The 72,089-nt window shown below is 38.1% G+C and overlaps 4 protein-coding genes across 4 annotated transcripts; all 4 read left to right on the plus strand.

Annotated features, from left to right (window-relative positions):
- Nucleotides 1-14,932: 14,932 nt before the first annotated feature.
- On the plus strand, nucleotides 14,933-21,807 carry LOC311293911 (arrestin domain-containing protein 3). Its single transcript, XM_084414472.1, has 7 exons — nucleotides 14,933-15,297; nucleotides 15,591-15,632; nucleotides 15,825-15,885; nucleotides 19,633-19,780; nucleotides 20,002-20,098; nucleotides 20,395-20,651; nucleotides 21,120-21,807. Exons 1-7 carry the CDS (start codon nucleotides 15,036-15,038, stop codon nucleotides 21,459-21,461), a joined length of 1,209 nt encoding a protein of 402 aa, XP_084270598.1. The 5' UTR covers nucleotides 14,933-15,035; the 3' UTR covers nucleotides 21,462-21,807.
- An 8,556-nt stretch (nucleotides 21,808-30,363) lies between these two features.
- LOC311293748 (uncharacterized protein) lies at nucleotides 30,364-33,182 on the plus strand (the record flags this gene model as incomplete). The annotated part of the gene is made up of 6 exons (XM_084414240.1): nucleotides 30,364-30,474; nucleotides 31,825-31,878; nucleotides 32,076-32,140; nucleotides 32,241-32,300; nucleotides 32,384-32,481; nucleotides 32,668-33,182. The coding sequence occupies 6 exons, from the start codon at nucleotides 30,364-30,366 to the stop codon at nucleotides 32,697-32,699; spliced, it is 420 nt and encodes a 139-aa protein (XP_084270366.1). The 3' UTR covers nucleotides 32,700-33,182.
- Nucleotides 33,183-33,925: 743 nt separating this feature from the next.
- Nucleotides 33,926-38,674, plus strand: LOC311293749 (arrestin domain-containing protein 3-like; the record flags this gene model as incomplete). Its single annotated transcript, XM_084414241.1, is given in 7 exon segments — nucleotides 33,926-33,933; nucleotides 34,217-34,244; nucleotides 37,275-37,371; nucleotides 37,490-37,746; nucleotides 38,303-38,366; nucleotides 38,369-38,385; nucleotides 38,389-38,674. Coding segments are annotated over 7 exon segments (726 nt in total). The 3' UTR covers nucleotides 38,644-38,674.
- Nucleotides 38,675-40,655: 1,981 nt separating this feature from the next.
- arrdc3a (arrestin domain containing 3a) lies at nucleotides 40,656-49,135 on the plus strand. The gene is made up of 8 exons (XM_084414894.1): nucleotides 40,656-41,124; nucleotides 43,520-43,601; nucleotides 43,701-43,848; nucleotides 43,964-44,066; nucleotides 44,665-44,921; nucleotides 45,729-45,891; nucleotides 46,429-46,571; nucleotides 46,692-49,135. Exons 1-8 carry the CDS (start codon nucleotides 40,845-40,847, stop codon nucleotides 46,758-46,760), a joined length of 1,245 nt encoding a protein of 414 aa, XP_084271020.1. The 5' UTR covers nucleotides 40,656-40,844; the 3' UTR covers nucleotides 46,761-49,135.
- Nucleotides 49,136-72,089: the final 22,954 nt, after the last annotated feature.

Raw genomic sequence — 72,089 nt, forward strand, 5'->3', positions numbered from 1 at the left:
GTTTCATAAAGAAAGGCAACATTTTGAACAAAAAAGTTGAGAAAATCACATTTTTGTCAAAGACTTACGCCTTGATCAGATTGAGAACGATGATCAAAACACAGATGGAGTAGATCGAGTCAAACACCCCCAAAGCTTCACAGTCGTTTTCTCTTTATGGGTTACGCTATATTTCATTTGGTAATATTAAGCAGTTTTGATTTACACGCTGTTTAATGTTTGATGATCACGTTATTTTACATCTGAGTGAGCAATCTTCCATCACTTGTTTCAGCTTCTTCTTCTCCAGTGTTTTGATCCGGAGATTCTGTACTAGAAGATGTGTCATATAGCGCCCCCTACCGTATAACAGTGAAAGCATGGATAGCTGGAAAATTCAGTCAATGGTGAGGAAAAGTAGAATTAGAGTAAATTCCTATACACTACCAGTGGACTAGCCTACACAAAAATTCAGATACGTATCTGTTTTATATCAATATTCTAATCAATATTTTCAAGCAATGCAAGTTTCATAAGACTGTATATGAAAACCGATGGAGAAAAAACAGTAATTTAATAGGCTACTCGACCAAAAGAGTTAACACAACTACAAGCCAAAGATACTTTGAATACTTAATTATACTTTTAAGTATATCTCGATCAAAGGATTGAGTACAAGTACAGGCCAAATATACTTGGACTTTTCTCTCAGTAAAAGTCAAGTACACTTAAGTGTAATTTTAAGTAGCCTATATTTCTGAGAAGTACATAAAGTATATTTTTGAGAAGTATATAAAACGTACACTGAAAGTATACTTTCTTATTTTTAGTTTAAAAGAAGTATACTAATAGAACACTTGAATAAACTTCTTTTTCGTAAGGGTATTGTACATTACTTTGACACACTCATCTCTGGCATTTGATAACACAATACTTACTGATTGTATAGCATATATATATACTGCTGTATATATATAATCAATAACTTATGACAACATATGTTTTTACATTGTTTTAACTCATCCAAATAAGTTAAGCAATTTTAAACTTTTTTATAAGTTATACAAGATTCAACTATTTATTTATTTTTTAAATCAGTTTAATGTAATTCAAGTTGAAATGATTTAAACATCCATGTTGATTGTACTGAAAAATTTAAGGCAGCAACTTTTTTTTTTACATGTGACAATATATACTGTATTGTGAAGATTGTTGAATTGAATTGAATTTCCTAAAGCTGTATTGCTTTTATCTCATTCGGAAAATCCTTCTGAAAAAAAAACAAATGAGCAAGTAGACGCATGAGGCAGTGACAAATCAAAGTGTCCACACAAAAGGAAACATCTTTCAAAAAACATTAACATCTAAAACGTGTAGCAAGTTATTATAATCTCTTAATTGTTCTTATTGGAATCTATATGTTGATTTTGAAAAATGTACAATTAGTGACCAAAAGGTTTCAAATATTTATTAAAAAAAAAAAAAAAAAAAAAACATGCGATTTTAAAAACATGCATAATATTCATGTCATTATATGTATGAACTGTATTTTAATGTATTTTTTAATAAATTAACAGATCTGTACAAAACAAATGACTCAACTGTGATGACAACCACAAGTAAAAAGTAATAGTTTTTTTGTTGTTTTGTTTTGTTGTGGTGAATTCCTCCAGTTAAATGTCACAATCTGTATACTTTATTAAATCCCATTACAGTACGTTTTGCCTTCTAAATCTCAGACACAGAGTAAAAATGTTGATGTGAGGTTACCCACCATGTCAGCTGGGTTTTAAAAGAGATAATCTAATGTAGATCACATTCATGGAAAAGCCAATACAGAAGCACCATTCCCACACAGCTCTTAATGAACTTTGCTTCTGATGCCAAGTTCATCATTATTTTTTATCACCATGTTTATTTCCAATTTGACCTTTATACTAATTAGAGTTTGACCCTGAAAAGCCGACTCATTTCTGCCTTCACACTCTCAGTCAAGGCTAAACAAAGTTATTATGCCTTTATTCCCAGGGAGAGGAATATTGGAATTTTCTAAAAGAGCAACCCATAGAGTAACCTATTACAAAACTATACACAATCAATAGCTAATTTCTCTGCATTGATTACTGCTTGGACATTTAACACGCACCCTCTGGCAAGTCATAATGTGTATGTGTGTGTGTGTGTGTGTGTGTGTGTGTGTGTGTGTGTGTGTGTGTGTGTGTGTGTGTGTGTGTGTGTCCACTCCCCATTGCATGGCTCGGTGAGTATTACATTCATTGATTCCATGAAGAGGACTAAAAATGCCAAACTGTTCATTTATCTTAATAAAGACTGCTCAAGATCAGATCTGTCTCTCTTTGCTCTGGGCAAGGATGCAATTCATGTAGAAGAGCAAATATTATATACACAACCGTTTCCTGGGATCTAGAAGTAAAACTACAGATTATGACCTGTGGCTTGGTCATAACCTAAACTTTTTTTTATTTTTATTTTTTTGGAGGTTAATACGATTTTTTTGGAAATAATTTGTTTAAAAATTCCCTTGTGCTCATCATGACTGTTTTTCTTTGATCGAAAATGCAGTAAAAACAGTAATACTGTGACATTTAAAATATAACCCTGTTCCCTGAAAAAGTGGGAATGAGAGGCAGCGCTTAGCGCTATGGGTACATGTCTTCATGTGACCAACTCTGAATTAGCCTACGTGTGTAAACACGCCAAAGCATTTGCATTGATGTGCTGCAGGTGCTCCTTCAGGTATCACTTTATTTGAAGAGCTGTCCAGACTCCAGGCACATCCACAGTGTGGTCTCGAGGTTCAAGGGGGTTACCGACCAGCCCCTCATGGACTATAGGCGCTTTCGCATGGGAGGAACCTTTTCATAGTTCCTAGAACTATTCTGCCGTGTGTCGTGGAAATTTTAAACTGTATATTAAACTAACCATGTTTCTAACATCTAACCTTATTTAACATCTAACAATGGAACAGGATGTACTGTACGAAACCAATGGAAAACTTGTGTCTTTGACTGTGTGCGTATGTATGTAAAAATAACTTAGTTTTGGGAAATGAAACTAGACAGTCTGTTAGAATCTTGTGATTAACAGATGAAGTCACCACAAGATCAGAGTTTGCTTTACCTAGTAACATAGGGGTTTGCATTTGAAGAACCAATCAAATAGTGGGGAAATTATGTAATGCAGCCTGACATTATGCCATACCTCTATACTATAAAAACTGTTGTATATGTGTTTTACGGTGGGATGTCTCAATGGAATTTGTCTGAGATCCTCCGGCCTTGATTCTTCTTGGGAGAGTTTCTCTGAGAACTGCTCGAAGACTCTCCCGGCCGTTATTAAAGCATTTAGAGGAGATTTGCTGATGTCTGTCTGTTATTTCTGCTGCCCAGCAGGTCAGTTTAGGGAAGCAAGTAAGTTAGGGTAAGAGACTCGGCCAGTTGTCGACTAAAGACGCAAAGAGCTGGAGTATAAAGGTTATTAAGTGTCGATTGTAGACGCTCTGTGTCGATTGTAGACGCAACATATTTATTTTATTAAGTGTCGATTTGTAGACGCTAGATAGTCGGGTTTTTGGAGAAATTCCTTTACACGTGCGAAGACAAAAGACCGTAACTTCGTTTTTGGTTGAAAATTAGTTATTGATATTTTTGGCACATTCAAGACCTCCTTTATCATGTGGATAGGTATCTTGAGTCAATTCCGTTGTTTTTTCGAGAAAATAATGGGTTGTCTTAACAGCAACTTCCAAAAGCCCATGAGACACCAGAACACCGTAACACCAGTTACTTTGGCTTTGTTTTGGAACGTTCAAATTGAGTTACGGTAGCCTACTCTGTCTTTGTTTAGCCGCGCATCAATATGAAGTTACTGTGCCGGTGTTCTATCAAATAATGCTACCTATCAGATTGTACGGTTATCTGCCTTTGTTTTACTGTCCATTAAAATTGAAATCACGGTGTATCCTGTGTACTTTTAGAATGGTCTGAACCCGCTCCATCGACAAACGTGCGATATCGATTGCGAAAGATATGCAGAGTTGACAGAAACATTTTACACATGCCGTAGCAGATGAATACAACAAAGAACTAAAGCCCCGCCTCATCCAGTTCGGGTACCGGACCTGGTTGAAACACTCATGCATCTAGCTGGCACTGGCAGAGTGCCAAAACTTCACCTTCAGCACCGCCCTAAACACGGTCGAGCCGACGCAGGAATAATATATCACGGGGAATGTTACTAATGAAGCAACAAGTGTAGGCTACTGGTGTATACAACATCAGACCAGCTGTTACAAGCGGGTTATACCTACAAAATACCTACAATACGTCTTTCAGATCCACCGCTATAAACCAGTCCCCTTGTCGAATGTGTGCGAGGATCTGCTTTATCGTGATAATTTTGAACGCGCGCTTAGCAAGTCTTATGCCACTTATGTACCAATTGAAAATACTCTTTACCGCTATGGAGGTATTTTGTCATGTCCAGTATATTAATAATGCCATCAGAATACAACCAAAGCACAGGATAGCAATAATAGCTATAAGTAATTGTTCAAATCATACAAAATACATGCCATGATCACTAGATTTTATACAGGTGTTACTATAATGATTTTGTTAATGGTAATCAGCAACCAAATATTGATAATGTGGAAGTTACTGCCTTTTGCCTTGGCATGACTTCTCACTTTTTGCTGACAATACAAAGGCAGAGTACAGTAACTTTAAAATAGTGGTCAAAAGTCAAGTTTGAGCTCAAGATTTTTTTTTATGTAGATAATTTGCATTACTAAAACATCTAATTGGCAGATTTCCAGTGTCCTACCTATAATTAATTTGGCGGGGCAACTAAAAATCTTTATAGTCATTTTTCTCAGTTCAACACGCTAGGCAGTATTGGCGGAAGTTCCCTGTTTTTGGCATGTCCACACCGCAGGAAATAGGAATGATTTTAGTTCTAGGAACTCTGTTTGGAGAAACTAATTTAGCTCCTACTTCAGAGTAGGGTCTAACCAGCACTATAGGAACTATCCGTGATGTAAGTGTCAGGGTGGGAATTATACCGCGGCCATGGCAGCCGTTGCCCTACACTTTGGCCTTCATGCCCCGTGAAAAAAAAAATCATCGTATGGCCACAGTGGCCTGTGTGCCCTGGCCCTGTCCAAGTTCCATGTATAAAGCAGAGCATGTGAGCGGAGTGGAGCGGGCGGATCTTGGATGAATATTTTGAATGCTTTTATTGGCATTTGTGTTGTTTCTGAATATTTTTATTAGCATTTATGTTGTTTCTATTGTTGTGTGAGGGTGTATACCAGGGATAGGCAACTCCGGTCCTGGAGGGCCACTGTCCTGTAGAGTTTAGCTTCGCCCTGATAAAAACTCACCTGCCTGTATCTATCTAGTAATCCTGAAAACACTGATTGCCTTGTTCAGGTGTGTTTAATTAGGGTTGGAGCTAAACTCTGCAGGACAGTGGCCCTCCAGGACCGGAGTTGCCTATCCCTGGTGTATACCTTCTGGATGTAATGGCGCTCTCTCTCTCTCTCATTAAAAAATGTTTTTTTTATTAAAAAAGTCATAATCCATGTCTTATTCCAAATTAGGATGTTATGGTATCAATCTGAATGGGAAAACCATTGAATTGTACTCAATGGCCTTTGTGCCCTGTCATATGGCCTTGGTGCCCCTAAAAAAAAAGAAAAGGTGGAGGCCAAATGGCCTTGCCCCTAAAATTACATAATTCCCACCCTGGTAAGTGTACACTTAAACTCCTAGTCCGTCGTCTGTGGCCGTGCTCATAGGAAACAACATCATCAGTAAGTGCAGACAGATTTTTCACGCTGAGTTTTGGCGCTTTTCCACTGCATGGTACGGCTCGGTACGGTTCGACTCGGCGCGGAACGGTTCGGCTCGCTTCGCTTTTCCACTGCGTGGTACGACTCGACTCGGTACGGCACGGTACGGCACGGCTCGGCTCGCTTTAGCTCGTTTGCTTTTCCACTGCAGTTAGTACCGCTTCAAAGTGGGTGGGACTGATAGTTAATAGTTGCCGTCTCTACTGCCATGGCATCATCATATTAAATGCGAATTTTTCATTCCGTGTTTCCCCGTCCACTCCTCGGCAACCAAAGAGTGGAACGTCTGCACCTCGTCCACTGACCACGATTCAGCCATTTCTTTTTTTGAAGTTTATACTTTTTTTTTTAGCAAATACTTTTAAAACAGGCGCTACAGTGTTGGCTTTGTTTTGTCTACTGGCTATTTAAATCTAGCGGGTTTAGTGTCTCGTGTCGTAAATACAATGACGCTGGTAGTGATGATTCTGTCTGACCAATCAGTGATCTGCAGTGTTTTCACGTCACATTTTAGTATCGGTACGGTACGCTTGGAACCTCAACAGAGGTGGTACCATTTAAAGCGAGCCGTACTGTACCGTACCATGCAGTGGAAATGCGCCATAAGTGAGCCGTACCGAACCGAGCCGTACCGTACCATGCAGTGGAAAAGCGCCAAAGCGTGCCGTACCGAACCGAGCCGTACCGTACCATGCAGTGGAAAAGCGCCATTAGACACCACGCTGGAAGGCTGGATTCTGACTGGAGGGCAGTTTTCCAGCAGGCACAATCAGTTGAGCTAGTTGAGTAAGTTTCATTTGCACGGGTCATGGGTAAGACTCCTGCTCCTGCTTGGTCGGCAGCTACTGTCTTGATTAAGGGGATGGAATCCAGTAAAAAGGATAGTTCAGTGTGGTTGGTAGAACCAGCAAATACGCCCTTACCAGGAGGTTTGGTTGTAGTACCTACTTGATCATCTCATAGTTACCTGTATATCCAGTGAGAGTACTTAAACCTGTTTCAGGAAGATCTTTTGGCTTCAGCCTAGGGCCCATCTGGGTATGTTGTCTCCAGTAGATGGTTATAGTGTGCGTTCGTCCTGCAGATGAGGTTTCAGCGAATCTCAGCAGACACAGAATGGGTCACTATGGGTGTAGGTCACATTGACATGGGAGGCACACCTGAACAGCAGGTTCAGTTAAAAGCCATGCTGGGCAAGTATGCAAGTATGTTTGCCTTGGAGGACGATGATTTGGGTTATACAGAGAAGGTTCAGCACGAGATACATCTGACTGATGACGTACCAGTGAATCAGCCATACCGGCGAATTCCACCAAATCAGTACCAGGAGGTCAGAGAGCACATCACTAAGTTGCTGAAAAAGGGTGTTATTCAGGAGAGTGTGAGTGCTTGTGCCTCGCCTGTGGTACTGGTGTTCAAAACCGACGGGTTGGATTATCGGAAGCTCAACGCCAAGACAAGGCGTGACGCATTTCCACTACCCAGAATTGACGAGAGCTTTGATGCCCTCAGGGGAGCGAAGTTTTTCTCAACTGTGTACTTGGCCTCTGGGTACCATCAGATCGTGGTGAGTGACCGGGATAGGGCCAAGACGGCATTCGGCATTTTAAAAATTTTAAAGGTCAAGCTGGGGAAGTGCTGTTTTCTCGGCCACCAGGTGTCGACACAAGGGATTTCTCCTGACCTGGACAAGGTTGTTGCGGTCAGTAATTGGAAGACCCCAAAAACCATCAAGGAGCTGAGGTCATTTCTAGGGTTTTGCAGCTATTATAGGAAGTTTATCGAGGGCTTCTCGAAGATAGCTGGACCCTTACATGACCTGGTAAATGCTTGCTTGCGTGAAGGCAGGTGTGCAAAGAGTGGTCGTCACTTTAGGTCTGGTTGGTCCAATGAGTGTGATCATGCATTCAGTCAGTTGAAGTGAAAGTTAACGACGGCACCTGTGCTTGGTTTTGTGGACTTCACTTGCCCCTTCATCCTCGAAACTGATGCAAGCCAGAATGGCTTAGGGGCCATTATGTACCAGATACAGGATGACAAGAAGAGGGTCATTGCGTATGCAAGCAGAAGGTTGCGTAATGCAGAGAGGAACGATCGCAATTACTAAAAATAATTAAGTGGGCTGTAGTCGAGAAGTTTCGTGGGTGATTACGGATAATAATCCGCTTTGTCACTTGCAAACTGCCAAGTCAGGAGCGATCGAGCAGAGATGGGTAGCTCAGCTGTCTGTCTTCAACTTTGAGGTGAAGTACAGGCCAGGTAAGAGTTACGAACTCAGAGGCACTGGCTACTTCAGGGTTGGGAGGTGACAGCTCTCAAGGTGGCCAGGTACAAGTTTCAACGGATACTGATAGAGACTCTGCAGAGTCTGACGGTGTGGGTCCTGAATGCAGAGGCTCCAGATGAGCGTGTCCAGTCTGAGGAGCTAGAAACTGGTGAAGTGCGTAACCCAGTCCAGAGAGAATTACCAGTTCCAGCTGTGTGCAGATGCAAGCGAGCAACTGCAGGTGTTCACACCAATTAATTTAATGCACCCAGGTCCGCTTGTAATGCAGTGAGCGTCAGCACGGATATGGTGTCTCAAGTATTGGCCAGTATTGGCACTGCATTGTTTGAGATTAGGCATATAGGGTGCCATGAATGCCAAAATCAGCGATTAAGTTAGTCATCAAAGACGCTGACTTATAGCAGGGGAGGATGTAACCGGGTGGTAAATATCCTTAAAGTTTATGCGGGGGCATATAATGTGCATTGCATTGCATAATGTGTGCTGGTCATATAATCTAAAATTAAGAAACCCCTGAAAACAGTAAAAAAACAACAACATTGGAACATTGTGTGTACATTTAAGATAGGCTACTTAATTTATTATTCCAATATCCAAATATGATACTAAATCCAACAGAAAAAAGGGATTATATTTGTGACGTGCTGTCTTTGTATTGAACAATGCACATTTTAAACAGGACACGCATTAGCTGAATAAATGTTAGCCAATACAAACATATTTATAGAAAACAGTTGACAATTAATAGACAGGAGTCCTATAATAGCAAAACAAATCACTTATTCTAAAAGAATATCAAGTATAAGTTAGACGAATCCGACATGAAGGCTGTGTTAACAGTAAAACGTCCATCATGTAATGAATTTTAAAAACACGGATGGATAATACAAAATACTTTCTGACATTTTGACAAAAAAAAACACAAGCAAGAACAAAATTTAAACTTAGCCCGTCAATTTTCATTTTACAATCTTCTCTCTCTGTGTGCGCACGTCTGTGTTTGTGAGAGAGAGCTCGCGCAGAACTGATACAACGGTACTTTTTAATCTATAAGTAACTAATGCACTAGTTTTTTCATACAAAATAAATATGTAACATAATTAGGTACTTTAGTTATTATTAACACAATAACGTACCACATGCAGGCTACATTTCTCAACACTGAGAATGAATAAATAAACGCCTGTTTCTCCAGACGCGCGCTTATCAGTAATCCACAAATCACAGCACTTTCACAATCACTAAGCCATAGCGATTTCAAATTTATTTACATTTATTGTTCAGCATTACTTGAGCATTTTATAATTTGCATGGCTGAATGATGCCTTCCTCTTATCTGAGGGGCCATGAATAACGGAGTATTTTAAGATAATCCATGCGATCACCCCCATGTGATCATCGAATCCAGAGAACTCAATACAATATTTCAGCTTTCCACATCCACCCCAAGCCGTTTACCTTCAGGAGTTGGAAGGGGGATCGAGCAGGATTCTTTATTGGTGTCGATTTTCGATTTAATGATAGGCCTTACGCATCTGTCAATCATCCCCACTAGCTATTTGGGGAATGAACCCAGCAACTCTTCTTCTTTTGCTGTTGCTTGATTTAAGGGCTGCGCGTGCAGAGGCGTCACCAGGTTTTTGCGTAGTTTAGAGTGACAAATCGTACCAGCGTACTTTGAGGTCAAAATGCGTATCTGCTACCCAAATGCGTACAGGTTGGCAGGTCTGCATTAGTTCTCGGGGAACCACCCTGGTGGTTAGTTTCTAATTTCCTAGAACTATCTGGTACAAAAGCCCCTTAAAGGTCCCATAAGGGAACTTTGATTCAAATGGGCGGCCTCAGTCGGCTGGTGCCATGAATGACGCAAGCAATCAAAGGGTGCTTCCCGACTGATACCCCATCAACCTTCGAGGATGGATATTATATCTGAGAACCAAGTTTGGTTCGGCCAATGCGATGCTATCATGGTAGCCTCTTAGCTGCTGGAGGAAGTACTTCAGGGCCAGAAGCAATTGATGTGCCAATCGAGAAGATGACCAGATGTCTCACACCCAGAGAGACCAGATGACGAGGACCACATCTCACTGTCGAAGCGCAAGCTCTTGAGATTGGGCCAGTATCAGCAAATCATCTATGTAGATTAAAATGTGGATGCCCTGGAGTCGCAACAGAGCCTGTATCCATGCATTTCGTGTATGTGCGGGCTGACTAGGCCGAAAGAAATAACCCGATCTGGGTGCTTGGGCCACCCCTGAAAGCAAACCTGTGTTGTGGGTGGCAGAATTTCTTTAGGGGCTTTCGCACCGGTGGAACCTTATAGTTCCTAGAACTATTGGTGGAAGTACCCGGATTTTGTCGCGTATGCACCGCAGGAACTAGGAACTAGTTTAGTTTTTTGGAGGAACTAATTTTAGCTCCTACTTCAGAGTAGGGTCTAAACCAGCACTATAGGAACTGAACCAGCACTATAGGAACTACCAGTGACATTAATGTACGCTGATTTGCTGAACGCACGCAAAACACCAGCACCCGCCATTTTTAAAAAGGCTGTGTAAGCACACAGATTATAGCCTATTTACTCCAGAAACCAACTCTACGAACATGGAAAACAGTGATAAATGGGCCTCTTTTAACCTTTACGCTGAGGAGAAAATCCAATGCAACTTTGAGGGGAAGCGAAACATGATTATATATTTCTGCTCAGCTAGCATCACTGGACATCAACCACATGCACTACTAACTTTTCATTACTGTCTACTTTCTATGTATTTAATAGTTCTATCGAATAGCATATTAGACAGGACTGTTAGACAGATCGTAAACTATTGAACACAGTGAATGCGAGCATTGTTTGTTTGCTCAGACTTTGACGTTCTCAGCGCCATCAAAATAAAGGCCCGCCACGCCGTCAAAATAAAAGTAACAACAACAAGCGCGGCTTACTTTACTTCAGAGTTCCAAGTGGCGGTGCGAATACAACCAGAAAACGTTCCTTAGGGGAACCATTAGTTCACGGGGAACCATCCTGGTGGTTAGTTCCTAGAACTAAGTTCCTAGAACTAAAGCCCCTTTGTGAAAGTATGCGTCCTTGAGATCGATTGTGACGAACCAATCACGATGTTGAATTTGCGACACAGGGATGGACCCATGACCTTCCCCCAGGCAAACAAAGCAGAATTGATGCGTGTTTAGTTCAGGCATGTTTAAACACATAATTCATAGATGCTCATTAAGAGTAGCTTTTGAAATGGAACTACATGCAACAAGGACACTAAAATAAAGTGTTACCAATTCATCTTTAAATATATCGAGATAGAAAACACATTTTAAATTGTCATCATTTTTCACAATATTATTGTTTTTACAGTATTTTTGATCCAATAAATGCAGTCTTGGTGAGCATAAGAAACTTATTTCAAAAACATAAAAAAGGACACCAAACTTTTGAATGGAAGTGTAATTATATTATAAAATTATTTTGATTATTATTATTATTACTATAAGAATACTGTGACATTTTATAATTTAAAACAATTGTTTTCTATTCTAATATATTTTGAAATGTCATTTATTCCAGCGATGGCACAGCTGAATTTTCAGCAGTCATCACTCCAGTCTTCAGTGTCACATGATCCTTCAAAAATCACTCTATTTGGTGCTCAAGAAACATTTCTTACTATTATCAATGTAGGATACATTAAAGTTAAAAAGAGCATTTATTTCAATTTTAATTAGATTTGTTTTTTTAACTATTAATATCTTGCTGAATAAAAGAAAGTTAGTGACCCCTTTTAAACGAGTTGCTATAGAATTTCCCTGCACTCAACTGTAACGGTTTATATACGAAAATAAAAGTGATATGGATATAGTATTAGGGGAACCTCGAGAGGTTTAAAATGAAGCTGTACTATAACCATTACCGTAGAGTAAAAGTATTTTTACTGGGAAAAACAATTAAATCATACTATAGTAATGTTACCTTTATGGGGTACTATAGCCTACTTCAAGATTAAGCAAAAGTACAAAACTCTTGAGGTCAAATGATAACCAGATGGTGACGGTAAATAATGCTTATTTTAGTTATTCCTCTACAGCTATTTCGGTAATATTTTCTGTCTTACATTTAGCTGTAAATTTATGATTGCATATTAGTTATAGGCTACGTCTCACCCAGACGTCCACTTTCAATAGAAAATATGTCAACACGGTAAATAAACCAGAGCTTGTCAGCAGTTTCGTCAATAGTAAGCTTGTATATTTGTGGATAGAGACATCTAGTGATAGAAACCAAACATTAGGCTAGACTCAAATACCTACCAGGCTTGAACTCTGATGGCATCTGTTAGACCTCTATTAGACTCGGTTTCAGATGCTCTGGATTCAATAGCTGATACATTTTTTATGACAATTCTTTTCCAATTTTTTCATGACAAAATTCTTATGGTAAGTAACTTCAAGGTTTAAACAGACCAAAAAACAAGGACACAAATGCAAAATTATGCCGACTAACTAAGAACAAAATTGTCCAAAAAGGAAGACAAATGGCACCACCTAGTGGCTGAGAGTTCAAACTCATCCAATCTTAAAACCAGATTATACAGCATATAGGCAAGTTTATTTGTATAGGACATTCTTTTTTTTTTTTTTTTATGTTTTTTTATTTTGAGCAATTCAAATTCCTTAATGCATAAGGATGAAAAATAAATAAGAAATGTAAAAATAAAAATGACTAAAATTGCATTTAAAATGTACTCAAAACAAATATACGGAAAATACTCACTTTATTTAGAAATGAGCTAGGGATGAAATAATAGTGAGTCATGATGAGTTTAGGTAAAAGAACAAAGTTTCTATAAACTATTTTAAGAACATTATTTTGAAAACATTTTTTATATTTTGAAAAAATATTTAATTCAATGTAAACAGTTAGGCTATCCTATTGTTGCTGATAGTAGATTTAAAGAAATGCCTTTGTTATTATTATTATTGTTGTTGTTATTATTGATATTATTATGGTTAATAATAATAATAATCACATAAACAATGTGTATACACCATTAAAATATTGTAGAGTAAATTTGTTAACGGTACAGTAGTTGGCAGTCTTTATTGAAAATAATAATAATAATAAATAAAAAAAACCGGAAGTGATGTTGTCACTGAGTGCTAGGTTGTCAAACATATAGACAAGGCTGAACATAACGAAACTAACGTTATTTTATTGAAAAATAAATAAATAAATAAAAAAACGGAAGTGATGTTGTCGCTGCTAGGTTGACAAACATGCCAAGGCTGAACATCATAGATATATACACTAGATGTCGGCAGTTCGGAAGATGCACTACGGCAGTTCATTGGAACGAATCATAGACAGTATATAAACGGAACGAATGCGTCAATAGAGCCGCCATCTTGGAACAGGGGAGCCCCTCCTCTTTAATGCATCAGCGTCAATGTAGGCAAAGGTCTAACGGAAATAAAATCACCATAAATCGTCATGAATGCGATTTTCTAGTTTTTTTTTTTTTTTTTTTTTTTGGTTCGTTCCAACGGTCAGACATGTATTTATCATTGAGTCCAGAGAAAATGTAATGCTTTGATATTAAGATAATCTACTTCTTTTTCAAAATAATAATGCATATTGCCAGTAGGCCTAAGTTTATTAGTCTTCAACTTGAGTAAACTTAGAATGAACTATCGCTACTTAAACTATATATATATATATATATGAGGAAAACTTGGCCACTAAATATTTCATATTAAATTATTTTAATGATCACAATTCAAGTTTTAATTTTATTAAATTGAACAAGCGCAACATTCAGCATTCAATCAAATATTCTAAAATATGTATTATTAATAATAATATTATTTCATCATAACATCTCGATATTTCGACATAATATGTGTGCTTGCAACAAGCAAGATGTGCATTTGTAAATCCGGTGACGCGTGCATTGACTTTTATTAATAAACTAGTGTTTTCTGACAGCAAAGATGAAGTTGACAATCGCCATATTCGCGCCTATAGAAAGAAATGCACATAATGGATTACATAATCCAGTAAGAGAGTAGAGAGAGTAGCCTATTTCTTTTCGTTTTGAATTATTTCGTTTAAAGACATTTCAAGCTTTGAAAGGTTGTCTACAAAACAAAACTTAATGAAGTGGTCAAAATCATGCCTGACCCACTCCATGTCTCGATATATTGCGCATCCTATCTTACTCGTGCTGTTCACTTTTCATAAATCAACATAAATGGAAAAAAAATAACATGAATGGATGCAGAATGAATGGGAGTCTATGGGGCTAGACGGCTAAATGTGTCTCTTTCACCCGATTGCCGTTGAGAAATCTCAGATTTTATTGTAGGTTTTGCAAGTTCAACATGGGTTATAGGTCGAAAGTTGAGTGAAAGAGTACTTATGTCCTTTCGATTTCTTACAGGTTGAGTTGTTGTTGCCCATAACACGCTAGCATTCTGCTAATGACGTCAGCATTCTGACGTCATTGACATTTTAAAAGACTTTTTAAATCAAATAAGAGACTCTAAAAAATCTAACACCCAGCAATGTGTAATTTCTTTGCATCTCCTTTCGAATACAACATTCAAATTACTAGACAAAAAATTATATCCTGAGAAAAGTGGATTTTGAGGGGTTTTCGCCATAGACCTCCATTCATTCTGCACTCGCCTGCGAGCGCCCCCGCATGGACAGAGACGTGTTACTGCAGCCAGTCCAGAAACCGGAAGTAAGCAGAGAGTGCTAATTCTCTTCCTATTAGACATTCTCTGGTAACAGTCGGATATAGTAGGTGGTATGTGCCTAAGGTGTAGTGCGGAATACGCCAGAATTCCAAAGAAGAAGAAGGATATTCAGTCGTCAATACAATGTCAAGATCCATCAAAGAGCTTATTCTCCATTACGACCCCATTAATGAAAGCAATATTTTTACTAGTGGGGACATTGTGGAGGGGCGAGTTGTTTTGGAAGTGACCAAAGAAATAAAGGTGGATACGTTTTTTGTGAAGTTCACGGGAGATGCGGACGTGAGATGGACTGAAAATTCAGGCGATGACGAAACAACCTACAGCGACCATGAGAGATACTTTAAACTAAAGCAATACTTCATTCAAGAGAGCTCGAAAAAAGGTAAGTTGTAGTAGTAGTAGGCTAACGTTACTTGTAGTAGCCTATGTGTGCATCATTTAATTATATAATAATTTAATGGCAAAATAAATGCTCATAGTGAACTTACAAATCAAAGTAGGGGCAGTTACTCTCTCTCTCTCTCTCTCTCTCTCTCTCTCTCTCTCTCTCTCTCTCTCTCTCTCTCTCTCTCTCTCTGTGTGTGTGTGTGTGTGTGTGTGTGTGTGTGTGTGTGTGTGTGATAAGATTTGGAAATAATAACTGACTTCTTCTATTTCTTACTGTGATGTCTAAAGGACAAAACGAAAAGAACACCACTCTTGTTAGTGGAGAGACTTGTAAGTGATGAGTTTTCATATACCTTGCACTAATAAATAAATGACATAAAACTAAATTACATAAAAGTTTCAGGAAACCTGAAAAGATTGTTTGCTGACATTAGATTAGACTAATTAAGCTTGTTGAAACAGGAACACACAAGTTGACACAACACTCTTTTAACTCATACTAACATGCCTTCTGTTTCACAGATGGACCAGTGGTTAGACCAGGAAGTCATGTTTTCCCATTCAGATTTCAGCTTCCTCAACAGTGAGTGATAAAACACAATATATGGTACTTCAATGGTAGTTGTTCTTTATTGTGTAAATATGTGAACAGTTAAAAAAAAGAATAGCCGATAAACACAATGTAAAGAAGAACATAAAGAATATAAATATTAAGGGTCATTCCGTGCCAAATCAAACAAATTTCGGAAACTTTCCCAGCTTAAACTTTTGATTTGGTTAGTATTTTTTTCTTAAGAAAGACAAACAAATACAGGGTTCCCACTCTTCTTCAAAGTACTTGAACTAAATTTTGTTAGAGTAGCATGGTGCTATTTAAAAAATTGGCCTTTATGCACTGCAAAAGCAAGAATGAAAAGGCGCTACTGATGAAGGAGCGCCGTGAGCGCATGGATCGTGATGCGAGCTCTGCATGATAAACCTGTGAGAAGCAGTCAGTGCCAGGGAAATGAAGAAATCATTTCATATTTAAATATTGAATAAAAAAATAAAAATCTCATAGCATTATTTATGCAATTGTAATGCCACTTCTGATGCCGCTTCTGTGTCACCTCTGCACTGCAAAGATGGATTTTGTTAATAATGATTTCATTTGATTGGGAACTGCCCTATACTGTTATTATTCCAACTGAATATCATTTGAAAGTTAGAATTTGACATATAATTAGAAAAAATGCCCTTATATAGGCTAAGGTAAAAAAAATGCCCCTGAAAATTAGTTTAATTAACGTAACCTAAACCAGCCATGGTACCAGCACAAAACACACTCAGCTAAATATTTAATTATTGTTATTAACAAAACTTTGAACATATTGAGATATTATGTTTTGTCATTGCACACCTCTAATGTACAGTATTCATTTTTATTTCTTCAGGTCTTAAAATGCCTTAAATTTTACGTTTAAAAAAAAGTGCAGCAACCCTGCATATTCTCCCATATTTTAATATTTTTAATCAAGTAATGGTTCATGAAAAAGAAAACCAGTGTTAAATACATATTAAAACCAGGAATGAGAAAGATACAAACTGCATCTCTGGTTCAAACCCACTCTCTCTCATACACTGTACCAGCCCTCTCTCCTAATTGGATTTTATTGCAGTAATGATATCCAGATTGACAGTAACAAACCCAGCTTTATTGTCTTGATACAAAATAAAAGGTGCTTGAAAAAGTCCTTGAAAGTCCTTGAATCTGGTGTTCATGAAAGAGTGGGAACCCTGTAAATAGTGTTGAAAGCCAAAATATGAAATATATGGATGCATATTGACTGTAATCCACTATTTTGTAGAGGGGGTTAAAATGACAATTTTCACCTGAGATTTGGAGCCAGATTACAGGGGGTAAAAATGACTTTAGAAAGATGGCATCGTCATTATTATTTTTTTACACAGAGATTGATAGATATATTTGTTAAATATGTTCAAGCTTTGTTACATTATATGCCAATTGTAGCAGTTCAAAAATGGGAAAAAGCTCTTGTGTTTTTTGCCCTAAGTTTGCATGCCTGTAACTCAAGAAGTTTTAAAGATTTCTCAATATCCTTTTATATTTTGGTGTTTAACAAACATTTATTTTGGTATCTTCATTTTAAAGGCCCCATATGGCACAATCCCAGAGATATGGAGATCTAAATGCGGCTCCATGAGTAAATTGGTTAATTGTGCACATTTTTAGTAAATCAAATGTGGGTCACTTTGCATACAGCTGATACTTTTTTCTTTTAAATAGGAATATCTGAACGACCAATAATGTTGAAACTAGAATTGTATCTAATTTTTTCTATCAACACAATTGCATGGAATATACCTGAGTGCCAAAAATCCAAATCTGAAATGGTGGAAAGGTGAGGCACATTAACTTGCTCTAAAAATTTTTTTTTTTAGAATCTATATTTGAATCAGTTTTAGGGATATTTGGAAGATGGGATTTTGTTCATTTTAACAGCTTCTGAAACTACCAAGAGTTCAAATATGCAGTATCGTGTAACTAAATGTGACCACATTACCATTCCAATATATCTGGGATTGAACCATATAGGGCCTTAAAAATGAAGATTCCATTGCTGCTTCGGAAAAAGTATTTGTATGGCACTCTAGACCGGTATGTTCTATGTAATTATGTTGAAACGAGATGCATTTCAACATTATTTGTTGTTCAGATAATCATCTTTAAAGGGAAAAAGTATCAGCTGCCTGTATGCAAAGAGTATGCAAATCCACATTTGGTTTTCGACCACTAAAAATGTGTACAATGGACCAATTTTCTCATGGAACCACAATAAGATCCCCATATCTCTGGGATTGAACCATATAGGGCCTTTAAAATGAAAATACCAACAGAAAAGTTTGACTAGAACCAGAAGGATATTAAAGGTGCTCTAGGCGATGTTGGGTGAAGTCACTTCTTGTTGACGTTCAAAGTATTGTCAAACAAAACGGAGGCTAGCTCGACCCTCCCTCCTCCTCATCCCATCCCCTCCCCCTCCCTTCCGTGCTTCCTGAAACAGTCATGAACCATTTAGAAAAACCAAACTGGATTTACCCACCTGTCCAGCAAAAACAGAGCCACCCGAATGTCGGATTGGAAGCCCTTCTGCCCGTGGAGTTCTCGCCACCTTTAGAACGCTTTTCTGATGTAAATTCGCGTTCCTTCTTCTTTTCCCTCTTCTTTGTTATTTTTTCATCGGAGCGTCGTCTCTTTGGTCGTGTGTCAGCCATATCAAAATTCTCAAGAATATACATTTTTAACGTTAGTCACTGTCGTTGTTTAGGACATCTCTCCTCTAGCTAACTTTCCTCTTCATGCTTCTCTCTCCTCCACTCCCCACACCCCCCTTCATGTGCACGCGCACTAACCCCCCAACCCTCACCCCCAAATCATTCTTGTCGGTTATTGGCTGGAACACTGTTTGTTATGTTTCGTGGTCCAGGTTGGGCCAGTTTGTTTTTCTTGCCGTTTGTGGACCCTGGGCTGTTTTTTTTTTTTACAGTGTGTTCAGGGGACAGGCAGCTAGTGGATAGTGAGGAGATGTTTGCTGTATGTGACAAAAAATGTTTTGGCCTAAAAAACGCATGACCTCACTTAGAGCACCTTTAAGATGTAATACTACTTGAGTTACAGGCATGCAAACTTGTGAAAAAACACAAGAAGTGCCTTTTCCCATTTTTGAACTGTCACTGTTGGCATATGATATCACAAAGATTGCTAAAGTAAACAGATTTTACAAATAGATCTACCAATCTCTGTGTAAAAAATAAAATGATGCTGCCATTTTTCTAAAGTCATCATTTCAAAGGTGAAAATTTTGACCCCCCTATACAAAACAGTGAATTACATTCATGAATATACATTCATGAAATGTATTATTTTGGCTTTCTTCATCATTTATGTATTCCTTTCAACAGAAAAAAAAAAAAGATCAAAATCAAAGAATTTAGCCGGGGACCTCTGGTTGAGTTGACATCGAATGACCCTATAGGCAAAACTGACCCCTGCATCATTGTCATCTGAAAAAGCAGATGTCAGTCATAATCATGGCTCATTATTCTAGAATATTTCATTTAATAATATTCTGGATATGTTATGTGAAGTAAAAAAAAAAAAAAGTTGTAAAGTATATTATATGCAGGTATGCTAACAGTTATTTGGAATAAATTAAAACTTATCATAGTTGCAATTGCTAAAGTGCATATAGGACCATATTATGCACTATAATAATGCTTGTCAGTCTTTTCTGAAAACCAAAAGATTTTTATTTTACCTTAATTTCAGAAACATGCCTCCATCTTTTAAAGGACAGCATGGCTCGGTTAAGTATGTGTTGATGGTAAAGCTGAAGAGGTCTTGGAAGCCATCATCTACTACATGTACGGAAATATCCTTTTTGCCCAGGAATGATGGGACCAATGATCATTTACTGGTATGAATTATAATACCATGTTTGACTCTTTGGTGTTCATCTTTTGATAAATAGAGAGATTATGTAAATGCTTATACTGTTATCAGAACTCATTGAATGTGATTTAAACCATTTGCTTGTGACCTAGAGCTTATTGAAAATTTTATGTAATTTTAGTTTACTTATTTAAAAAATAAAATAATAATGTTTTTGTTTTTGTATACATGTGTGTATATATACAGCAACCACAATCTGGCACAGAAGACAAGAAGATGAAACTTTTTGGCTCAGGAAAAATGTCAATGACAGTAGCAGCTGACAAAACTGGCTATATGCAAGGTGATGACATCTGTGTAGCTCTTAAGCAACTCAAAGCTGCATAAACTAAAGACACTAGCCTGTAATGCCAATGGCCGGGTTTCCATCAACATATTTGTATGCACATTTTGAGATATTGCATAAAAATCCTGGATGTAAATATTTCTATTGATATTTATCTCCAATTTCTCTGAATGTGACTACTTTGTTCTCCTAAACACACTAAATGAAAACACTGCTTTATCTAGTCATTTTGTATTTGTTTTCCATTGTTGATAAATGCATCTAACTCCTTATAATTCCTTACATTGCTGCAGGTGAAACAATCAGAGTTTTTGTTGATATTGACAACTCTTCATCTCGTGACGTCAAGCTAAAGTACAGCCTCAAGCAGAAACAGACCTTCATTGCTGGCAGCAGCACTAATAAAGGACTTAAGGATATAGTCAAAGAAACTAAAGATCGCATCCCATCTGGAGAAAAGGCAAAATCCGTAGTGGACATAAACCTTCCACGTGACCTGACTGTCACCATTGAAAACTGCAGAATTATAAAAGTGCAGTATGATCTCAAGGTGCTATTTTATCTTCCTTAATATTGCTATATTTAAAGTGACAGTTCACCTCCAAAATTTACTCACCCTCATGTCATTTTAAACCTGTACAACTTTCTTTCCTTTTTTGAAACACTAAAGAAGATATTTTGAAACCGTTGAAATATTCTTCAAATGTCAGAATATCTTCTTTTGGATTCTGCAGAAGAAATTTAGAATAAAATCTAAATAAATAAAGTATATAAAAAAATAGTTTTCTTTCATTTACTCACCATTAAAAGAAAAGAAAATGGAAGTAGTAAACTCCTTTAATTGTCAAAAATTTCTCAAATGCTTTCTAATTTGTGTGGTAAAAGAGACTATAACAACATTGATTTTACAGCATACAAAGAGTAAAGCAAAAATAAATAATTTGTTTTCTCTCCTTTGTAACTTCAACACATAGTTTCACAGTTTGCTTGAACTATTCTGTACATGGTTGTCTTTCAGGTCTCTCTGGATGTGTCTTTTGCTTCAGATCCAGAAGTCAAATTCCCTGTGGTTATTCTTCCAGCTGACCAACAATGTCCTCCCTGGCAAGGCCCACCTGGGGGATTCCAGCCATATCCGCCGCCTCAGCCTAACCTTGTGCCCTATCCTGGTGGACAACCACCTCCATATGCAGAACTTTACCCCAATCTGAATGACCCTTCAGCGCTGCCCTATCCAGGAGCTGCTACAGGGCTTTACCCAAATCCAAATGCCATGCTGCCTGTTTTCTATCCGACTCAATCTGCACCAGTTTATGATCCAAATCAAAGCACTAAAGAATCCTCTCCTAATGTGCCTTAGTCTTCTTCACCAGAAAAACTTCTGACTACCACTTCTGATGTCAATTATAACTTCATGGTTTTATCTGCATGAATTCAAGCTTGGTGCCTATTATTGTGCCTCTTTAAACTTAGGACTGTTCTTAATTTGACAAGGAATGTACAGTATAAGCTGCAGTTTTTGAGATGTCAGGTTTATTTGGCCTTTGTAGTTGTAAGGCCCGGCTCGATCGGCCCAATGGAGGCATCCGGTCAGCGGGTGAAGGTCTTTTCTCGTGGCAAAGTAATTTGATTAAATGAAATACATTTTCTCATATGTATTTTCTCGTTATTTCATCTGACTCCATAAATGAAAAGGTTTTTAATGATATCTGTGCATCATTAAATGTGAGCGAATGTTTGACTATTCTTTTTTAACTCTTTACTGCAAATAATGTCAGAGTCCGTTAGAATAAAATCAAATAATGTTTACAATTTATTATGTCAGGTAAATGTATCATGCCAATTACATAATCAGTTCAAAGATAATCAATACAAAACATCAAAGGCTCTGGAATAAAGAGAAGAGATGTGAACCCAACATTAGGAAATACATGATGCTGAGAGTCTCGGCCGCTCTCAGCATTCACAGGCTGATCTGAGGTACAGAATCGCGCTGATCCTTCTCGTTGCATTTCTTTATATAACATTTGCTAACAATGGGAATTTACATTGAGTTTACACCTTTGAGAACAGGAGGCCGTTTGCCTGGAGACCCACCCTCCTTTGTGTGCCAGTTATCTCTAAACTCTTAAAAAACGTATTACCTTTTGTTTTACTTCTTTGGGAATGAGACCTTTGTACCAGTCGCACTGAGACATTTTAAGTGATACCAAACATGTATAATACTCAATGATAATTATTCACATTAAACCATATAGATTTTTGGGTGAATTTCATGTGATCTCAGCATGAGAGAGTGGGGAAAGAGGGGAAGAGATGTATTCTGAGGTGAGACTTTGCGTCTCAAATGGTGATGCTAACTTCACAAGAGTGAGTTCAAATGTTAATTTCCTTTGTTCTCTCAGAGAGTAGCTCTCTCTTCCAGTTTTTCCAGTCCCCCTTTTCCCATGTGCTCCAAAAACGCAGGTCTTAAAACTTCGCTATCCTTTATTGCAGTACAAAAACATTTTTAAAAATGTCTCTGACCACTGTTCCTACTTCATACTATTCTAGCAAGGAAGACAGACTGGGCCGCTAATGCCGACAATGTCCACTTTTAATACTCTGTCATCCCATTACTCCTCTTTTTTTTATGATTTATTTCCAACAAATAACATGTACAAGGGTAACTTTTATGTTACATCAGAAGAACATATCACATGCTTAATACAATAGAAATTGCAAAACAAGAACAAAGAGGGTATATCTATATATTGTTGAATAAGCATAAATATACTTTTCATATGAAAATGTTAAAGCATAACTCTCGCCAAAATGCAACCTAGGGTCTTTTTGTGAATCTACCCGAGACAAACTATCGTTTAAAAGCATAATTAGGATGGAAACGCCATTTTTAAGATTGACCGTATTTTCGTTTTCGGTCAAATTGCCTTTTGAATGGGAGTGCTAGGGGCACTACTAGAATAGCATCAAAATCACTATTTTTAAAACACTAAGAAGGCTTGACACAACATGAAACTTTGCTCGAAGTATCACCAGGGGCTCTACACATGAACTCGAGCATTTACAACATTGTTTGTGTACACAGCGGTTACTAAAAAGAAAGGTTTTGAACAAGTCAAGTCAAGTCAAGTATATTTGTATAGCGCTTTTCACAATACAGATTGTATCAAAGCAGCTTCACAGTATTAAATTAAAATAATACAACAAGGTTTGTTTCTAGTGGAATTTATTGATTGATAAAATTTAATTAAATATCCCCAAAATATCCACAACTCACTGTAGCTGTTGTTGTTTCCGGCCGCCAGCATTTTGTCAGTCAAAAATAGTCGATCTCCGAATGCGAATGAACTGACTCTGAATTTTAGTATTGTTTCTTATATGAGGATCCTTTTTCAAATACAAGGTCAATATTGATTTTCACTAATGACAAAACAACAAATTATCCGTGAATTTATATGGAACTAAGCTTTAGGAGCTTTCCATCTTTACTCTCCTCCCTGTTACGTTGCAATCGGAGATCGCTTATTTGAGGGCCTAAACATGCTCAAAAACTCATGAAACTTTGCACGCGCTTCAGAAGTGGTGAAAATTTACATGTGATATGGGTTTCAGATGTAGGTGTGGCAAAATGGCTCGATAGCGCCACCTACAATATTGCCCCGGCTCTACGTTTCACATGCAGGTATTAAATTCGGTACATACATGTAATGACCCAATACCTAAAAAAAAAGTATCTTGGAGCATAGCTCTAAACACAACAGGAAGTCAGCCACTTTGAACATCCTCGACGCCACAAAACAAGAATTTGTTGTAACTTAGGCATACGATGTCCGATCTGCCTCAGACTTTACATGTTTGATAAGAGTCCTGTCCTGAACAAATCTACATGACAATATCTGCCTTCCCAGAAATATGTATAAAGACATCGTTAAAATAGTCCAAGTGACTACAGTGGCTCAACCTTAAGTTTATCAAGCGACGAGAATACTTTTTGTGCGCAAAACCCCCTAAAAATAACAACTTTATTCAACTATTCATTTTCTTCTGCCTCTGAGTGAGTTCACGTAGTGTAACAGCGCAGCGCTTATGGGTTGTATGTCAGAACGTAGGCTCGCTATTGGCTGACGCTGGTCATGTGTGTGATGCGTGTGATGATGGCCAATAGTGAGCCTACGTTCTGTCGATATAGGCTAAAACCTGAAGTATTTGATCGTTAGTTTGACATGTTCACCGACAGCCGCTTAATGACCGTTGTGGTCATATTTGACCTCCTACGAAATTCTGGCAGTGTCAGAAGGTGTGAATTCTACGACGACCGTCAAATTGTCTTCATTTTTCAAGACAAGCCATGACCAAAATTAACGTTAGAGATTTCTTTGTAGCCACCATGTCAATCCCTCGTGTAATGCAGCTGACATCACCGAACCTGTTATTGATGGATGATGTAAAACTCCAGTTCTCGCGTCTGTTTTTAACGCGTCTTGACTGCCATACAGTCTGACATTAATGACAACTGAGATCTTACAGTGTGACATGGCTCACAGTTATGATGTTTTTATCCCGGCTTAAGGCTACGTTCAGACTGTCAGTCCAAATACGTTTTTTGTGTTCAAACCGCATTTCTGGAAATCAGTTTCAGTCTGACTGCTCTGATCAGATTTATAGTGGTTTATGTGACTTTCTCACCCCATGTATATTCTTATATGGAAACATGCTGAAAGTCACTGCAGAAGCAAGGTTGTGTTGTTGCAAAGTGCCGGACGAGCAGAAAACAACAATATAACGGAGACATGTTTTAAAACCGGCGGAGACAACAGTGCTTGATGAAGCTACGGCATACAGCCTCCTACATTTCTGCCGCTGCCTCAGAAGACGCAGTAGTCCTGCAATCCGGCTGCACATCGTCATGTTTTAAATAAGAAAATCTGTATTGAAAACCCCTATATGCGGTTGTTGTTGTTGTTGTTTGGCGTATAGACCTTATGTAGCGCCGCCCCTTTTCAGCGCTGCGCTCGTTGTCTTTTGACTTCCGGTCTGTATTTTTACAGCGATCTTGCGTATTTATGAATGAACGGCTCGTTTTAAAATCTTACCGGTCTACCGACATTTGTTAAGACATCTGCTTTAAACATTACAATCCTCATGATAACTTTCGTTAACTTTACATTAAGTAAATCCACTTCAAAAGCTAATTACTCCTGGACAGCAATGCCATAGAAATATACAGAGCGACTGCAAAAACGGAAGTTCAAAGACAATATTCTAAAGATGGCGGCGCCCTCGTTTCTCTGGCGCATAAGGTCTATACCTACCAACGCAATGTCATTGCCATAGAACCCAATGCAGATATTCCGGAAAACTAAAGAGTGGCATGGACACACAAATCAGATCTGAACAATTGCGATACACTATATTGTCAATAACTAATATTGTTAATTGTCAATAATTTTAGATTAGATTCCAATCGGATACACAAGAGAGACATAGGCTACAAAACGTGCAGAGCGGTGGGTCAGCTCCTGGAGGGACACTGCCCTGCAGACTTTAGTATCCCTAATTAAACACACCTGATCCAGCTAAGCAAGGTCTTCAGGATTACTACTAACTCTCAGGCAGGTGATTTGGAGCTGGTTGGAGCTAAACTTTGCTGGACAGTGGGTCTCCAGGAGCTGAGTTTGAGACCTTGGACATACAGCTTTAATGTTAACCCTATCTGTTTTCTGTTCAGTGTGTGGGAAGTGTTTTGTTTGTATTCTGTCCAGGAAGAAGACTGATAGATTCCTGCAGACTTACTACCAGATATGGTCTTATATTAGGGAGATGAGAGGGTCTGTATCTCTTACCATTGGCAGTGTTGCCAGACTGGGATGGTGATTTCCAGCCCAATAGCAGCTCACCAAAACCCACCCACTCCAAGAAAAACCCGCCCAAAATTTTACTGCCAAAATAATGGGATATCATTTTATTGCCATGTCATTCAAGGTTGATAAGGATCATTTTACCCAGAGTGCAGTCTGGACGGTGCAAAGGTTGCAGATGTCTGTTTAGGCCACGTGACCATGGACAGGAGTCATCCCATATTCAATTTCAATTCAAGTCATTCAACTGTGCTCTCAGAGTTAGTTACATTTATTAAGAGCCATCGAGTCATCTCCCAAATGTGTAATCCACATTTTTAGACTTGCTCACTATCTCACTGTTTACTCTACACAACTTACTGTATATTTATGCCATTTTGGCATTAGAGATCACTTGAATATACAGCTACAAGTTATCGCGCTAAATCGCGTCTACCTGCTTATCGCTGATTGGCTAAAAGTGCGTGCTCGTCGGCGATGTCAACACCAACGCCAGCTGACTCTGCATGGGCGTGTGTTTAGTAATGTCATGATGACTGATTTTATGGACTACATGCACACTTTAGTTTTGTTTATTAACAATTAGACTTTAAAATGTAGATGTTTGAAAACCGCCGAACTGACCCCAAACCAGCCCAAATTTTGTCCACCCGCCCAAACCCCTTTTTTAGCCGCACAATCAAGTTTATTTGTAATTTAATACATATTTAATTCATTAAAATTATATGTATTTATAATTATGTAAATATTATGTCAATTATATAAAAAGCGTTATATCATTATCATTAGGCACACAATAGTTGACAACACTTTGTTTTATTTTTTTAATTAAACAACATACAATATAACACAATATGTAGCCTACACTTAAATTAATCATTTTGTCTAATGATAAATGAGTAAATGAGCCCTGCCTGTCACGACATTACCTTCTCTGCCTTCCCTTATAAAATAACCTTTTTATCATAATAAAATCGTTCCCAACATTCCCAAACATCCCAACAAGTATTGTTTAGCATAAAACATGTTGAAGATTAGCGTACCGGCTGTCGATTACTTAAATGATAAGGTGTTTCCTCACAAAAGCGGTTCGTTTAGTGTAGTGAAGCCTCCTCTCCATTGACATCCATTTATAAAAAACGGCCTTTGCACTCCTTTCCTGTGTACCAGCGTTATAGCATTAGCCATTACGCTTTTTAGGCTAAAGGTTGCAGGCTTGTCCTCTAGTGGCTTTGTTACTACTACACCTTGATTGATCAGCTGACACCAGCAAATCTGTAAAACAGTGCTCCTCAAACCTGTCCTGGGGACGTCCCACCACTGCACATTTTGTATGGCTGCCTTTAAGTCCAATTTTTTTTATGCCGGTCCCTTGCTAACTTCCCTCCATATAGTTCACTCTGATGTAAGTGCCCACTAATGGCAGAACCCTTTCAATGTGTTTAAATGGAACACCCTAAGCCCTTGATCACTCTGAATCTGCAATGGAGCTGATTTATTATTTAGCCCACAGTTTCAAAAATGACACAAACGAAAATTATAACAATACAATAAACTATAACAGTCAGCTTCAGTATAGCTAAACGTATTATACTGTTTAATGTCAAAATAACTCCAATATCATACATACAGTCATCTGGGTGGGGGTAAATAAAGCATGATCTGCTATGTCATCCCAATCATGTTGCATTGTGGTCTAAGTCTACCTGAAGTGTATATTGCATAGACTTGATCGCAAATCAAAAGAGGGGTTTGAGGGTCTGTTCAAATAAACTTTCTTCGCCCATTTGACGAAGTTGAACGCACTTCAAAATGGTCATCGGACTCACACAATTTTAGTCCTGCAGTCTCTCCTAATGGACTGAGTTGTTAGATGAGGGAAGACATACATAAATTGTGCTATAATTGCTATAAACTGCTATAAAACAACTTGTCCTTCTCGTCAGACTTGTTGCTCGCTTGCTGTGTTTGCCATTGATCTTATTTGTTAGTATTTGGAGTGTATTCGTCATTTTGAGTGATTTGAGAAAGTGTTTTGTGTGATTGCTTGTTTGAAAGATATTTTGTGTGATCGACTAGTTTGGACATTTGTGATTACAACTAATGGCTTTTTACTGACCTTGATTTTAGTATTTGCCCTATACTGATTTGTTTGCTTGTCTTTGTAAATATTCCATTTGTAGGCTATATAATATTTAGGAAATAGGGAGTTTTGACTTTTTTTATTGTTTATGCTTAGAGAGTTAGGGAAATTGTATTTTCTTTTGTGAAGGTTGGTTAGAGGGAAATAAGTCTTGTCGGCTCCTCAAGTCAAAACCCCAATTTGTTTGACTGTTTCTCAATAGCATTAAATTAAATCATTAATTATTATTATTTTAAATCTTTGCAGTTTCATTATCCATTCCTTTCATTTTTTCCTATTGCGTCCTTTACCTCTATGGAAATAACATTTATTAAAAACAAGATTCATCTTCTGTTGTGGTAAACAATCAAGTTCCCCGTTCGCTCGGGTCTCCTTCTATAAGTGAACTCTGAACTGAAAGATCTGTGCTGACCAGGTATAGGAAGTGCCTCGCCCTCAAAACAAATGTTTTTTTTTCAAAGCATGAACTTTGTCACTTTGGCTTCACCTATACGAGAACGGGAAGAGCAAGCCGGCTGTGTTGCTGGCTTTGAATGTAGTGTAGGCCTACGTTCACAGAAACAAAAAATTTCAGGATCCATCAAAGTGCTCAGTCTTCATTGCAACAAGATTAATGAAAGCAATAAGTTTACTAGTGGGGACATTGTGGAGGGGAAAGTTGTTTTGGAAGTGACCAAAGAAATAAACGTGGACAGTTTTTTTGTGAAGCTCACGGGAGATGCGGACGTACGCTGGACTGAAAAAACAGGTTTTGACGAAACAACCTACCGTGACCATGACAGATACTTCAAACTAAAGCAATACTTAATTCAAGAGAGCTCAAAGAAAGGTGAACTTACACAATATAAAATAATTATGCATAAATGACTATAAAAAAGTATAGGCTGTATCTGTCAAAAGTTTGGAAACATTGCAATTTTAAATATTTTTGAAAGAAGTCTCTTATGCTTACCAAGGCATTTATTTCATCAAAAGTACAGTAAAAACAATAATATTGTGAAATATTATTACTTTTGTTTTTCTCTTTTAATAAATTAAAAAATGTAATAAAGTGATAAAGCATTCTGAAATAATTTGTATATGCTGATTTGTCACACATGAAGCATCACACATTATGTCAGAACACAACAGTTCAACAGTACACGCTTCCTTATCAAAATAGTAGTCCACAACACAATTCTTTTCATGAGCACAACAACATACAAAAAAAAATTATAAGTTACATAACAACAGAAAAGAGTATATAGTGACAGTAGACTAAAAAGCTTGTTGAAAAAGTCACAATATCTCAACTCTCTTTTAACTCATATTATGCCTTATGTTTCTCAGATGGACCAGTGATTAGACCAGTTAGTCATATTTTTCCATTCAGACTTCAGCTGCCTCAACAGTGAGTGATGCAATACAATCTTCAAATATGTGCACAGTGAAATAATAACAATATTCGGCAGGTGTGATTCACAGCAATGTGCAGACTAACAATGTTAGTTGTTAACATTAACACAATGTACAGAATACATTCCATAGTAAAAGCAAAACTGACTGTCAAATCATCATCCTCTGAAAAAGAAGATGCTAGTCATATTGACGGCATAGTAATAGACAATATTGGCTTCAATAAAATCCTATTATTTACTTATCTAAGACTTTTTCTATGTACACAAAAGGCCTATTTCTCTCAAATATTGTTCACAAATATGTCTAAATCTGTGTTAGTGAGCACTTCTCTTTTGCCGAGATAATCCATCCACCTCACAGGTGTGGTATATCAAGATGCTGATTAGAAAGCATGATTATTGCACAGGTGTGCCTTAGGCTTGCCACAATAAAAGGCCACAATGTGCAGTTTTATCACACAGCACAATGCCACAGATGTCGCAAGTTTTGAGTGAGCGTGCAATTGGCATGCTGACTGCAGGAATGTCCACCAGAGCTGTTGCCTTTGAATTGGATGTTCATTTCTCTACCATAAGCCGTCTCCAAAGGCGTTTCAGCGAATTTGGCAGTACATCCAACCGGCCTCACAACCGCAGACCATGTGTAACCACACCAGCTCAGGACCTCCACATCCAGCATCTTCACCTCCAAGATCATCTGAGACCAGCCACCCGGACAGCTGCTGCAACAATCGGTTTGCATAACCAAAGAATTTCTGCACAAACTGTCAGAAACCGTCTCAGGGAAGCTCGCATGCTCGTCGTCCTCATCGGGGTCTCGACCTGACTGCAGTTCGTCGTCGTAACCGATTTGAGTAGCAAATGCTCACATTCGATGGCGTCTGGCACTTTGGAGAGGTGTTCTCTTCACAGATGAATCCCGGGTTTCACTGTACAGGGCAGATGGCAGACATCGTGTATGGCATCGTGTGGGTGAGCGGTTTGCTAATGTCAACGTTGTGGATCGAGTGGCCCATGGTGGCGGTGGGGTTATGTTATGGACAACGAACACAGGTGCATTTTATTGATGGCATTTTGAATGCACAGAGATACTGTGACGAGATCCTGAGGCCCATTGTTGTGCCATTCATTCACGACCATCACCTCAAGTTGCAGCATGATAATGCACGGCCCCATGTTGCAAGGATCTGTACACAATTCCTGGAAGCTGAAAACATTCCAGTTCTTGCATGGCCAGCATACTCATCGGACATGTCACCCATTGAGCATTTTTGGGATGCTCTGGATCGGCGTATACGACAGTGTGTTCCAGGTCCTTCCAATATCCAGCAACTTCGCACACATTACCATGTTATGCACTACACTGTTAGACTTTTCTGTAATTTCTACAGTTATTTACTTTAAATCCCCCAGTATTATACTGCTATTTCTCTTTACAGTAAATAACTGTGATTCCCATTGCATCATGGGAATTTTCTGTGACGTCTAACACCACATACAGAGACTTACTGTATTTTTTAAATTTGCTGTATACTACTGTATTTGACGTAACTGCCTCTCTGGCTGGCACCATTCCATCGTGCTTTTTATTTCCTAATTTTTGCCTTACACCGCGTGTCTACAACGCTATAATAGCCAGAGGCTGTCTATATTGGACACTTGAAGCGACCGGACCTTTAAATGCAAACCTGTTTATCCCTTGTCAGAAATAGCGTGAGCGCTTGGACTCGTATCGGACTACGTCAGAAATATAACTGCCGCGGCGCATCACTACACCTATTTTTTACAGTCTATCTATGCACTACACTGACTGTCTGGGATTTGTCGTGTCGCGTCAGAGCATCCAGTGTAGGTAATGGGGTCTGTCTTTTGTTGGATCGCGACGTTCGTGTCTGGCCCGAGGAAGAGACGGAATTCACTTCACCGAGAGAGACATCAGCATGCAAGGTAAAAAAAATAAAATAAACTTCTGCGTGTGTTGACAGTATTGTGCCCAGTTTAACCTATGTTTTAACGTTACCTGTTACTCGTCGTCAACATGGCGGTAACGAACTTTACCATGGTAAACTGAGCTAACGTTTCATTTTACACACTTTGTTAGATTATTGAATTGTCGAGTTAAAATATGACAACGAGCAACGCGTTTACATTAACAATAAATGTGAATAAACCATAGGAATAAACTAATGTGAAATTCTGTTTAGCCTAATGTTGGCCTACTAATGAGAACCTTTATAGTTTTAGCATTAGGTTGCAAACTATACCATATTATATATATTTTTTAATGGAATTTAATATTTACTTCCATTTTTGTGTTTAAAGGCAACTGCAACAAAGCGCCAATTCACGCCAGTGACTTCTAGCAAGATTCCAGAGGTAACGTTAGGCCAGCCCATTTGTGATATATTTTGAGATAAGTTTGCTGAAATGATTAGCAATACGCTATGTGAGAATAGCTTTTGAGCCACTGGTGCAGACTAGGTAGCTTACAATATCTTATAAAATCTCTATAAAATTGTCTACCTTTATATCAAATAAGTGACCTTTGCCTTATGTCTAACTTTATTACACAGCAAATGAACCAATCAGAAGATGGACCATTGTCTTTGTTCAGTCTCACCAGATTAAATGTATCCAGGTAAGCACTGCAGTAAAACTCTCACTAATTCATTCATACCAAATCTAGCATTCTAAACAACTTAAGTTTATGTTTTTGCATTATTTTGATATTTTATTAGCCAGAAGACTCTACCATTGCAGTCCCACCTGACTAGGAAGGTCCTAATATCAGCGCACAGGTGGGTTAACTACTGTAGGAAGGAGAACGATCATCACACAGTGATTTCTTGCATGTATCTTACTGTGTATTTGTCTCAAACAGGTACTCCTTCACTGCAGACAAGCTGAAATGGGCTAAAATCATCGATTTCAGTCGTTCTTTCTATGGATCTCAGCATTTTTGGACAGAATTTAGGATTTGTAAGTATTAAAATTTAATCTAGCATAATTTTATTTAGTTCTTTTGTATGCTATTTATTGACAAAAGCTGTTTACAAATATATATTCTTAAGTTTTTGTGAAAATTATAATAAAAATTAACAAAAAAGGAGGTTAAAAATAATGTGACACTAATATTTTCTCTCTCTCACTCTCTCACTCTCATAGTGTTGGAACTGGGATCTCCTCTGAAGGACTGAGTACATTTGTGTTTGTGGGCACGCATGCAGACCAGGGAACACTCTGATGTTGTCAATCAAGTTCTGAACAGGAACCAATCTTTGGAGAAGTTCATTTATTCACAAAGGTGGACAAAAACATTCTGTTGGCTTTTTAAAGATTATTTTGATGATGACTTTTACTCCTATGCTGTAGAAAAGATGGAGTAGACAGTCAGACATTGATAATAATAAATGTTTCTTGAGCATCAAAGAGACTTCTTTCAAAAACATTACGACACTTAAATACTTCTTTTGGCCACCAGTGTACATGAATCCAACACATTTTTGGAAATAAGTGAAATTATTTTTAAGGTGGGGTTATGTGTCTTGTATTGTGAAAAGAACTGTGTTTTGTCCTGTTTTGGACATTTCCTTTTTGAATGCTTAAAAATGTATTTATATTCTGCAGTTTTATGAATGTAATGGTTGATATTTCATTATAATACCTGTATAAGCTAAACAACCAATGACTCTACATTCATTTAGTCAAATGCTAATGTTTTGTTTATGGTTTTATGTATGTTTTCAAAAATGTTTGCAGTGAAGGACAGCACATAATGTGTTAATTTAACACGTTTACACATCTTTGTGTTAACCTCTCTGACATATTTACTTTGTTAAAATCATTAACACAATGAATGAGTTAAAATTAACACAAAAAATGTTGTCTCTAAACTCACCCATTAATGTGTAAATTTCACACATCATTTCCAGCATTGGCATGTTTATTTTGTGATGTATATGAAATGTTTTAAATAAAAAAATTTTATTTTGTAATAATTTTGTCTAATTGGTTTGTATGAAAGTAGTACTTATGTAGGATAAAAATAAAATTAATCATATATCAAAATTATCAAATCTAATTTATATTTAGTACAAATAAAAATAATTACAGTAGTGTACTGATTAGCTTCGTTTTTACAGTAATGCACTGTACTGATTAGCTTCGTTTTTACAGTAATGCACTGTACTGATTAGCTTCGTTTTTACAGTAATGCACTGTATTACACAAAACTGAAATATGGTTTGGTACTGTAACTCTTAATTACAGTAACTTACTGGCAACAGTGTTGCCAGTAAGTTACTGTAAAAAACCCTTGAAAAGTCTAACAGTGTATATAATATTTGTCCGTTATTTGTGAGAAACTAAAGCTTTTTATTTTACCTTAATTTCAGAAATATGCCTACATCTTTTAAAGGATATTATGGTTGGGTTAGGTACATATTGATGGTAAAGCTGAAGAGGTCTTGGAAGCCAACATCTACTACATGTGGGGAGTTAACCCCTGATTGGCTTCATCACTGTCTCCTCTCCACCAGTAAGCTGGTGTGTGGTGGGCGTTCTGGCGCAATATGGCTGCCGTCGCATCATCCAAGTGGATGCTGCACATTGGTGGTGGTTGAGGAGATTCCCCCATCTATGTAAAGCGCTTTGAGGTCTCAGAAAAAGCGCTATATAAATGTAACGAATTATTATTATTAACCTTTTTGCCCAGGAATGAAGGGACCAATGATCATTTACTGGTATGAATTATAATACCATGTTTGACTCTTTGGCGCTCATCCATTGATAAATAGAGAGATTATGTAACTGCTTATACTGTTATCAAAACTCAAGTAATGTGATTTAAATGATTTGCTTTTAGAGGAAATGTAATTCTAGTTCCCTTTCAAGGGAACTTGCGCTGCGTCAATTGACGCTGTGGGAATGCTCTGCGTGATTACGTCTTGAAGCACATGTGTAATCAGTCCAATGGTGTGGCGGAACATCAGAGGCGGGTGACATCACGAACCAGGAAACTATAAAGCCTTCCCAAATCAAGCAGCACTAACTTCTGTGTCTTCAATATCTCTCTGTGAAACCATTTGTCTTATTTGATGTTGTCTGTCTATCAAAAAAAAAGTACAATATGGCGAGTAAGCAGCATTTTAGAGTGTGTGTGCCCCCCTGCCCGCGTTATCTTACGGGTGGGGACACACACAACCTTTGTGTTGTTTGTTTGGGTGAGGAGCATGCACGGTCAGCGCTCAACCTGCTCGCTGGCTATGAGCACTGTGAGGCAGTGTTGTAGTCGAGTCACCAACTGTCGAGTCCGAGTCGAGTCTCGAGTCCCCGTGTTCGAGTCCGAGTCCAAGTCCGAGTCACCAAAGAAGAGACCGAGTCGAGTCCGAGTCGAGTCACCATTACCTGAGTTCGAGTCCGAGTCGAGTCTCGAGTCCCCAGTGTTCGAGTCCGAGTCGAGTCATCAAGGTTGAGTCTTTGTTATATTTCAAGACTGCCTACATTTCTCTACTCTGGCACCTTTAAAGAGCTGATATAATTATAAAAGAGGGTCTACATTAAACAAAAATGACACCACTGTGTTGACAATTATAAATAATAAATAAATAAATACAATATAAATAAATATAAATAAAAACTTTTGATTTCAATAATGTAGGCTATTAGTAGGCTAAATGTTAAAATTTACATTAACAATGCTGTAGAAGTGCAGTTTATTAATAGTAGCCTAAATGTTAACTAATGTAGTTAACTAGAGTTTAATAAATGGAACATTATTGTAAAGTGTTACCGATTTGTTATACACCGATTCAGACGTCTCGTGAGTTCGTTGTTGGACAGATGGACAGTTGTTTTAACCATTCATTAAAGTGAATCGTTCAAAGGAGTCATTAGTTCGCGAATCGGACGTGTCATTAATGGACGTGTAGCCTACGGCACGCATTGTGTGATTATCTCGGCAGTTTAGGACAGGACAAGATTTGTGTCAACACAGAAAACATTTCATCACTAGATAGGTCTTTTCGTTTATTGAAATTGTGGCTAATGTCAGCTGAATGTGCGGAACGCTTTTCAGAGAAGATAAGGCAAACTTTTTTTTTTTAATTGTTTCAGCACAATTCACACCTAGCGGTAATTCAGGAGAAAAAATCTCTGAATGATCTACGTGAAACTTCGGTCTTCCGACCTTTTACTATCGTGTCAATTGATTTTGATTAATATTAGAGGAGGTAGCTTGTGTTGTTTGAAGACGGTGAGAGCGCGCGCGCGCGGCTGGTTCTCTCTGCTCGTTCTTATATGCAGGAAAAAAAGAGATCCCGTCCGGTCTTGGAGCCCAAAACAGGAAAAGTGTAACATCTTATATCAAATTTTAAAACCTATTTAGTCAGAAACTTCATCCAGCGTCATTCATTTGATTTGATTCAAATCTCAAGTCCGATTTTATATCCTCGAGTCCGAGTCCAAGTACGAGTCATCAGTCCGCGAGTCCAAGTCAAGTCACGAGTCCTGAGAATAGAGTCTCGAGTCGGACTCGAGTCCAGAGAACAGGGACTCGAGTCGGACTCGAGTCCGAGTCCAGGACTCGAGTACTCCATCACTGCTGTGAGGTGCTTAATATGCGAACACGCCGATCCCGCCTGACACTCTTTGACGAGGGTGCTCAGGCTCGCAGTCATGGGGTTCACAAATGGATCTATCAGAGGGGTTAGAGACAGGCCCAGCCTTATCTCTGTCCTCACCTGATAGATCTAGTGCCTTTTCTCAGGGTTTGGAAGCACACGCTGTGTTTTTTTCTGCCCTGGTTGAAGCACAGACACTGCAGCTATCTAGTTCTTCTGAAGAATTAGATGTTGTTAGTGTCGAGGCACGAGACTCGCCACCTCAGTCTCATGCTTATGAGGAGTTAGTTGAGGTTGTGACGCAGGCTGTCGCCAGGAAAAGCATTAACTGGCCAGCAGGACGTTCGCACAAAAAGGGGGTTGCTCTCCAAGATGTTTGCAATGAGGCAGGCTGGTCCTCACCGTACACATTTGTGAGGTTCTATTCTTAGAACCTGGACTCTAAACCAGGGTCCCAGGTGCTCTCGTCCTAGTGCTGCTCTTCACAATTTCAAACAGGACAGTCACTTCTCGTTAGTATAGACATTCCCTAGCGTCAGTCGATGCAGCGCGAGTTCCCTTGAAAAGGAACGCCTCAGTTACGACTGTAACCTCGGCTCCCTGAAGAGGGAATGAGACACTGCGTCACCTTGTCATACCTCCTACATGCCTGTCAGAGACTTACTTCAGACTATCAAGAAGCTAGCACTGCTTGGTTTGGGCAGGCTTTATAGTTTCTTGGTTCGTGATGTCACACGTCTCTGACGTTCCACCACACCATTGGGCCGATTACACATGTGCTTCAAGACGTAATCACGCAGAGCATTCCCACAGCGCCAATCGACGCACTGCAAGTTTCCTTGAAAGGGAACTAGAATTACATTTCCTCTAAATGCAAAAGCCTCTAAGTCCGTCTAATGGTTTTCTTTAATATTAACATTTTTATCAGGCTCCTATGTATACTACCTAAGTACCAACATTTCTGAATGGGCTGAGGCTGGGATTTAGTGAGTTTGAAGTGAAAGTATTTGATGAACGTATACTATGTGTGGAGAGCATTCACTCAATATTATTATCTCATTTTTGACAGATGTCGCTTTTAGAGGCTTTTGCATCGGAGGTCTTCATCTATATATATATATATATATATATATATTTTTTTTTTTCATACAGCAACCACAATCTGGCACACAAGACAAGAAGATGAAACTATTCAGCTCAGGGAAAATGTCATTGACTGCAACAACAGACAAAACTGGCTATATGCAAGGTGACCTCTGTAGCTCTCAGTCAAAGCTGCATAAACTGAAGAGTCTATGCCAATTTCAGTTTGTCTGTTTTTTTATTACTGATAGCCTGTTTTCTCTAATTCCTCATTATTTCTGCAGGTGAAACAATCACAGTTTTTGTTGATATTGACAACTCTTCATCTCGTGACGGCAAGTTAAAGTATAGCCTCATCCAGCAACAGATGTTCCTTGCTGGCAGAACAACTAAAAGAAAATTAAGATACATAGTTCACGAGACTAAAGATTGCATACCATCTGGAGAAAAGCAAAAATTTATAGTAAACCTGAAGGTTCCACGTGACCTGACTGTCACGACTGAAAACTGCAGAATTATAAATGTGCAGTACCAACTCAAGGTGCTATTTCGTCTTCCTTAGTTGCCATTTTTAAAGGGATAGTTAATCAAAAAAAAAAAAAAAAAAAAAAAGAAAATTCTGTCATCATTTACTCACCCTCATGTCATTCTAAACTTTTATGGCTTTCTTTCTTTCTTTCTTTCTTTCTTTCTTTCTTTCTTTCTTTCTTTCTTTCTTTCTTTCTTTCTTTCTTTCTTTCTTTCTTATGCGGAAGACAAAAAGTATTTTGAAAAATGTCCCAGTGTTATTTTGTCCATACAAGTCAGCATGCGTCCATTCATGTTGTTTTGGATTGAATTAATCATTCAATTATTCTTTTGTATTTGAAGAAAGAACATTTTGAAACAACACCAGGGTGAGTAAATTATGACAGAATTTTCCATTTTGACAGAACTAATGTTCACAAATTTCTCAAATGTTTGTTACATCATATAGTAAAAGTCTACATTGAGTGCAAAAGATGACTTCCTATAAAAGAGTAAAGCAAAAATAAATAATTTGATCTGTTTTCTCTCTCTTCCAGTTCACTTGATTTCTGTACACAATTGTCTTTCAGGTCTCTCTGGATGTGTCTTTTGCTTCAGATCCAGAAGTCAAATTCCCTGTGGTTATTCTGCAGCTGACCAACAATGTCCTCCCTGACAAGGCCCACCTGGGGGATTCCAGCCATATCCGCCGCCTCAGCCTAACCTTGTGCCCTATCCTGGTGGACAACCTCCTCCATATGCAGAACTTTACCCCAATCTGAATGACCCTTCAGCGCTGCCCTATCCAGGAGCTGCTACAGGGCTTTACCCAAATCCAAATGCCATGCTGCCTGTTTTCTATCCGACTCAATCTGCACCAGTTTATGATCCAAATCAAAGCACTAAAGAATCCTCTCCTAATGTGCCTTAGTCTTCTTCACCAGAAAAACTTCTGACTACCACTTCTGTCAATTAGAACTTCATGGTTAATCTAATCTATTGTGATTAATAAACAAGGACTTTTCATTTTACAGGGAATGTAGCTCTAGATGTAGATGCTAAAAAACTTTATCCCTGACCACTCAAACTAAAACTTATTTAGCTAAATCTGATAGCACTATGCTGTATTGATACTGTGTTCTTTTTAGAACATTAGTTTTGTTTTCCGTTGATTACTGTATCTGTATTTAAGCCATCAGTTTCCTCAGTTCATTGTCTGGTATTGTTTGTGTTTGATAGTTGTTATCTACTGTTACTGTAGTTTGTTATTGGAATTATTATAATTTGACTCTCAACACACACACAGATATTTAGGCATCAAATATCCACCATACTCTAACTTCCTATTTAAGATTAGTCTCACATATAAAGTCTAAATAAGTAAAACTTGGCGCTTGGAACTTTCAAGCATCTTAGCACAAACATATCAAAGAAATTGGACTGTTCTTCGTCAAAAAAGGCAGAAGCTAAACAGATAAACCCAAAATGTCTTACATTTTAGTTGTGATCATGCATCTATTTCACCAGGCATTGGTAAATTCAAATGAACATATTGTACATCCCCACCCCATCTGCACTTGCACACAAAGTAATGTCAACAGCCCAACCCTTGTTTACTTTTCTCTACTGAGCATTTCAACAATTTCTTCTAGTTTATTACAGTTCATTTTTGCAAATTGTGTTGTGTTGTTCAGCCATGTGCACTCACCAGGTAAACATTTTCAGAGTCTAAAGACACATTACTCTAACATGAACATTAACATTAGTTGCTAAAGTGTAAATGTTAACATTTTAGCAACTTACTTTTCTCAAGGACCTGCAGCCTACTTGTCATTGTAAGTCACACTGAAACAAAAACATCTGCTTTGAAAAATAAGTTAATTTGAACATATATAGTTCAGCTCCAACCAGGAAAACTATAATTAGGCTATATTGTTTATAACTTCAATTGGTTTCGAATTACAGTTGTCCAATAAACCATTAGAGGGCAGCAGAATCCATCGTAATTCGTTCACACACAAGCGACTAAAGCAAGACGCAGAAGAACGCAAGAATATCTGCAGCCGCAGGGTGGAGCATTAGTTTTCTCAACTTGAACCAACATGTCCTGTAGGTCTAAATCTGCTAGTGAAATTATGAAAATCAACCTCATCTATAATATGATCTCAGTATTCTTTCTGCTTCTTCTCCTTATGCCATCTTTACAAAGGAAACCGAAGCTCACCGTGGGTTACACACAAAACACACATGCTTTAAAACAGGAATAACAGTTGTATTGCATTAATATTTTAAATGTGAAACTAAGAATATAGAAATATGAAATAAAAATGTGGGAGAAGGATATTCCTGTGTAAGTTGGCCCAGTATCTGGAAATAAATATCGAAAAGGCAAACTCGGTTCATTTGACATATTTTGTGGTTTAAAGCTGGTACCAATTGGCATCAATTCATCTTTATCTAAATGTAACACGGCAGCATGCCATGAAAATGCCACTGACCTCCAGGTAAATCTCTTTATCGATATCTGATTTTTTTTTCTGCATTTTTAAATAAAAGCAATATTTTGAATAAAAACATTGCATTATTTAAGTCATCATATGTTGGAAAATAACAAATTGTTTAAGGTGTTTTACGTTCCTGTTGTGCATTCCCCTTGCGTAAACAGAGCCCAAATTCACTTATAACATATTACTCTATAACCAAACTGTTCAAATATTTATGTGGAGCTCTACCTAAACGTGTGAAAAATGTTTAGACTTCCACGTATTCTTTTAATACATTGCTCAGCTGTTCGCTGTTATTTGTCTCCTGAGTCCCCGGTCAAAGAACTGCACAAAAAGCGGAAGAAGGGGGACGGATAAGAGAGTTATGCGCATGCGCACTAACTTGTTTTTCACAAGAGCAGCGCTTAAAGTGAGCCGGTGGCGAAATCTCGCTGTCTTTCATTGCAGACCATCAAGCCTTCACCGAGACGCGATAACAGCATCTTTTGCTGTTATTCAGCTCTCGCAGCTCAATGACACTATCCAGTGTCAACTCTCGCTTTTTTTCATAAGAGATTATTTTCATAGACTTTGGCCGTGTCATTTGTTTTTGTCTACAAAACTTTGTACATTTTATTTTCTTGCCACCATGGTGCTAGGAAAGGTAAAGAGCTTCGTTGTAAGCTACGACTGTCTAAATGACAGCAATGTCCCTGTTTTCTCAAGTGGGGACTCCGTCTCAGGAAGAGTTATTATTGAAGTCACAGGGGAGATTCGTGTGAAGTCACTTAAAATACATGCAAAAGGATTTGCAAAAGTTCGTTGGACAGAATCACGAAATGCTGGATCCAACACTGCCTACACTCAAAATTATACAGAAGAAGTGGAATATCTGAATCATAGAGACATCCTTATTGGCCACGAAAGAGGTAAGAATACAGATCAAACATGCTCTCAGTGTAGATTTGTTCCGAAAAGAGCAGTTGAATGTAACGTTACTGGTGGGATGGATGCTCAGTGGTCCAGGATGACATGACATACTTTGGATGCTGCACAGTACTTGTTGACCGGTGTACCTGTAGACGTATTCATGCATATGCATTTATTTTCTCTATCGATTGTTTTGATGTATTCATTTGTTGGATTCGATTGGCTTATTAACGAAAAATACACCATATACATGGAACATTACATGGCAGACTCATGATCAGTCATTAAAAAAAAAGATTTGGCAATACACATGGATGCTTAATTTTCACTATTCCGTTTAGACCGCATAAATGCGTGATATTCAGCACATTTATTTATTTGATTCTGGACTACACTTCAACATTCTTTCAGGTGTCAGTGACAGCTTGAATGAATGAATGAATAGTGGCCACACAGTTTGCTCATCTCATGCTACAGCCTTATAAAAACGAGATTCGTCTTCGGTGCTCCACCGCTATACATTTCTTTTGGAAAAAGCTACGTGCATAAATTTCATATAATATCACAGTAATGACATATCTTTCGGCATAATGTCTTAAGTTTCCACCCATTGTTAGAAGCGGTTCAATCCTGTTTTGATGCAGTGTCTGGCCGTTCTTGTCTCTGATTGGTGGAGGCGCCAACGTGTCTTCTGTGACATCATGCTTTTGCGGAAAGTGAGAAAAACAGCAACTTTGCACCAGTGGCTGTAGTATGCAACCTTGCACATACAGTGGCTATTACATTTAAATGCATTCAGTGGTCCATAAAACGTCATTGCTGACTGACAACCTCGCTGCATAATGTTCTTGCATATTGGACTTTTCACATTTGAAATTGGCCAGGGTCTTACAAAAATTGAGTAATCGTATTCCTATCAACTGGTTTCACACTGTACATTTATAAACCCTCATTTGCATATTTATGAGGTCGAAAACTTTTATTGTACTAATACAGCTCTCGACCTGTTTTGATAACTGCAAGTCTTTCGGTAGAAGTGTGTCCGCACTGGCTGTTTAAGCCACATAAAACGTTTGCTGAAAAGCAAAAACCACCGTCTCTTTTTAACCAGTTCTGTTCGACATTTTCAATTTTCTCTCCGCGCGTTCCACAGTTTCGGCAACTGTACAGAGCTCATGAATATTTAATGAGGGAAGCACATAGGCAGTTCATTGGTTGTCTGTTACCAAACAACTTGATGTAACGTTCTACCGCTGCATTGTTCCATTATACTGACTGAGCAGGACTTCAAAACACAGGGTTACAAAATTACAAGTGTGAAACGTTGCTTTACCCAGGGAGAAATGTGACTTCAAGAATACACCCAAATTGTATAATAACTTTTCCCATACTCAGTCGCTATTTTTTTTTTGTTGTGAAGTTTTGGTTAGCCTGAGCTGGCTTCTGGTACAAAAGGAGCCAGTCAACGTTTGAATTTTGAAACTTATTCGTTGTATACGAATCAAGTAGTGCATGTAATGACTGTTAGTTGCATGCGTATTGTAATTTGAAAGAAATTCTTTCCCCTGTAAAGGTCTAATCTAAATAATGTGTCTAATTGTCACTTTGCTGTTTCTGTATGAGTAAATGGTTACAATAAAGATCAATTTATAATGGAAACTGGTCGGTTTTTTGTCGTTTCTGATTGCTGGTGTTTTATTTTATTTTATTCATTTATTTATTGGTCATAATTCTCTCACGTGTTTTGCTGAATGGGAGAACGCTCGTGAAGTCCACGCCGCAGCACACGAGTAGATTTACGCGCGCGCGCGCCGCCGCACACTAAATACGTAATGAGCGCTCCGGCACAGGGAAGCAGTTGGCTCCGGTTTAGTCCGGTCTTCTCTTGCTGGAGTCTGCCTTTGATTGACAGCTCTGTGCTTGTTTACCATGGCTCCGCTAAGCTGAATGGAGTGCTGACTGCTGAGCTGGCAAAACGAAAGCCGCGGTGCTTTTTTGCGTTACACAAACATTATTTAACATTGGAATTTTGTTTCACATTTACCTTATGTTTCATGTGAACTGCAGTAGATATTACGAGTATGTATCCCATTCAGAATAAACACTGAAACTTAATACACATGTGTCTCAAGTGCTGCAATGATTATACATGTGATTTAAACGCTTATGATTCATGGGTAAAATATAGGCTATTTTGTGATGCATATGATTTGCTGGGGTTTATGAGAATCATACTACTTGTTTTATCAAAGTGTGCTTATGTTTACATTTAAGCATTTAGCAGAAGTATCATGCCTTACGTGTTTTAATAAATTAGAACATGTAACAAACAAGAAGATGATCAATGCTTTGGCAGGTAAGGTATATTTGGAATATTGTTCTCTTCTGTTTCAGATGATGATAACTCTGAGGAGGGACTTACCACTATTCATTCAGGAAGACATGAGTATGCATTCAGCTTTGAGCTTCCACAAACGTGAGTTTTGGTCAGATGTGCCACCAAAGCTAATAATTGTTCATCTGTACTGTATGTTATAATTCTTATTTGTATTTTCTTTGTGTCATGCACATGCAGACCTCTGGCTACCTCGTTCGAAGGGAAGCATGGCAGTGTGCGGTACTGGGTAAAGGCTGAGCTGCACAGGCCTTGGCTTCTGCCCATGAAGACCAAGAAAGAGTTCACTGTCTTTGAACACATCGACATCAACACTCCTCTCCTGCTGGTGAGTGTTCGCATCATTCGCATCCCTGTATTCGTCCTGATTCATCAATGCAAAGTTGAAGAATAACCATTCATGGTTCTTGCATTCTAAAGTTTGGGTATTCTACTTTGCACAGTCTCCTCAGGCAGGAACTAAAGAAAAGACGCTATGCTGCTGGTTTTGCACCTCAGGTCCAATCTCCTTAAGTGCCAAAATTGAACGGAAGGGTTATACTCCAGGTAAATCTTCTGACAGTTAATATTTATATTAATATATTTATATTAAAATTAATTTGTATCCCTTATTTACAAAATTGTTATACCCCACATACTGCCCAGTGTTGTCCCCCAAACAATGTGCAATCTGAAGGCAATAGAAACAAATAGGCCTATAGTGACTGTACTATAATGTGTCTATGTAGGCTATGTGCAGTTAAACATAATTAAAATTAAAATTCAATTAGAAATAAAAAATGTCCTTTTTACTGTCACTGTCATCAAAAATACAATTACTTGTGTCTCATGTTGAATTTCAAAATTGCATTTAATGTGTAAAAGCAAATATTTAGAATAATGTATATTTTAGTCTGAATTGTTGTGCTATTCTTCTCTCATCCGTCAAAGCACATGACGTAAAATGATTAATGTCCATCCTGAACTGTTTTCCAGATGCGTTTTGTCCATAGAAATGCGTTATTCACTATTGTAAAGTGACATGATTGGCGGATGTTTTTGTGCAAAGTGATCTGATCGATTTGATCGATTCATTGTTGCAGCCCTACATGATACCCCTTGATACTTTTTGAAACCATTAACAATACATCATTTCTTTACACAGGAGAGTCCATTCAAATCTTTGCAGAAATTGAAAACTGTTCATCGCGTATGGTTGTGCCAAAGGCTGCCATTTACCAAACGCAGACCTTCTTTGCCAAAGGGAAGATGAAGGAGATCAAGCAATTGGTGGCCAACATCCGAGGGGAGTCGCTTTCTTCAGGCAAGACGGAGACATGGAATGGAAAAATGTTGAAAATCCCTCCTGTATCACCCTCCATCCTCGACTGCAGTATCATTAGAGTGGAGTACTCACTCATGGTAAGTGCTTTTTTTTTTTTTTTTTTGGATTACCGATCATCTCTACATATTGCCGCCATTTTCTATAGCTTAAAAATGTAAATAATGCAGTAATTTCAGAGCTTTGTCAATTTCAAGCAGCTAAAGGATCAGTTCCTTGAACACCCTTATGCTTTCCACCCATGCAGCTCCATTAACGATAAGGAGATTATGCCAAGTTCTCCTAGCACATACTGATAAGAAGATCAGCCTAAAAATATCTGATGAAATTTAGGCCATTGAGTGATAATGAACTATTAACCCCACAAACCAATCTGTCATCGCTCGTATCTGAATATTAGAGTTTACTATTTCAATCCATCATGAATACATAAATAACGTTGTTATATTATTTTCCTCCTACAATTTATTTAGTTTCTTGCCTTTTGGCAAAAGCATCTAAAGTGTCTAAAATACTCTGGCACAATGATTGGGTCATCCCTACGTAGTTTTTTTTTTTTTTTTTTTTTCATAGATCCTTGTTTTCTCACAACTGAAATCATGAATAATCAAATACTGTTTCAGGGTCCAAGTCTCTATTCCGTTTAGCCATTTATTTACGAAAATGAAATTTTGGTATGGGGATAAAGGTTAGGATCATGATATTTTTCATTGATAGTACTGCACACCATGAGTGTATATTAGCACCGTTTGTTTGCTTTTGGGATACGGAGAAGCATTTGGACCTGGAAACAGTGACAACCAGATGGTTTTACCAGTCATATTTACAAATCAAGGTGCACTATTTGTGAAATGATTAACCTAAAATCCCAATATTATTATCTGCAGGTGTATGTAGATATCCCAGGAGCCATGAACCTATATTTAAACCTGCCCCTGGTGATTGGCACCATCCCCCTCCATCCTTTTGGTAGCCGTACATCTTCTGTGAGCAGTCAGTGCAGCATGACCATGAGCTGGTTAGGCATGGCCCTCCCTGAGAGGCCTGAAGGTAAGGAACTCTGCACGATACTGCCTGCTCATCCCCTAGGTTGTCAATTAAAGGAATAGTTCACTTAAAAATGAAAATTATGCCATCATTTACTCACCCTCAAGTTGTTTCAAACCTGTATGAATTTCTTTCTTCTGCTGAACACAAAGGAAGATATTTTGAAGAATTTCGGTAACCAAACAGTTGATGGACCCCATTGACTTCCATAGAAAAAAAAACAAAAAAAAAACAATAAAGTCAATGGGGTACATCAACTGTTTGGGTACCGAAATTCTTCAATAGTAAATGATGACAGAATTTTCGTTTTTAAGTGAACTATTCCTTTAAAACCTCTTGTTTTGAGGCATGTTTTCAATATAATAAGAGTCCAGATTTGGTATATATGGAGGTCAAGTGATTTGAATCTTGACTTGTTGCACAGTGTTCTTTAAAATAAGACACCAAAAGAGGAAGTGGACAGAACATTGTATGTAGAGAAGAAACAGATATCATGGTTGGCATCGCTACAGCATTAACATTTGTTTTTGCTGTACGCAGCTCCTCCAGCCTATGCAGAGGTGGTCACAGAAGAACAGAGGCAAGGCTGTCTGGATGTGTCGTCAGGACGGGAGAACTTTGAAGGGCCATTATTGGCCTACATCCAGGAGTTCCGCTTCCGACCCCCTCCACCCTACTCTGAGGTAAGTTTTTTTGTTTTTTTGACGGGTAAAATGTTGATATTTTTATCAGGAGGCAGCCTTCAGCCATGTTTACATGCATTGGACTCACGGCAGCTGTTTTTCTGTTCCCCTCTCCATCAGATTGATCCACATCCAGATCAAGCCACATCGACCGCGGAGCAGAGACTCGACACCTGCCCATCACGTTGAGAAATGCATGGAACGAGTCCAAAGTGGTTGGGCTTTAGGAGCTTTCACTTTTGTTTACCTCCAGATGACAGCGATTGTTTGCTTCGCTGTCACCACCGAGAGAAAACAAACCTCTGTGGAGAAATCCGTTCGTAAGGGTGCAGGAAGTCACTGGCAAATTACCCGACCCAGAGATTGCCCCCGTAACCCCCCCCGACCCGTGGATGGGACACACCCCACCGGACTAAGCCTGGAGAGCTTTGTCAATGTAGTCACTTTTCTCATGCTTTTCAGTAAAAGTTGACAAAAGAACATGCAGACCTTGTCCGAGATCTGAAGAGAAAGGCAAGAAAACACTACGACCGCAGCCATTCGCAGTACAGCTGAGAGAAACTCGTCATTCTCTTGTCTCAGTTTTTGCTTTCTGTTTGCACGTTTGCTTTCCTCGATTTGAGTTTTAAAATCACTGATTGTTTTATTTCAGTTTTCTTGGATTAAGAGATTACAGGCTTATAACAGTTTCGCTTGAGCCGCACAAATTACAAAGAACACAGAAAACAGATTCTGAGGAATAACAGATTGAATGGACTGACGTAATGCACTGATCTTGTTCAAGCTCTTTTGAGGTCTGTAGTTTTCATTGATTGTGTTTCCTCAGTCGATAATCTGCTCTTGGTAACATGCTGTCTGAAAGCTTTTGCAATGTTGCCTTGCCAACTCATAACCCAAGAATGGCATTTGTTTAGTTTTTTCCTGTTCAAATGGACTTCATTTTCAGGTCTAAATGTAGAACCTTTCAGCCAAACGTGGTTTGCTTGGTGTTAAATTTGTTGCACGTTGTTTGGTAGAGGAGCAAAAGTCCAGGACATGGTGTTCATGTGTGTGATCGGAGCAGAGAGATAAAACAGGGTGGGGCCTGGGCAGGATGCCTGAAAAGTTTGTGGCCTTTCTGTTCGTAGTGTGTAGCGGTGCAAGCTTCGAGATCGCACTGCCTGAAAAAAAGCACTCAGTCTCAGGTCATCTCACTTGCCAAATGAAAACAATAACAGTGCATATTATGTTTCAGTTGCACTGTTTCAGTTCAAGGAAGGAGACTATAGAAGGAAATTCAGATTCAATATTGAAAAACTGATTCAATAAAGAGAGGAGATATGCACAAAGATGCAAGGCAGCTTTCAAAGACTTATGACATTCCCTTTTTGTCCTGCTGCACCGGCGGACTTACATTTGACGTAATGTTTCTTCAGACCAGTGAAGCCAGGCATGACCCAAAGGATGGCACAAATGCTTAAAAAGCCAAGTTGTAAAGCAAAACGAGGACTCTGGATCTTATCCAGAGACGTCCGAATCCAGTTGAAATGAGTTGTACATTTGTTTTTAAAACTCATTCGACTACAAAAGTAGTTTAGGCTCTGATCATGCTTGGCCCTCATTAAGCAATTTTTTATTTTTCATTTTTACTGAATTGAAACCACAAGTCTGCTCATGTCTGGTTGAGGTCTGGAGAAATGTTGGCATTCAACCATTTAGCTATGTAAATAGTTGAAGAAGTGTTTGGATTTATAGAATTAGTCATTATTTGTGCACACAGTGTGTTATAGGTTCATCTCTAATGTGGTGGTGGTTATGATTCAGCAGTTTTTGAAGCAAAGTGATCTTAACATAGTGGCCTTGATGAAGTACTGATCTTAACATTCTTAACATCCTATTTGTTATCCTTTTATTCCAACAGATTGGGGTTTAGTTTAAAAGGACAAAAAGGGAAAACCAAAAAGTCCTTCAAAGCGAGTAGCATGGATCATGCCACTTTTGATTTGAACGGGTTTCGGTTTTCAGTTATGGGTTTTGATGAATACTTATGGGCATTCAGTGTTTGTTTTTCAAACAAACTAACTAATATAGATCCTCTCGTCTCAATTAATATGGGAACAATAGCTGTAGCACACCTTAGAGAAATTGGTCATCCAAAAACTCAAGAGATGATTATGAGAAAAAAAATGATTTGCTTCTCTGTTGTGTTTTACAGTTTAAAATTGAACCAAAATTGGCTACTAATGAAAGAATAAGCTTAAGCACAAAAAGAAAAGAGCTTCTTTTTGTGGTTGGTCAATACTATAGTCTAATGCTTGGCCTTCCGTGTAGTCCAGTGTTAAAGCTAAACTCTTGACTCTGTCAGGAAACACCTTTAATGGAAATATGTTATGTTTTAGAATTAAGTGCAATATTTCTTGAGTTTATTTTGACTCAGTGGTATATTTTGTCTTATTTCAATGTGATTTCATTTCAGAGATCATTATGAACATTTGATAATGATCGAAATGTATGTCTGTATTGGTTTTAACTTTTGTCTTAGTTCTTCCTTGGAAATAAATAAACTAAATAAAAGAAAATCATTACTTCTGCTGTACTTCTGCTTTATTTTTATTCTATTTACTATGTGTGCATAAAAGCAAACAGGCTACTGCCCAGAATTTAAAACATCAGCAAGACCTTTTGTATGAAATATGGACATGTTGTGCCCCCATCCCCCCCCAATAAAACCAATTCAGCGGAAACTCCACCCTGCAACCGACTCTAAAGATTTCATTGGTTGCCTACACCAAACTCTACTCTCTAACTCTACCCTTTACCCTAACTTAAACTAATTTATAATATTTTATAATAATTGATAATCTAATTTAGTGCTCATAAGAATCCTTTTCTTTTTTTCACATTTACTCCTTTGCATTGCTGTTGCTTTAAGTAGATCATTTCAAGATAAGGTTGAACCTTCTTTAAGGTGTCGGACTCCAAGACGCCAGCTTGGTTTATAGGGGATAACCTTCTGACCTCAGCTTATCGGATGGCACTAGGGTCAAGAAGTAACTTTGGGGTCAAGTGAGTTCACAAACTTTGGCCAGCAGTGTTGGTTGAAAATACTAACACATAAACAAGGCTTATCTTAGAACTGGCCAAAACATGGGAAATTGTTATGCCCAATTCAAAGCTATGGCTGTGATTTTAATTTTAGCCATATTATGAATTCTGTTCTTTACCATGTGTTCTTCTTATACAGTGCTATGCATAAGTTTAGACACCCATGCTAAAGTTGACTAAAAAGAGGAATAAAAAATCATCTTTTGGAAATTGAACTTAATGCCTTAATTAAAAAAATTAGGAAAAGTCCAACCTTTAAGGACACCAATTTTCTTTGTGAATGAATAATGTATCGTAAATAAATAAATGTTCTTCCTTAAAATACAGGGTGCATAAGTTTGGACACCCCTATGTTAAATTCCCATAGAGGCAGGCAGATTTTTATTTTTAAGTATTTTTTTTTTTTTTTTTTTTTTTTTTTAGGATACTATGCATCCTGATAAAGTTCCCTTGGCCTTTGGAATTAAAATAGCCCCACATCATCACATAGCCTTCACCATACCTAGAGATTGGCATGGGGTACTTTCCATAAGATCATCTCTCAATGCAAATCAAACTAGCTATTAGGCTAACTGAAATAAAACCATGCCAATCTCTAGGTACGGTGAAGGCTATGTGATGATGTGGGGCTATTTTAATTCCAAAGGCCAAGGGAACTTTATCAGGATGCATAGTATCCTGGATCCATGAAGTAACTGGCCTTCAAAAATAAAAATCTGCCTGCCTCTATGGGAATTTAACATAGGGGTGTCCAAACTTATGCACCCTGTATTTTAAGGAAGAACATTTATTTATTTACGATACATTATTCATTCACAAAGAAAATTGGTGTCCTTAAAGGTTGGATTTTTCCAATTTTTTTAAATTAAGGCATTAAGTTCAGTTTCCCAAAGATGATTTTTTATTCCTCTTTTTAGTCAACTTTAGTATGGGTGTCTAAACTTATGCATAGCACTGTAAGATTTTTCCCAATCATTAAAATGCCTTCCTACTCACTTATGGCTCATAAAGGTTTATTAAACATTAAATATGTATTATATTTAGATCTATGCTTATTCTTTAAATTATGTTTTATAAACAAAGTTCGGGAGGAGCACGTTCAAATAATCAATCCAATCTACTCGTCATCAAACAATTATGTCTACCCTAATCAACATGACAAGAGGTATATATATATCCACTCTGTCAACTCACCTAACATTCCTTGACAGTTTTTCCAGCATCCCTCCACCACCCCGACTCCTCACTCTTGGCTCAATCTTTTACAGCCAGGAATACGGGGGGAGTACTTTGGGTTCGGGCCGAATACCGAGCCCGGAGCCCTCTCTTCGGACAGCACGCCAAATACGCATTTATTCTATCTGACTTATTTGTAAGTGTGAACTAGTGAAATGGGTATTTGGATTGCCTGAGGTGAAGTGTGAGATTACATATTCATTTTGACCACAAACTGATTATTGATTTGCAACTCAGTTGTAACATATTTAGAAAATCCATTGTAGTTGCGTCATTCATGGGTTATGTTTATTGACTGGGTTTTAGGATGTAGACTCGCACGCACAGGATAGAGCATAAGGAGTCAGGAGCATAAAAACAGAAACTGTTTATTCTTTTTTCCTCTCTCTGGATGTCTCTTTAACTGCATTTATCAAAAGACAGTTTTTAATAAAGCCTACACTTTGTTTTCAGAATATTAGAATGATTTCTTAAGGATCATGTGACACTGAAGACTGGAGTAATGGCTGCTGATAATTAGGACCCAAGCAGTGAAGGTGCTTAGGCACCTATTGTAATTTTTGGTGTTCTTATTCTTCTTCCGTTTGCTCTTCTTCTGCGCTGGAAGTCTATGGCAGCCCATAGAACCGCTAAAGGGAAAGTTATGAAATTTGGCACACAGATAGAGGACAGTCTGAACTGTCACCATAGCAAATTTGGTGTCTCTAACTAACTCAGTCCTTCTAGCACTCCAAACTTGCACTCAAGTTTATGCTAATTACTTTTGAACCGTAAGGGCTAGAATTTGAAATTATTTTTATTCTGATTCCTTAGCTCAAGGATATTCGATTGCATTTTCCCTTCATGAATTTTTTTTCACCATAAGAAACTACTTTTTCGAACTCCTCCTAGACGGTGTGTCGGATTTTTTAATGAAAATTGAATCAGATGATCTTCAGACCATGCTGTCAAAAAAGTTATTAAAACCCAACCGTTCTTGAATAACATGCAAATGAAATTGACGCTGAGCACCCCAAATTGGACACGAGTCTATATCTCCACAATACTTTAGCGTATTCAGACCAAACCTGTTGCATGTCATCACAAGCATGACTTGAGGCTACATGCTACGTTTTAGCAAGGCGCCACTTACTGGTCCGGAGATTAAATAAATATATATTATCAAATCTGAACGGTTTGCCCAAAAATCTTTAATTGGGGCGGCATGCTGAGTTGAATGATATCCAATTTTCCCATATCGGCCATTTTTTATTTTGTAGTAAAGTGCTGTATTTTATGAACACATTAGAGTATTGTTATGAAACTCAGTATGCGTCATCGGCACGATGCCCTGAAGGAGCCTGAGAAGTTTCAAGCTATTTTTTTTTACACAGTTGTTATCATAGTCAATTTATGACATTGCTGTACCTTGAAAAACATGGCTGTGTTTTAATTACATAATGACAAAAATGATCCAAAGCTGTAACTGCAATGGTTTTGCATATTGCTATATTTTACGAACGTATTGGCATATCGTTACAAAACTCAGCATGTGTCAGCACCATGCCCTGAAGGTACTCGGAAAGTTTCAGGGCATCACCCCCTTGTGGTCAAGAATTGTAATAAAATGATATTATAAGCAATTTTATCGCATTACAACTCAATGTATGTATAGGTTTTCAACCTTTTTGCTTAAAATTGACTCCAAATGTCTTTATTTACCCATTTTTTGCAGTGCTGCTAGCTTCCTTGTTTGCTTCTTTTGTGATTGGCCCCGATAATTGCTGCTTGCAGCTATATTTCAGCTTTGCCATTACTAAATTACAGAAAGCATTTATTTTAAATTGTCATAATATTTTACAATATTACTGTTTTAACTGTATTTTTGATCAAATAAACGCAGCCTTGGTGAGCATAAGAGACTTCTTTCAAAAACATTTAAAAGATTTTTGCAGACCCCAATCTTTTGAACAGTATCAAGCTGAACTGTATGTATATCATGCTGAAAGATGCATAATCTTATTTTTCAACCTAATAGTTGCTGTTTTGCCAACTGAAAATGAGGACAAAATATCATGCGGCAATGAAATGTGAAAGGACTTGATTGATCCTCACACAGCTAAGCGGGTTGCAGCTAGCGGGTGTGTTACATAAGTATACAACAGTATTGTCATCTCTACAGGCAGTTGAGTGCTGCTTCTAGGATCTCATGAGTCAGCTTTGACCCAGCACTTTATTCTCTCCTGCTAGGCCTCTGCTCTACTTACTCTTGCAGGTCAGGCCCTTTGTACGGTGCTGACCCCGGGCCCCAACAAAAAAGAGAGGAGGGATTACTAGCAATGGCAGCTGCTGATTTAGTCCATGCTGATGCTACACAGATCTGAGCCTTTTCCGATAACTACTAAATCCTTCTGCCGTACCTCCTTGCCAGGAGCCTCACGCTCAAAGAGGAATGTCCAGATGAAGCGATCATGTGCCTATAACATTATATATTGTTTGTTGGTGCTTAATATCTTGTAGTTATATATACACAGTGTATAACAATAAAAATCATAATGCACTGCATGATGTATAAGGGATTTAGTCTGTTATTTAAGCTGTTATGACACCAGTTTGTGAGGAATTGCGGGGGAAAAAAGCTCCTGACGCAATGTCCTTGTATTTCCTGTTTATCGTTCATTGCATCTAGTTTGAATCTCTTTCAGCTCTTTTTCCTTTCTGTTTTGCTTCGCCTGTATTCTCCTTTTAAAAGAGCAGGTTTTTCAGAATGATCAGTGCTGTAACAGAGATGAACATCTTCACATTGTTCCCATCAAGAGCAGAAGAGGAGGACATTGACCTAAAAAAACAAAAACAAAAACAAAAAACAGGAGAAAAAAGCTTGACAGCGCTTTACTCTTACTTTGTCTATCAAAATATATTGTATATTTGTATATTGTAAACAGTAATACAAGTGTCACTTTCCACAAATGGTTCAAAACAAGTCACGAAACTCTTAAAAAATAAGTATTTTTTCAACAAAAGGTCAGTGAAAGGTGCTTAACCTTTAGAAAATCTCAGGAGGTCAAAATTATTTTATTTGCTCTAGTGATAAATATTAAAAGAACATACAAATTAAACAGATACACACAGATAAACATGACATTTATTGGTAATTAAATAAAACAAAAGTCTTCACAAAATTTTCACACAAAAATAAATTTTCATGTGAATGTAAAGATTTTTACATAGTTTTAATTGTTGGAAACAGTTGTGGGACAGATTTAAATCACCTCTGTAATTTGGGGGGTGGGGGGAACTGAAGGTAAGAGTAAAAGTGGCATGTACAGTAGAAGATGGGATCTTTAATCAGAAGGCCAATAGCGAGAGATTATGCAAGGGGTTTTGCGATTCTACATTTAGTGCACCATTTCACCTTTTAATGCATTTAAAGTGGAACATGACTTTTAATTGTTTACATTTTCTCAAAAAATAAATAAATAATAATTAATACAACACATAGTCGACCTACATGAATCTGCTCAGTTTTCAATCCAAACATGTCTCAATGTAACATAAAGACTACCATACAAACCCAAACATTCACACCCATCTGTGATCATGGCAACAAAGCAAACAGAACTAAAGGGAACAGCTGCGAGAGCTCTCAGAGTTATTGACATGCAGAAGCCAGTTGCTTCAGCTTGTTTTGCAGCATGGCTGTGTATAAGGAGGAGGGAACTTGATAGTATGAGATTTCTCAAGCTAGTTGAGGTCCCTGAGTTTATGGGTCCCAGGATAGACTGCATAACTTATTCAAGTTCCTGACAGTTAAGTGCAATGTCATTACTTGAATTAGTGTCAGGATAGTAAGCCGCACTACTTTCTGTATAAAAGCACACTGTACAAATGGATTTTGTGTTTAATGCTTCTTTTTTACATATTCTGCCTAATGTAGGTCATTTTAATGCATTTTATTTGTTTGTTTGTTATATATTGACAGCTTTGAGACTATAAAATAGTTTTTACCACTTTAATTAATCCACCACCAACAGATTTCCTTCTTGCTTTCTCTTTCTGTGATGCTTTGAAGAGTCCTTTGAGCTCTTGTAGAGTATTAGTATTGAAAACTCAGGGGTGGAGATGTGTCATGCATTATTCATGATATGGAGACTGTGGCCGTGTTGTACTAAGGGTTGACAATTCACACTGTGGCACATATACAGCTGTTATGTCAGTGGATGATTAATAGGAACCTAAATGGAGTATGTGACTGCAGAGGTTTGTGGATGGGGTAAAGGAAGAAGAACGCATTGCAGCTTTAGTGGCGAGGATCATCTATAGGCCTGAAGATATTAAATCTGGCAGAGCTTACCTTATAAGCTCTAAAATATACAAAATGTAAATATACAATAATTATATTAATATAATTATGAAATACAATAATAATATAAAATGTAATAATTAATTATATAATTTGTAGTATTATTAAAGTATATTTATTAATGTTTGAACAAATAGACTAAGTGAATGATTCAGTGACTCAACCATAAAACACAATGGCTGCATCCAAAATCGTATGTGACAAAAGAAGTATGTCCGAATTCATAGTACTCATAAAAGAATAGGCAAAAAGTACCCAGATGACCTACTACTTCTGGTGCGATTCTGAAGTATGCATATGATGGACACTTTCCTATCCCATGAGGCCACGGGAGATAGTCTGGCTATCACCAGACCAAGCTCAATCTTTTAAGATTGAACATTAGTCTGGGGAGTCTGCGCTGTATTTTCTACTGCACAAGAGGCGTGATCAACGGGCATAGTTCAAATGACTCTTGGATAGATTGGCAATTGATGGATTGGCAATTGGATAGTCCTTAAACCAATCAGACCAACGATCTGGGTGACGTACTTTGCGACGTGAAAACTCCAGGCAGGAAACGTGTCAACAAACGTGTTGGTTTGTAGCATTGATCAGCGGTTTGCAGAAGCAGCAATTGAAGCATCGTTGAGAAGTTAAGCAATTACTTCACAACCACTAAAAAGTTACGTTCTAAATAGAATTAATGTGTATAGTTTGAATGTAATTTGGACGTACAACATCCACCATGCTGTCATTATAATGTGACCTACCAGCATCAGTTTCGTCACTTCACTGCCATTCATAAATCCTCTCCCGTGTAGACTGGGTAAACCCAGCCCGATCTGCTGCCGATTTGATTTCGCCCCTGCAGCTCAGGCTGGAAACCTGTACATTTTTCTATCCTGCTTCCATTACAAATCTGCAGGGACCAATCACAAAATGACTTATCCACCTGGCGTGCTATTGGCGGGTTTAACATGATGACGATAGAGAAGCGTCTTTTGCACGCCCGTCAATCCAATTCCTTTTAAACCAACAAAAGGGCAACAACGTCTAGCACAGTACACCATTTTTTCTTAATAGACAGAATAGAAAATGTTAGTTTCTATGGGTCAAGCGTTGAGAAAAAAGATGTGTATTTAACCGTTTCTTACAAATAGCTAAAGACTCCGCAGCTCGGGTTGAGTTAGGCAGGTCATTCCACCAGCATGGAACAAACAAGATAAAGGTTGACAAGGTCAACATTAGGTCAACCAGGAGATGTTGACCTTATGCATCAACAGTTTAAAAATCTGGTGTGAATTATATTAATAAATACATCTCTACCACAGTGAAGCATGGAGAAAGAGGTCATTGTGTGGGGAGCCTTTTTAGCAGCTGGTATTGGTGAGATACTTCACTGTGAAAAGTCATTCAATGCTTTGGAGCACAAGAGAATATTGCAGAATGACTTGCTTCCCACAAATGAAAATTTGTTATCTAAAGGTGAATGATCAGATGTTATTTTTCAACATCAAGACAATGCTCCAGCCCGAATTGCAAAGACAACCAAGAAGTGGCTTGAGAACAAGTCCATCAGGCTCATGTTTTGACCCTATAGTGGATATTTGATCTCACGTTAAACTCAAACAAACTAGGAGACATTTTTCAACTGCTCATGAACTGTTTTTAAGCCATTAACATCAACACTAAGTTACTTTATCTACAGTATTAGTGCAAGTATTGCTAATTTCCTGATCAGTGATTTGTGATTAAAATGGTTAAGACCTTTTTGATTTATTTACTTATTTATTTATTTGCCCAGGGGTGTACATCACACCAATTACGGCCTGTCCTGCTCTTTCATTAGGGGAAGTGAGTTCACTCTCTCTCTGCAGCTGGAGGGAATATATTTTTCACCCTTCTCCTTCCAGCACCCCGCCAGTTTCCTTTTTTAGGCAACAGGCTGACTCACATACTCTCCGTTTCTCCTCTGTTCCTGAGTCATAGTGAGCCTTGACCCCTCCTGTGCCTCTGAGCTGCAAAACAGCAGGTGGAGCAGGAGCCGACAGCTCTGAGGAATCCTCCCACTACCATCTGAACACATGCACGGACAAACACTCACATTTTAGAGCCTCAGGCTCCACATGTCCATAAACTGGAGGTAAAAGTTCAAATTTGCAGTATGTTGTATCCTGAATGCATGTGCTAAAATTGTGTCAATTTGTCCATGCTGCCCAAAAGAGGTCCATGCTGCCAGGGTGAAATGACTCACGTGAACCACTAACCCAGTTCCTTTTGTTCACCCCGCTGGATATTCCTGGCCAAGTTCCATGCCATCATTTGCTGATGTACATAGCATTTAACATTTTAAAAAGGTAGACAGAATTGTCTCAACCAGTTATATTAGTTTAGGTTGGGACTATCTGTTTGTCCTACCAATAACAGGTTGGGGAGTTTTTGGTAAACCTGTTTGGAAATAATTATTGGCTTTTATGTAGCAATATAAAAATATATATTCTACAATCTAAAGTTTGGGTTCTGTTCTGTGTAGGTTATTTAGATGTTATTTTTTTACAGCTTAAAGCAGCTTTACAGTGATAACAGGAAAATGATGCATTTCGGCTGTTGTTCAGTTGTAAAGATCATCAATTATTAAATTTGTTCATTTAATCTATAAAGCAGTTCTGCTTAGTCATCCAGTTCCTTTTGCTTGATGATCGGATTCATTACACTGGTATGGAGCCGGAGTTTGCCATAGGGTCTGTGAGGAGGACTTGTCTGGTTCTTGTGTATCTGCTGAGGATCTGTGCAGAGGATGTGAGGATGGCTGTCATGTCCAGATATTTGCCAAGGCAACATTACTTATTTTTGTTCAGGTTTTTCATTGAATGTTTATATATTCTTTTATTTTACCATTATTTCAATTACTGAAATTATTCTAATAGGCGCTGCACTGCACTGATGTTCAAAGTAAAAAAAAAAAAAAAACATGGATAAAATGAAAGAGAGTGCAATATAAGGCCCTTGAACAGGACTGAAAAATGAAAATGTCCATCAATTTCCATATATTCCAGTGCATGCAAGCAAATTATTATTGTTTTTGAACTTCATGACATCTATACACACATGCCCAAGTATCAATCAATGTTTTGATGGAATGATGAACACATTTTGGCTTGATTAATTTTCCACGACATCTGATACCCTGAGTAAACATCTACTTAGTCTTGGGTCCAACAAACATCTCTGTCCAGCAACTTCAAATGACTCCTGACATGAAATGAGACTGAAAATTGGGTCTAGCTTGCAAACGTTTTACCCCATCATGCTAAATGCTGATGAAGATATACTTGAGTAATGGTACATATCTTGGGAGATTAATATCATAACAATTGGTGGTTATGTAATACGGGACCTTTTGCACTCCAGAGCTGCATTCGTCCACCTCCACCTCCCTCAGTTAAGCTATAATTGTGGACAGCTCAATAAGTCCATCACTTTAATTTCCCAGAAATATAGAGGTTCTGGTTTCACTTTATTCTGATGGTCCCTTTAACACATTCTGTTGACTATAAGTAATGTTGCACCTACATGTCTACTAACCAGACCAAACTCTAGTTCGTTTTTCAGTGCTTGAACACAGTTTTCAAAACTCTACACACTTATCCCATGACTTTAACCATAACCTGCACAACACTGTGGATTTACAGCACTTTGTTCAAATGCTAACACACTGCTGTCAAAACTGTGAACCACACATTCAAAACAGAAGAGATTTCAGCCTTGTGCCTTTCAAACACTGCTGATTGCAATTTCAGCTGAAAGACTAAGCAGGTGTCTTGTTTTAGACTTGTTAGTGAACACACACACACACACACACACACACACACACACACACACACACACATATATATGTATATATACAGGTAGAGCTCAGAAAGACTAATTTTGGAAATGGAACAAGGAAGACGGGTTTTGATGGGAACTGATGTTGATGAAAGCCTGTGGCCTGATGCTAGAGAGAGGCAGGATTAGCCCCTCAATTATTTGTTCGAATTACAGTATGTAGTTTTAGTTTCTATCTTTTTTTTCTCATTACTGTAATTCCATAAATTACTACAGACTATTGAAGCAAACTGCTAATTTTCATTTACCTTAAATACTTGTTATGTTCTAAAAATTTAAATAAATCATGTGAAAGAATGTCACTCTTTTCTTTGAAGAAAATATTACTTTGTATGAAGTCACTGAAATTGTTCGAAAAGTTTGTATTTTCTGTATTGGTGTTTGATGCTAGTGTTTTTACTCTCAGTGTGTTCTGAGTGACAGTGTGTGTTATCTCAGTGAGGGTTGTGCATAGTGTTTGGCTGCACTGAGCCTGTTTTGAGCCATGTGTTAAGAGTTGTGTTGCTTGGAATGAGTTTTGCAGGTGATGTGAACTGTTTAGCTCAGGTGACTGTTGGTAGTGCAGACTGAGTTTTGCACATGTAGCTCCAGTTGTGCTCACTGTTGTTTAGCAATCGGAAAAAACTGTAAGCAGATAGTGTCCTGGTACTTTAATGAGAGTTAGTTGACATGTAGTTGCAAAGTTATTGATAGTCAACAGAATGTTCAAAAGGGACCATCAAAATAAAGTGTTACAGAGGTTCTATATTCAGATCTATTTGTGCCCAGAGGACCACCAGCAGAGTTGTCTGTGTGTGTGTGTTTGTTTGAGATGATTTGAGAGAGAGAGAGAGAGAGAGAGAGAGAGAGAGAGAGAGAGAGAGAGAGAGAGAGAGAGGACCATTTCATAAATTTTTATTATTTTTAATCTACATTTTAGTAAAAATAATATTAAAAACGTTAAAATTAAATCATGTAATTGTCAATTGTAATCAGTCTCATATGCATCTGTCTACATCATATAGTTAGTTTTAATAATATTTTTTTCATACGGGCAAAGACGTTTTGAATTCAGAAAGTTACGATATATTTATATTGCACAAGGACCTCTTATATATAAAAAGATTAAGGAAATTGGGATTCCTCACCATCTGACCCCCTTAAATCATTAGTTAAACGTGTGAATTTACTATTTGCTACGCTGCCAACATCTCCCACCCACAATCCTCCATGGCTCTAAGAATATAACAGCTGTACAGGTGTCAGATAGTAACAACATAGTCAATATCCACATTGTGAATGCTGAAAATAAGCTCTGCAAGTGTGAAAATGGTGGAATGTCTCTGCATAACATCCCTGCATTGCATACATAATGTCCTGGTGTACATTTACACCTATCCTAAACTTAACATGAGCTCTGAAAATACAGCAAAGCATTGTTTTGACCCTAACCCTGATTGACACAAAGAGAGAGGCAGCCAAAGAGACAGGTCCCAGGAGGAGAATGTTTAAGTTTATTGAATCTACTTGAGTGGGAGTATATAGCTTAGAAACATACATGCTGAACAAGCAGGGAGCTCTGAGTGTTAAAACAATGTAACCATACTCCAGCTCCAAAAGATTTGTCCCGCTCATCCCCCGCCTTTTTCTTTCCAGCTCCTTCTCCTCCTTCATTTTCTCTCCCCCTGCAAGTCTGTAATATGATTCAGCACTGAATCCAGGAGTCATTGCTACGCAATACTACTATGCCCCCAGATCCGTCCAATGAACAGCCGGGTCAGTAGACACACCTACATAATCCCACCCTCTGTCCCATGGTCCCCCTTCTCTGAGAAAACAAGTGTTTCCTGTCCATCTCAACCCATAAATCCATTACTGACGCTAGGGGTGAGACGGTTATATAACCGTGAGACCGACGGTTATAGTTGAACACCGTCATTAGAACTCTATAACCGCCAAAACCGTGTTATTAAAATATTTTTTACAAACATTTTTTATCATAGAGAATGTTTAAATACTAATTAAAAACAATTGTTAAAAGTCTGTTATTAATGGTCTACGTCGTTTCCAACTGTGTTTGATTCTTTGCCAAGTACCCCCTGACCGACCACCAATCATTTGCGATAGAAATAAAAGCTATGACTATGTGCCATCATTATGAGATTTATTAAACAAATGAAAAACATTTGCAATAATAAACATTAGCAATAAACATTTGGGTAACACTTTATATTACGACCCACAAACGACTGCGTAAGTAAACCGAAATTACGGTGTACGTTTCTGTAATTATAGTGTACTTCCGTGTAGGTATAAGGGAACAATAATTAAGTTTTGGGTAATAAAGGGGTAACAAGCAGATATACAACCTGCAAAGAACTTCGTAAGTAAACCGAAATTACGGTGTACGTTTCTGTAATTATAGTGTACCTCCGTGTAGGTATAAGGGAACAATATGCTAAGTTTTGGGTAATAAAGGGGTAACAACCAGATATACAAGCAAATTATTTATAATGTAATTATTTTAAAACTAACAGGTACCTATTCTGTTAATATATTCCAGCCAACAATTGTACGTCTGTTGTATATAAAAGTTTTTATCACATTTCTGGCAAAATATGTTCTTGTGCAATGTAGTTACAGGGTAATTTTGACATCTGTGGGTTGTAAATTAAACTTATTTATATATATATATATATATATATATAAGGCTGTATGTAAGCACAGTATGATAAAAAATAAATCTGAAACAATTTTATAAACAGCTGATTTCGAAAAACATTGGCAATGCTATTTATTGGCTTTTTCTTACTAAACTACTTAACGTTAAGCCAAAAAATTTAGTTTCTGCTATGATTTTAATTTAGAACGTACCATGTAGTACTTACCTTATCACATTGTATTGCAATGACACTTAAATGTCAAAAAAAAAAAATTTTTTTTTTTTAATAAGAGTACCTTTCTCTGTAATTACTGTGCAAAGTGTTGTTTCGTATTGTTACATTGTAAGTAGTGTTTGTTACCCGTTTCAACTGTGTATTTACAGGGTAAGTTCAACTCCTGGGGGCTGTAAATTAAAGTGAAGCTTGTTACCCCCTTGTTCTGTGTATTAATTACAGGGTAAGTGTAACTCCTGCGGGCTGTAAATTAAAGTGGTGCTTGTTACCCCCTCGTTCTGTGTAGTTACAGGGTAAGTGTAACTCCTGCGGGCTGTAAATTAAAGTGGCGCTTGTTACCCCCTTGTTCTGTGTAGTTACAGGGTAAGTGCAGTAAATATACAATAAAGGATCCCATTTAATTTCTAACTTTTATTTTACAAAAAAAAATTCAAAACACTTTTTCATCTTAATAAAACATTGTCTTTTCTACAGTATACTCAAACAACAAAGTAACACATTATATCCCCCCTATTTTTTTGATATTTTAAAAAATAGGAAAGTGGTCACAAGTATAAGCCCTGGAGTAGAGCAGGAGTAAAATGTAAACGTCTAACCTTTCTTTCTTTCTTTCTTTTTTCTTTTAAAGATAAGATTATCACTCTTAAAGCAGAGATCACCTTGCTCAAAGATGAGTGTGATTTTTTTGAAAAAGGAAATTGAAAAGATGAAGTCTGCTGTCCCATCTGCAATGGCACAAAGATATACTGTTCCTATAGTGCCACAGCCCTCAGGTTTGTGTTTCATGCTTTTTTGTTTTTTGTTGCCGTCAGAACAACTATGCCTTTTTAAAAAACATTTTCTGCTGCATTACATTATCATTATCACTATAAAATATCACAACCCCCCCATGATCTGCCTCAAACTTCACCAAAATGTGTTTTCTTCAAATTTACAGTTACTACAGTAATATAAGGTGGCACAAAATGTTTTAGAGTGGAGGATTGTTCGACAACTTAAAATTGAAGGTGTAGCTTGCTAAGAGCATGTATATATATTCATATTTTTGCAGTGCGGCAAGACCAACGGGACTCCATCAACTCCTCAACGTCAGAGTCCCCAGTGGAAGTTAAGAAAAAGAAGAGCAAGAAAAGAAAGAAGAAGAAAAGCAAGAGAAGCAAATAAAAAGGGGGGGGGGGGGGTATATAATGTTTTACTTTGTTGTTTGAGTATACTGTAGAAAAGACAATTTTTTTGTAAAATAAAAGTCAGAAATTAAATGGGATTCTTTATTGTATATTTACTGCACTTACCCTGTAACTACACAGAACAAGGGGGTAACAAGCGCCACTTTAAATTACAGCCTGCAGGAGTTACACTTACCCGGTAAATACACAGTTGAAATGGGTAACAAACACTACTTACAATGTAACAGTACGAAACAACACTATTTTTGCACAGTAATTACAGAGAAAGGTACTCTTATTAAAAAAACAAAAAAAAATGACACAGTATATTTGCCCTGACATTTAAGTGTCATTGCAATACAATGTGTATTGCGTTGACGCGCGCAGAGGGAGCATGTGAAACCCGAGGGAGGGGTTCTAGCAGACCAATCACAGCGCTTGTGTCCGCGTAGAGTTGACGCGTTGTTACATTTTTGGAGAGGTGCATGTCAGGGTACGCCGAAGGGTACGCGCGCTACACACAGCCTACGACGTAGCTACGACGTGAGTTCGATGCAGAAGTATAAAACAGGCTTAAGGGAGCAATGGCCGCCTCCGCAGGGCGACAGGGACAGCCCGAAGTGTAGGACTTAAGCCTGTTTTATACTTCTGCGTCGAACTCACGGCGTAGCTACGTCGTAGGCTGTGTTTAGCGCGCGTACCCTTCGGCGTACCCTGACGTGCACCTCTCCAAAAATGTAACAACGCGTCAACTCTACGCGGACACAAGCGCTGTGATTGGTCTGCTAGAACCCCTCCCTCGGGTTTCACATGCTCCCTCTGCAAGTGTAATTGCGCGTCAACGCGGACAACGACGCAGAATGAAAACCAACGCATTACCTACAGCGTAGAGGCTTCGGCGTAGGTCCGACGCAGAAGTATAAAACAGGCTTTAGTACTGATATGCTCGACCCTAGAACGCAAACACAGGAATGATCTGTGTTGCGGGAGGGTGGAGACATAAAAGTATGCATCCTTCAGGTTGATCACTGCAAACCAATCTCGGGGACGGATGCATTCTAAAATTCTAAAATTTTAAAAATTCTAAAATCTGCATTTGCATCTTGAACGGGAGTTTAATAGGGCACGATTCAGGACTCACAGGTCCAAGATTGGCCGTAACCCATCGTTACTCATCGTTAATACTTAACACTACAACTACTACTACTATTATTATAATTATTGGTATGATTACTACCTCCACTACTAGGCTACTACTATTACCATGATTGTCTTAAATTGCCTCTATCTATATCACTAAAATATCCCATTACTTACCAATGTACCTGCATACACCACTATATCGATATCTATATTTAGCTGTTTTCTCTCTCTCTGTTTTTGTTTTGTTTTTGTCTCTCCTGTATATGTGTGTCATTGATTCCTTACCTTGTATATGCTACTGTTTTGTTAATTTGCAATAAAAAACAAGATCGTGTTTTATACGTTACTATAATGATTTTGTAAATGTGATCAGCAACCAAATATTGATAATGTGGAAGTGCCATTTGCCTTTGTGTGACCTCACTTTTTGCAGACAATACATTGGCAGAGTACAGTAACTTCAAAATAGTGGTCAAAAGTCAAGTTTGAGCACAAGATTTTTTTTTATGTAAATAATTATCATACTAAAACATTTAATTGCCAGATTTCCAGTGTCCTACCTATAATTAATTTGACTGGACAACTAAAAATCTTTAAAGTCATTGTTCTCAGTTCCATACTCTAGCGAGTTAAGGTCTTTTGCCTTTGTAGGACAGTATGTATATATATATATATATATATATATATATATATATATATATATATATATATATATATATATATATATATTAAAAAGGGCCTATTATGCTTTTTCACGTTTTCAACTTTACTTAGTGTGTAATGTTGCTTTTTGAGCATACAAAATATCTGCAAGGTTACAAAGCTCAAAGTTCAATCCAAAGGGATATAGTTTACTTAAAGGGGTGGTATAATGCCCCTTTTTACAATATGTAAAATAAGTCTTTGTTGTCCCCAGAGTGTGTATGTGAAGTTTTAGCGCAAAATACCCCACAGATAATTTTTGAGGGTCAGTAAAAACACGTTGCGTGTGTTTGCCTGTTCTGACAGAAACTGTTCTGCCTTTAAATGCAAATGAGCTGCTGCTCCCGGCACAGAGGGCGGAGCTTCAAGAGCGATTACCTCACACAGACAGGCACTAAAATGTCAGAAACTGTTCTGCCTTTTATGTTTAAACTGGAGTCGGACAATGATGGAGAGACTCAAGAAGAAGTGACAACGTGTAGAATGCAACAGGACGCTTCTGAATGGTTAGTTGATGAATTTATGTTGTTTATGTGGAGTTAACTATCTTCAATTAGCATATTCTTTCATGATAATCTATAAAATCGCTTGTGTGGGAATTTTTGAAAGATGCCTACAGAGTGACATGCTATTGCATTTGTGTTATGGACTGTATTACATGTGAAAAGATGGATGCGACAGCTTAAGCAGACTTCACAAATGTGCTCTACTACAACAACTCTTCCTCCTCTAAACATGGACATGCGTGTTCCCGGGGTGGGGTTTATGTAAATTTTAGGGTTAGTGATGTCACTAACCTGGGAGGAATGTCATGTAGTCCCTACCAGCCGTTTGTTGTAGTCCTTAAAAAACGATTTCTTTAACCCTTTCACGCTTACATTTTAAATATTCTGGCTGACCCCCCAGCGTGAGTTTTTCAAGGCGACCTTATTGTGTCACTTTATGGTTTCCATGGTGACGTGTCATTGCTTGTCATGTGACACACCTCAGCCACAACAGCGCTGAATGAATGATGATCTGCTTTTATGTAATTTTTCCTTTTTTTATTCAAAATATTCACAAAATTGTTAGCTATAGCATGACATATCTGATATTCTGATTATTAAATATATACAAGTGGATGTGTTTTGTTGTTTAAACACCTGTATAATGATCGCGTTAGTTGAGCTGTATAGTTTATAGTTTGTGCCACAGTTCAGAGAATCGGATCTGTTGGATTTACAACACGTGAATTCATCCACTTCTCCCGAAATACATGAAAGTAAGTGGCCGGTAAACTGGGAGAAGAAAACTTTCAAGTTACTTACACAATGTGTATATGATATGAATAAAACATTAGTGCCGCTTCCATAGACATCAGTGTGTATTTTACAAACTCTAAATGTATTGTTTTTTAGTAGGCTACTTATGTGATTTTATATGTCTGAAACCTAAAATAAACATTATGTGGTTGAAAACACTGAAAAGTTGTGATATATGACATTGCTCAGCTTGTATGTCTCTGGCTCAGCGCCAGGCAATGTTTGAATTTAGCAATTGATCACGTGATGCAATGACCGTTCTGATCATACCGGTGTGATCCTATGCTCCAGGGACCAGCCCAGCCTAGACTGATCACACCGGTGTGATCGTGTGAAAGGGTTAAAAGCAAATATCTTCCTTTGCTTTGAACTTTGAGCGTTGTAACTTTGTAGATGTTGTTTATGCTCAAACAGCAACCATACACAACGTATAGTTAGAAAAGTGAAATCATAATCAACCACCCCTTTAACAAAAAACACTTTTCAAGAACTACAACGAACAGCTTGTTTGGACTACAACGCACATCTTCCGGATCTTGTGAAGTCACAATGTCACTCATTTAAATAATCTCCGGCCAAGGAGTACATAAAAAAGGGGGTGAGGCTTGGTTGACCTGCTTTATAGCGTGTTGTTGCCATGTTGAATATATGCCGTTTTTTCAACCCCAGCTTCAATACCCCTTTGTTTGGCCTTCCTAAGGCGGATGAACTTAGAAAAAATGTATGTAATGTAAAAACTTAAAATGTATTATTTTTATTTGTGCTGAACATTTTATGGAGGACAGTTTCCAGAACCTAAGAATGTACAATGCCTGCTACGCACAAAAACTTCTCATTAGAAACGGAGCAATTCACATTTTGTCGGTACGATCAGTTGTTTATGCTCATGACCTGTAAGTATTTATTATGTGTTCTATGCAGTTCCAATTATAAGTTTTATGTTGTTGTTATGATGTAAACAAAGGGCAAAGCTGGATGTAAAAAAAAGTAAAAACTTTATGTAAAAAATATTTTTTTTACAGCATGTTAAGATGGTCACTTTTTGGGGCTGAGAAAAATGCACAGTTTTAGTGTGTATACCTTTAAATGCATGAGCTGCTGCTGCCGGCACTGAGGGCGGAGCCTCACGAGCTTGCCTCTGTCAGGACAATCTCATCTGATAATATCAAAACAGAAACTCTCAGTTGCGGTATTCATTTCAACCCGGAGTTGGACAATAATACCCACTGAGCCAGAGAATATATGCTGTATGGATATACAACAGGCATAGTTTAGTTTAATTACGGTTATAAAGTATTTGTCATCTGCTTTTATCCACTATTAATACAAGCCTGCTGTAGCGGACCCCTTCCGAATTAAAGTCTTATCCATAAACTCCTTCTCTCTCCCTTTCGGTATCATCAACATACACAGCGAATTACACAAAACACTCGTAACAAGTAACAGTAAACATATAAACACACCTTTTCAGTGGGTGCTTAATAAACTGGTATACTTTATATCCGTAAAACGACTCGATGAGCTGTCATAAAGTACGCGCTCTCACTTTCATTTCTGCCGTGATCACTGATCAGTAACGTTAGGCCTTGTTAGGCCAGCAGCCATATCACATGTAGCCCAATACTGGTTGCCCACTGAAGCTAAGCAGGGTTGAGCCTGGTCAGTACATGGATGGGAGACCTCCTGGGAAAACCAGGTTGCTGCTGGAGGAGGTGTTAGAGAGGCCAGCAGGGGGTGCTCACCCTGTGGTCTGTGTGGGTCCTAACGCCCCATAGTGATGGGGACACTATACTGTCAAAAAAAGCACCGTCCTTCGGATGAGACGTTAAACCGAGACCTGACTCTCTGTGATCACAAAAAATCCCAGGATGTCTTTCAAAAGAGTAGGGGTGTAACCCTGGCATCCTGGCCAAATTTGCCCAGTGGCCTCTGTCTATCATGGCCTCCTAATCATGCCCATACTGATTGGCTTCATCACTCATTGGTCTCCTCTCAACCAATAACCTGGTGTGTGGTGGGCGTTCTGGCACAATATGGCTGCCGTCGCATCATCCAGGTGGATGCTGCACATTGGTGGTGGTTGAGGAGATCCCCCCCTTCTATGTAAAGCGCTTTGAGTGCAGAGAAAAGCGCTATATAAATGTAATGAATTATTATTATTATTATTATTATTATCGCTCGGGAGACTGTAAGCTTGATCACGAACAACTGGTAGTACAGATCCATCCTCAGGGCGGGTCTACACTAAAACTGCAGTGTCAGTCAACAGTCGTGGACGGGGCTTGTGCAAAAGTATGTCACACTGCCCAGAATCTGAGAACAGCTTGTTCTGAGATAGTGCTTATGATTTATGGGGATTTAAAAAAAAAAAGCACAGGGTGGATTTTTATCATTATAGGGTGATTGTGTACACACACTGCCAACACACATTTATGTTCAAACACCGTGTAAAAGTGAATTTTGCATAATAGGTGCCCTTTAAGACCATAATTCTTCTTATTAAACCAAAACTTACTTTTTTAAAATGTTTTGTTTAATCTTCTTTCCATTTCCTCCTCTGCTGCTTTAAATTATTTCTTTCTCTTTTGGATATCATTCATTGTCATCCAGGGATGAGAGCGGTGATTCACTGATTCATTTCTTTATAATCAGCCTCTGTATGAGCTGCCAAATGAAAAAAGTCCTCTCGTTCCGAGTGTGAAACATAGTCTCTCACATCCTGCGAGTTAGAGAGCGATTGCGACAGGTTGAGTCACCACATAGAGTCGTGTGAAAGGAATGTATTACACACATGGCTGTTACTCTCAGTTATGGACTTCCCCAATTGTATGCCAGCACACTAAACTTCTTGTCCTTTCTAATTTGAAATTACAGAGTTGCTTCTAACACAATTCTCTATGTTCTAGTTACTATTCATATTCTAGGTTTGGAAAAAATATGTGAGAGAACTCGTCAGATTTACCTAAACCTTTTAACACACAATGGATATATGGTCCAAATTTTTAAAAGAGGGTGTCCAAAAGTACAGTTTCCTGTTTTTAGCTGACAGGAGCGGCTCCTGGTGTGTTCTTCTGGTGCTGTAGCCCATCTGCTTCAAAGTTCGACGTTTTTTTTGCATTCAGATATGTTCTTCTGCAGACCTCGGTTGGTTATTTGAGTTACTGTTGCCTTTCTATCAGCTCGAACCAGTCTGGCCATTCTCCTCTGACCTCTGGCATCAACAAGGCGTTTTCGCCCACATAACTGCTGCTCACTGGATATTTTCTCTTTTTTTGGACCATTCTCTGTAAATCCTAGAGATGATTGTGCGTGAAAATCCCAGTAGATCAGCAGTTTCTGAAATACTCAGACTAGCCTGTCTGGTACCAACAACCATGCCACGTTCAAAGTCTCTTAAATCACCTTTATTCCCCATTCTGATGCTCAGTTTGAACTTCAGCAGATCGTCTTGACCATGTCTACATGTATGGATTTGCCATGTGATCACTGCATGCATGCATTGACTACAACACAATCAGTTATTAATATTTAGTTGGTTTTCTCTTGTTTTTGCATGTGTTCATAATTTATTTATATGACAGTCATGGCCAGAAATCATGTCTGCACAATTTGGCATGTTTCATTGCGTTATAACAAATAAAACATTTGACTCCAAGCACAACTACAAATATGATTACAAAATCTTTAAAAAAAATTTAATAATATTTAAATAAAGGGTGAAGATGTCAATTTTCCTTGGCCGGACATCACTTTTGGCCACTATGCATTTCTTATGCATGCATTGCATGTCTTGTTGCAGAGTCTTACAAAGAAAAGAAACATAATCCGTAAAAAAAAAAAAAGTATGTCCTCATGGTTTAGTGCCTGTACACTGCTCACTCTCTGTTGTGAGAGCTGTACAATGTGACAACAGGTGCATGCACTATTACAAATGGTCTGACCCAGCTGGTATGAGGTGTATTAAAAGATGCCACAGGGTAAAACAGAAAGTGGCAAACAATTCCAGGGACAGTCTTTACTGGAAGTCTTTCTGTATTCCTGTAACACTTAAAACAGACTCAACAAATGTTTAGTTAAGCACCACACTGTAACGCATTGATTGGTAAACTATTATTGGAAATATGCAATATAATGTCGGATGTTGAAATAATGACCAGTCATGCAAGGAAAATAACTAACATTTGGTTGTGACATGGTTTAATCATTGACCTCCAAATGCTTGTTGTTTTTTGAAAGTCTGCAAAGTATTACATGAATCTACAGTATGCAATGATTTTTTTCAGAAGGTCAAGCTCATAATTGCAAACAGTGTCTCTTCCACAGCAGACCACTTAATACCTGCAGCAGCAGTCAATACAGGATCACCATACTCTACCAGTTTCTTATTCTTACTCCCTTAAGGATCTGACACAATTTACAACTGGTAGAAGATAAGAGAGCAAAGGGCAGCTCTTCAAACCGTGTAATCACACATTAGCCAACGCTCTTGGCTTAACTGATAACTTATGCTGAGTGCTTGAGGAACTTTGCCAAAGATTTCATTTGATGTCAGGCATCCCTGATCTCCATACCTTTCATTAACTGCAGTATTTATCATGTAATGATGACCATCTTGAGTGTGCATTTCTATAGCCTGCACAGCAGCAATTTTCAAACAACCCAGGCAACATTTCATGGTGGGGCCAATGTAGGTGTTATATGGGCTTGAGGTATGGTCCCCACATAGGACAAACCTTACCTCAAGGTCATATCATGCCTACTGATCAGTAGTTACAAGTTTGACAAATTCTTAACTGAATGAACTCCCAGAGGGACCATTTACACGACACTGTTTTCAGCTAAAAACTGTAAACTTTATAAGCTTTTTGGCTGTTCATTTACACGACAACAGCATTTCACGAGTTCACACGTACATGGAATTGTCTATGGTGTGAAGATACGAGATGTGCAGCATCTGAAACTACGGATACTGGATGCCTGTGCTGGCATTTCTCCTGCGGTGTTGCTATCAGTGTGTGAAGAGTGGGAGAACAGGGTTGCATTGACAATCCAACACAATGGGCAGCACATTGAACACATTTTATAAGTGGTCAGAAACTTGTAAATGACTCATGAACGAATAAAGTTACGTTGAAACCAAGCACACCATTGTTTTTCTTGTGACATTACCAATAAGTTTGATGTGTCACATGGCCCTCTTCCTATTGAAAAAACAAAAGTTGTATCCAAGATGGCCGACTTCTAAATGGCCACCATGGTCACCACCCATCTTGAGGAGTTTGCCCCCTCACATATACGAATGTGCCACAAACAGGACTTTAATATCACCAACCATTCCCATGTTATTACGGTGTATCCATATAAATGGCCCACCCTGTAGTATTTATGCGTTTTCGGCTTGCTGTCCAGGGGAGGGCTCCGAGCTCGGAATTTGGCCTGAACCCAGAGTACTCCCCCCTGAGTGCTCCTCCCGAACTTTGTTACATGAAAGTTCATTTTGATCATTTTGACATTGTTGTTGTCTGCACGTGAAAAACACAAAGGAAAAACTGTAACATTTTTAGTACATTGTTGTCGTGTAAATGTACCCTGAGATTCAGAGCAGCCATTGAATCAACATCTTCTCTTAATTGCTCTGCCACTAAGAAAGCAAATATATATTCTCTATTTAACTATATACCACACACTTTATATTCTATAATTGAATATCTTACCATAAGCCTCATGGTACATGAAAGAAATTCAGAAAGTCAGACACAATGTAATAATATGACAAGGGGAAAAAATCTCCTGGTATT

This window comes from Rutilus rutilus (assembly GCF_951802725.1).
Source record: "Rutilus rutilus genome assembly, chromosome: 7".
Taxonomy (NCBI): domain Eukaryota; kingdom Metazoa; phylum Chordata; class Actinopteri; order Cypriniformes; family Leuciscidae; genus Rutilus; species Rutilus rutilus.

Excerpts from the sequence above, each read along its gene's own strand:
- LOC311293911 (XM_084414472.1), top strand. The coding sequence starts at position 15,036 with ATGTCAAGATCCATCAAAGAGCTTATTCTCCATTACGACCCCATTAAT. Across the intron at positions 15,298-15,590 it reads TCAAGAGAGCTCGAAAAAAG|GACAAAACGAAAAGAACACC; the intron begins GTAAGTTGTAGT and ends TGATGTCTAAAG. Across the intron at positions 15,886-19,632 it reads AGATTTCAGCTTCCTCAACA|AAACATGCCTCCATCTTTTA; the intron begins GTGAGTGATAAA and ends CCTTAATTTCAG.
- arrdc3a (XM_084414894.1), top strand. The coding sequence starts at position 40,845 with ATGGTGCTAGGAAAGGTAAAGAGCTTCGTTGTAAGCTACGACTGTCTA. Across the intron at positions 44,067-44,664 it reads ACGGAAGGGTTATACTCCAG|GAGAGTCCATTCAAATCTTT; the intron begins GTAAATCTTCTG and ends TTCTTTACACAG. Across the intron at positions 45,892-46,428 it reads CCTCCCTGAGAGGCCTGAAG|CTCCTCCAGCCTATGCAGAG; the intron begins GTAAGGAACTCT and ends TGCTGTACGCAG.